This window comes from Quercus suber, unplaced genomic scaffold, assembly GCF_002906115.3.
Source record: "Quercus suber isolate HL8 unplaced genomic scaffold, Cork oak 2.0 scaffold_143, whole genome shotgun sequence".
NCBI lineage: Eukaryota > Viridiplantae > Streptophyta > Magnoliopsida > Fagales > Fagaceae > Quercus > Quercus suber.
In genome coordinates this window covers 756,056-828,144 of record NW_027069604.1, presented here as the reverse complement: position 1 = coordinate 828,144, position 72,089 = coordinate 756,056, and the positions used below count along the sequence as shown (strand labels likewise).

The window sequence follows — 72,089 nt, the reverse complement described above, 5'->3', positions numbered from 1 at the left end:
ACAAAATCATAAAGCCACTCATCAAATACATCCACCAAGACTAAAACCCATACATAACCTCAAGAAAAAGCATATAAACCCACAAAAAGATTAGAAATTTTTACTTCAAATAGTAGAGGTGAGTGATCCTCACCGTTTTCCTATTGAGTTTTCCGGTGATCTTGCCGGAAAAATGTTGGAGTATATGGTGGTGTGGATTGTACCGGTGGGAGAGTGAGTGAGAAGAGTGTGTGTTGTGTTGAGAGAAAATGAAAAAGAAAAGAAGAGCAAAGAATGAGTGCGGCTGGCCAAAGAGAGAAAAGAGATATTTTACAAATGAGTGGTGGGGAGCAAATGGGTAGGTGGGTCACACGTGTGGCCCCTTAAAATCTGATCTCCTTTTTTCTTTTTTCTTTTTTCTTTTTTTTTTTGGTTGGGGCGTTACATCTTGGGCATTCAAATATTTTATGAAATTACTTGGAAGTGAATTATGTATTTTGAATTAAAGGTAATTTGTGAGCTCTTTATGTTCTACCCATGTGCTGTGACATATGATTACCCGGTAATTACCTAGCTAGATACTATAATCTGTGTGACATTGGTATCTTAACACCCGTCTTTGTGATGGTTATTGAGTTCCGTCTTTGTGATGGTGATGAGTTCCGTCTTTGTGACGGCATATTAGTTCCATCTTTGTGACGGCGATGAATTTCGTCTTTGTGGCAGCATATTTAGTTTCGGCTGTGTGTCGGCAATGAGTTCCATCTTTGTGATGGCAGATTAGTTCCGTCTTTGTGATGACATTATCATGTGGCCTTGGGTTTGGAATTGTATTGTTATTGCTCACAAATTATAGTATGTAGTTTCATGAGAACATTTTGAGAAGCTTTATGCCATGTCATTTTATTCATTCTTGTCATATTCTTTTTGGAAATGATTTTGTAGAAATTATGTGGAAATTCACAAATTAAAACATGATTTGCAAATTGTTATCATCATGAAACTTGCATTTCCCTCCCTCCTATTAATTATGCTACTTATTGGGCTCTGTCTCATTCTATTATTTTACAAACTTTTTCAGAGTAGGCAGCTATCTTTTTTGAGACAGCTTTTTGGTGGCTAGCAGTAGATAGACTAACTACTGATGGAGGCTGACTTTTGTGATGGAGATAATTAATGATGTATAACTTAGAGTAGGCTTGACCCAATTTTTTTGTATCTAATAGTGGTTATGCCTTTATTTCCACTAATGGGACAAGTTGATGTTATGTTATTATTTATTCAGACCTCCATTCTTTTGTGACCAATAGTCATTGTATTTATTGCATAGAGCTCTGACTTACTTTGGGAGTATATTTAATGGAATTATTAGGATAATTCTTAATGTTGGTATTTGTTATGATTTTATTTGGATTGATTTGCCAAAATGAATAAATCTACAGGTACCTTTGAGATGTTTTTCTCATTCTTTGGACCCTTTCGGGTTTGGGGCATGACAGGAATGCTTGTTGCTGGGGTTAATCTAAAAAATGATGCAAGTCTTTTGTGAAGAGATTATGGCATTGTGCCGGGTGAGAGGGGATTTTTTTGGTTGCAGGCTTTGACTCTTTAAGAAGAAAAGATTGGATCAACTTTATAGCAAGCTGGGGAGAACTATTGTGCTTTGCTGTTATGGTGCTACAACAACAACAAAAAAAGAGAGATATTACTGTAGCTCTTAGAGAAGCTCTTGGGGCAGTTTGTTGAAGGAGTATATAATGTTACCTTGGGAATAAACTACACGCCATACTAATGTATTTTGAAATGATTCTTACTAAACTTATTTTGCTCCTAAGCTTGGTATTTTATTTATTTATTTATTATTTTTAAAAGGCAATAAAGGAAAGGCTAGATATCATAGTTCTTAACCGTGGTCTTGTTCATGGGTAAACCTCGAAGTCATGGGGAGGGATTTAAACAAGTGAATTGTCTTCTGTGGCTATTGCATGAATCTGTTGGGAGTTTTTTTGTGCAGTTGAGTCATTTCATTTGTAGGAGTTGGTCAAGTTCCTGCAATATAATGGGTTGGGAAGGCTGTACAAGATTGGCAGAAATATATTGAATATATGTTATGCACAAAAGTTATTGTTTTGTATTACCTTTTTCAGTAAGTATGAAATAGACATTTTGAAATGGTTCACAAAACTTACTTCATCCAAATGCAATGTGCTCTTTGAAACACATTTAAACTACATTGGGTAGTGAAACCATGAGGGTATAATTATATTAAACCGCTAATTTTATTTATTTATTTATTTTTTGGTGTAAACAAATTATCAGTATTTCTTTAAACATTGTGTTGAGTGGTTTGACTAGCATGGCATATCGCAAGTTAGGATGTGTAAGTAATTGTAATTAACAAAATGGTTTTAGGAATTTGGAGTATAATAATTTTAATAAAAACTTTAATAACGTGCTTTTTTAAATTTGAATAAAGAAGGATTTCATTAGAAACTAAGCTGAATGAGTATGCCAAACTTATGAGATACAAGGTAGAGGCATTAAAAAAATCATAATTTATAACAAAATCTTCGTTGTGCACAATTGTAAGTGTTTAATAAAGAAATTTCAACCCAAGTATAGCACAATATTTTTTTTGTGAATTTAATTATTGTTTTTTTTTTTAATTCAATAAAAAGCTAGATCATGCAGTAAGTGTTTAACAAAGAAATTTCAACCCAAGAATAGCACAATATTTTTTTGTGTGAATTTAATTACTGTTTTTCTAATTCAATAAAGAGCTAGATTATGGTTTTAGTTAGAACTTTTAAAAGTCTTTGGAAAGTGATTAGACTCCTTTACATTGTATTGCTCTAAAAGGATAACTTAATTATATGGATATATCCATATCTTACATAGTTAATCTAACTATATCGAAAAATTTGTTATGATTAAGAAATTAGCATTAGCCATGCATACAATTTTTTAGTGCAAAGTTTTGTGATTTTGTACTATCTAATGAAAAATATAAATTTTTTAGTTATACAAAGGAGCAGCACATGCCTTGCATGTGCCGCTCTAACTAGTATTACAATAATAAGTCCATAATAACTTTAAAAATGCTGCTTAAAATTCATTTGTGGATGCAAATTATGCAATATACTATGGTATGATTCGTGTTATTATAATACTATTACAAATTTACTTAGATTATTTTATTCTAAAATGGCTATTTTTTTAAATTAGAGATCAAAGTGTGATAACAACTGCCTTCTACTAAAAGAGACAAGTCGTAAATTTGAGTTTAGGAATAAGTCCCTCTAATAAATTGGGGGTAAAATTGCCTATCATAGCTCTTCTAGACTCCCAAAAAAAGTGAGTTTTGTATACTAGGTGCAACCTTTTTATGGTTAGATTTTCAATTACGGTTATATTTATTTATATTTTACTAAATTATTATTATTTTTAGAAGAGACTCAATTATTATGACATCATCATGGTTTATTTAGTATTTTTTGAAAAACGACTCACCATTATCCCATAATGAATTTTGTATCCCAACTTAATATTAATTAGCTAGTACAATTGTTTTTTGGGTACTATAAAAAAAAAAATCATTTTTTATAATAAAAATAGGGTTATATTTGTAATTCAAATCAATTATGTTTTATTTCTTTTAGTTTTTTATTTCAACTAGACAAAGAAAAACAAAATTCATTTTCTATCCTTTTCCATTTTTACATTCCTTCAACCAAAACAAAAGTAGGAAAATAATATTTTTTTTTCTCATACTTTTCTATCTTTTCTCTATTTTCCATCGTATCATTTTTCATCCTCCTTAGCAAATAAAGCCTAAGTACAACTAAAGAGGATTAAGCTCATTTCATGGTGGAATTGCATTTAGGAACTAATGGAAGGGTGGGCTGCATCATTCCTTGTGTCAAATCCTAGCAAAGAGGCCATGACGGTGAATTGCCTGGAAAAGGTTTGGAGAGAAACTTTTTAAACTCATCATATATCTTTTTATTAGATACAAATTTCGAAAATCTAAACATTGTATTACATGTACTTTATGTTATTAACACACGTGAAATTTCGTTCAAATAGAATATTATTTACTATTCGTTCAATAAATTTATTTTTTATACATAACTTTTTATCACAAAAACTTAAAATTTAAACATGTCATTGATGACATAGCTATTAATCTTTGATTTTCTTTAAATTTCACAAGTATGGAGGATATAATAAGAACATATAATTCAACGGTTAGATTTTTAAAATTCACATCTAATAAAAAAATATAGAAGAAGTTTAAAGTGTTTTTTTTTTTTTTTTCTTTTTCAAATTAGTTTGGAGAGAAACATTTTTTTTATTTTTTTTTTCTGAATTATCTGTACAATTCCAAAAAAGAAGGTAAAATAAAGATTTGAACTTGGAAACAATGTTTGGTGCTGAGAAAATTTAGGTAAAGAAAGTACAATTAAACTTACAAGATGTTTGGGATTTGAGTGTAGCAGTCCTACATTTTCTAAGCATTCAAATGACAAAAAGGTTTTTTATTAGTTCCATCATTTCTTGGGCAAGTGATTCAAAGAATTACATGAAAGTCACGGGCTAATCATACAAGAAAACCCTGGGTATGAAGAATGTTGGAAAAATATATTTTTACATTTCATACTAAACAAGCAACGAAAGCAAAATAATGATCTACTTTATTTATAAAAGATAATATATAATCTCGAATTTCATAATAAAGAATAAAGAACGTATCTTGATGTAATGAAATTCAAAATCAAGAAGTGTAGTGACCTAAAAGGGAGTCTTACAATCCATGAAATCCCACATCACCTAGGGAAGTACATGAGGATGTGCTTATAAGGAGTTACCTTCCTTTAATGTGTAGAGACCTTTTCGCCCTTGCTGTGTGCTTTGAGGGAGAACAAAATTGTGAGGGGTATGGGCCCTAAAGTGGACAATATCTACACAGTTGAGGCGAGGCCATTATAGATGGTATTAGAGCCATGCTCTAGCCGGAAGTGTGGGTCCCACACGCAAGGACGCGTGTGCTCGTAAGGAGGGTGGATTGTAGTGACCTAAAAGGAGGCCTTGCAATCCATGGAATCCCACACCACCTAGGGAAGTATATGGGGATGTGCTTATAAGGAGTGACCTTCATTTAATGTGTAAAGACCTTTTCCCCTACTGCTGTGTGCTTTGAAGGAGAACAAAACCGTGAGGGGCATGAGCCCCAAAGCAGACAATATCTACACAGTTGGAGTGGGGTCGTTACATACCATATGTAACGACCCAAGAAAAAGTGCTAGCCACATTTGCGCTATACTTTAAAAAGATTAGTCATAATTGAGACTCCTTATAGTTGTTAATAAAGCCCAGATCTACTCAATAAATACTCGATGTGAGACTCATCACACACCCATACACATCACACAATCAATCAAATTGGGGCATCACAATATCTCCCACTTAAATCCCTAACGTCCTCATTAGGGCCCACTTTGTGGGTAGTGTCTCTAAGCCCACATGGGGTTACCGGGCCAACTCTGATACCATCTGTAATGGCCCCGCCCTAACTGTGTAGATATTGTTCGCTTTGGAGCCCATGCCCCTCAAGGTTTTGTTCTCCCTCAAAGCACATAGCAGTGAGGGAAAAGGCCTCTACACATTAAAAGAAAGTCACTTCTTATAAGCACATCTCCATGTGCTTCCCTAGGCGATGTGAGATTCCATGGATTGCAAGACTCTCTTTTGGGTCACTACAAGAAGTAAATATTATCTTGAGAAGAACTTCAATCTTTATCCCAATCCCATGTGATGCCCAAGATGTGTGGTTTTTAATCAATTCTTACGTATGTTGATTTTCATTCTGGAAAAGTGTATTAAAGAGATGTTATAAAGAAAATTATTTTCTCCTTTTTTAATCATACGTACATTTTAACTGCACAAGCAGTTACTTTATTTAATAATTCTTATTAAATAAAAAATTGATTATCTAATTGAGTTAGCCTTTTGGGCCAACCCAATTGGGTTTCGTGTGTGGCTCAAGATAGCTTCCCTTCTCCTCCCCAACCATCCTAAGAACTGACGAATGGAAACGACTGAACAAGGAATTCTCTGTTCCCTCTGCCGCTTACCGAAAGCACCTTCACTTACAGAACTTGACTTACTTCATCTTCAAAGATGGAATTGAACACAAGGAAGAGAGATTCAAACCTCCCGGTCCCTAGGGAGGGCTTTCCGAGACCAATGCCTATATTCTAACTTTCCCTCTCTCTGGCAGCAGTTATTGAAATAGAAGTTGGTGAAATCTACGATTGATTTCAGCTATCTGGGGTAGTCAAAGAGGCATTCTGTCTTTACTCCGGCTTTACTATATGATGCCCTACTTTCCCGGTTTTCTGTGAATCCCTGGGAATATGGTTGGTATACTATGCCTTTTCGTTCTCATTCTGGTGTGTGGCTCAAGATAAGACCAAATGAGACAAATAAGGCTTTAGTTCCAATGAGCTTCAAGCTTCCATAACTCTCAACAAGTTTAAAGTTACCATTAATTATATAACAAGTACCACTATAGAAGTATAATTGCACTCTAGGCCTTATTAATAAATTATATACAAAGACTTTAATATAATATCTTTCGACCCCTCCATAAAACATTCATAGTGAATAAAGTTATAATAAACTGTCAATTTGTAAATCGCTCTTTTTATTTATTAAGTCTCTAGTTTAATCTTTTAGTTATTCATATATTTTATAAAATCTAATTTTATTAAATACAAACTTTTGCAACTTTTTACTAAAGTGGTAGAGCCCAACACCTTGAATAACCAATTCTCATTAAACTTATTTCAAGGGGATATGTGTTTCTTCAACACTATGTGCGGTTACTAAATATACTAAGGTTTTGACTGTAAAAATAGATCTAACTTCTGATATATCAAAACCTACATTTCATGTCACAATCCTCTCAAGATTGAGAGTTTATGAAAATAAAATTTGTGAGATTTATTATTCAGCTAACCGTTGTTAATTAAATAATTCATCTCATAAAAGTCTAGTTCAATGTGTATTACACACTTAAGACACACCAACACATCAACCAGAAATCATCACTTCCATGATCAAGACAAATCGTCGTAGTTGACATTTTATAGTCTTCGTAGATAAAATGTCCAATTTTATCACTGACTACGAACTATGTTTTTGAGTTTACAAGAAACTTGTGTTTTATATATTCTTTAATTAAATCATATAAATAACACACAATGCATCTCAAGAACTATATAATAATATCCAATTAGCTCATATATAATTACAAATAGTTGCATATAATTAAATAATTTAATTATTTATATCATGCCAATCAATTGAATTTTTGGACATAAACCCTAACAAGAAACAAGGCCTAAAGACCTTTTTTTTTTTTAAACTGTTAAGGCAACTCTACTTGTACTTCTTAAAATCCTATCCATTCATTTCATTAAATGGGTTAGATTTTATTACATCATTATTTATATGAATTATTTAACATAATAAAATCCGACCACTCATTTTTAAATAGATTAACATGATTAAAGAATTTTACTGTAATATATAATAAAAACTCTAGAGTACTGTACAAGAATTTAAAAGTCATTGTTAAGCACTTTTCATAAAACAATGCCAAAGTTCAACATTCCTACATATAATCAAAAGCCCTGAATTAATAATAAAAAGGAAAAAGAGAAGAAAAAAAACCTAGAATTTGTTGTTAACAAAGTAAATTTGAAGGCGAAAAAACAGATAAATCTCCATGTGAATATTTGAATGGCTTCTTCTGTAGTGCCATATATTTAAGTACTGTGTCTTATTCGATTCTGGTGAATGGAGAGCCTAAGGGAGATATTAGGCCTTCAAGGGGTTTAAGGCAAGGAGATCCTTTGTCTCCATACCTTTTTTTGTTGTGTTCAGAAGGTTTGAATAGGATGTTGCAGCAGGCAGCCTCAAATGACAGAATAAAGGGATTCTCTTTATGTAAAAGGGGACCAAAAATCTCACACTTATTTTTTGCAGATGACAGCCTATTATTTTGTAGAGCTTCCTTGGCAGATTTACAGGCAATCCAAGACATTTTGTCACTGTACGAACAAGCTTCGGGTCAAAAGCTTAATCGGGAGAAGACAACCATCTTTTTTAGCAAGGCAGTGAATGAAGACACAAAGGCCCAACTTTTGGATTTTTTACAGGTACCGGAGGTGAAAGAGTATGAGAAGTACCTTGGCTTGCCGGCGGTGGTGGGAAGGAATAGGAAAGCAAGTCTAAATTTCATCAAAGAACGGGTGTGGAGCAAACTTCAAGGGTGGAAGGAAAAGCTGTTGTCCCAAGCGGGTAGAGAGGTTTTACTCAAAGCTGTGGTGCAAGCGATTCCTACATTCGCAATGGGTTGCTTCAAATTACCGATGGGTCTTTGTCAAGAAATTGAGGCATTAATCCGGAAATTCTTTTGGGGACAAAAGGGTGAGCAGCGGAAAATTCATTGGAAAAAATGGGAGGTTCTTTGCCAGCCTAAATCAGAAGGAGGGTTAGGCTTCAAAGACTTGGAAAAATTCAATGAATTTTCCGTTTCCTACATTCGCAATGGGTTGCTTCAAATTACCGATGGGTCTTTGTCAAGAAATTGAGGCATTAATCCGGAAATTCTTTTGGGGACAAAAGGGTGAGCAGCGGAAAATTCATTGGAAAAAATGGGAGGTTCTTTGCCAGCCTAAATCAGAAGGAGGGTTAGGCTTCAAAGACTTGGAAAAATTCAATGATGCAATGTTGGCAAAACAAGTGTGGAGACTATTGAAAGACAAGTCCTCTCTTTTTTATCGGGTCTTTAAAGCGAAGTATTTTCCGAGGGGGTCCATTTTTGAAGCTTCAACAATCACGGGTTCTTATGCTTGGCAGAGTATCATTAAGTCAAGAAAGGTGATTTTAATGGGAATGAGATGGAGAATAGGAGATGGGAAGAGTATAAATATATACGAAGAAAATTGGCTGCCAGGGAAGGGGTCTGCGAGGATCGTTTCTCCTCAGGTAGCGGCATTAAAAGGAGCACAGGTTGCTGCCCTCATAAATCCAAACACTCGGTCTTGGAATATTGATCTGCTTAACCAGCATTTTTTGAGTTTTGAGGTTACCAGAATAAATGCAATTCCACTGAGCTGGACTGAACAGGAAGATCGTCTCATTTGGCCCGAAAGTCACGATGGGGAGTATTTGGTCAAGTCGGGGTATCAAATGTTGTGCAAGGAAGCAAACTCCAGCGCTGCATCTTGCTCGGACTCGTCACACAGATCAGCATTCTGGAAACGCCTTTGGAAGCTTCATGTTCCTAACAAGATTAAGTTTTTTCTTTGGAGGGTCTGCTCTAACGTGTTGCCTACAAAGGATAATTTGAAGAAAAGGAAAATTCTTGATGATGCGAGGTGCAGTGCCTGCCTTCAGGATCAGGAAACAGCGTTCCATGCGCTATGGAGCTGCGAGTCACTCAAAGAAATTTGGAACCCCTGTTTTAGTTGGGTCCGAACAGAGGTTCCTTATCTTCAGGACATGCTAGAATTAATTAACCTGGTCGGACAAAGGGCAAACGGACTGGAGCTGTTTGGGGTGGTGGCATGGTGTATCTGGACTTATAGAAACAAGCTGAGGCTGAATGAGAAAGGGGTGCCTAGTGATAAGCTTTTTGAAACTGCTAGAAGTTACCTCTTGGATTTTCAATCAAAATTCCAAGTGACCAGGGGGCAGCAACGTAAGGAAAATACAAAATGGTTACCTCCAGGGGACGGTTTGTTTAAAGCTAATTACGATGGTGCCGTGTTCGCCGAGTCAGAGGAAGCAGGGATAGGGGTTATAGTTAGAGACAGTAAGGGGGATGTGCTGGCTGCTTTAGCTGAAAAAATACCTTACCTGGGTTCAGTGGAGGTGCTGGAAGCTTTAGCTGCAAGAAGAGCAGCAAAATTTGTTGTGGAATTGGGGTTGACGGCTGCTGAATTTGAAGGAGATTCTGAGGTAGTCTGGACGGCATTGAAGGTAGCGAACGAGGCTCATTCAGCCATGGGGGTGATTATCAAAGACACATTGTCTATAGTAGGTTCGCTCAGAACCTTTTCTTTCTCTCATACTAGGCGGCAGGGTAATTGTGTAGCCCATGCTTTAGCTAAGAGAGCTATTGTTTCTTTTCCATTATTAGTCTGGATGGAGCATGTTCCAACAGACATTAGTCATGTTGTTATTTCTGATTTTACAGCAGCATAATAATACTACTTTGGTTTGATTCTCAAAAAAAAAAAAAATTATTTAAATAATCTATGACAAAGGTTGTATTGTCTCTTTAGTTCCTATCACTATCCTTTCTCCGATTTTAAACGTGCAGCGGCGCAACTCTACAAATGTGGCAGTAGCTTCTGCAGACCTTTGCTCTATAGATCTCCATTCCTCATTTGGTGACTAGTTTTTCGCGAAAATAATGATACAATTGTTTTTGTAGTCACAGCCTAATATGTGCAATAGGAACACTTCTTTTTATTTATTTTTTTAGCCTTGGTCTTTCTTGGAAATTAATTGAATCCTCGAATTTAGGTTTTGATATATATATTGTAGGGGCACGATTTACAACCCAAGCTCAATATGTATGGGAATGGGATTGTGGGTTAATGAGCACGGTACAATAAATTTGTAGAGAGTGGGTCAAAGAATTAGGTTTTAGAGAATCTAACAACGGCTAGGATGAGTTTGAAAGACAATCATGCAAGAGTAAAACGCATAAGATTTAATACTTTGTTTTGACTCTCAAAAAAAAAAAAAAGTACTGTTTCAGTCACAATTTGATACAAACTCCAATACTGTCTAGTGACATTAATGAATTAAGGTGTCAAACATCAGAGAAAAAAATGTCAAACATCAGAGAAAAAAATATTACAAACAATTACATTGTTAATTATACACACATATATATGACGAAGAAAAGTAAAGACTAATTCTCATCTACCCTCTTTGATAGCCTTACCAAGCATGGGTTTAGAAGCACTAACTGGTGAATTATCTACGTAACCCACCATGCTTGAACTTTCTGAATAGTCGTAATAGATGCTAACAGTTCCTCTAGCTGCAACATCATTTCTTAAGCTTGTTGGATCATCAGATTTCCAGTCAGTCAAATATCCAGGCTTTGAAGTTACGGTGCTCACTTCAATGTCTCCTAAAAGCATTGCCACCACACGCGACATTGATGGCCGTAATGTAGGGGATGATTGAGTGCACAAAAAAGATACTCCTATCACTTGTTTTACTTCTTCCTCATTGAATTCTGATAATCTAGTGTCGACAAGATCAACTTCACGGTTGTTTTCATGTAACTGCCAAGCCTGAGAAAGACATTATGTGTTACCACCAGGCTTCAGAATATAGTGTATAATATAGGCAACAACAGTGAGAATTCCATTTTTTTCAATGAGTTGACTTTCTAAATGTTCAGATGTGTCGAGTTCAGCATATAGTATAAAGGCATTGGGCATTGGCTGTGAGTATTCTGATTGTCTCAATAAGACAGCTATATTTTGTAATAGATCTAGACAAATCCAGCTGTTATCATGATTTTCACTTGAATTTGTCATTTTTTCTCTCATATATGCATGCTTTATAAAGTACACTCTTGCATCTCAGTTATTTGTATGTCTATGTCATGTTTGAAATGCTTGATTAGTTAGGTTTCATCTATTGTTTCACTTTTTCTTTAATTAGATAATGCTTTGTTTATGTTGAATAACAATTATTCTAATTCTTTGGCACAGTTATCTTTAGTATTCTTGTGGAAATGTAATTTTTTTTTTCTCTTTTTTTCTTTGTCTTTTACAAAAAATTGATGGTTAACAATATGAATAAATGTTATTTAAAAATGTTTTCTGGTAATATTTTTATATTGCCAATAGACTCTAGAAGACCGGTTTTAGGACCCAATGGGTGGGAGCCTTACGCTTTCCAAATCCATAACATCTGAACTCAAATAGGGGGATTATAGGTCTTAACCCATCTGATTCTTTTGTCATTTTCTAATTTTAAATTATGCTTTGGACTAAAGTAGTGCACCTTTATTTTCAGAATTTAACTATGATCAAAAGCCATGTATTTTCTTCTTATTAGCGATTCAATGTATCATTTTTCAATTTAGTGAATTTTTGACGTTTTCTTTATGTTTTTCATATGAATAAATTAAGTGATATCTCCATATAATAAGTCTCACTATTTGGGAAGGAAAAGATAATCCTTAGAGCATTAGTCAAGCACTAGCCAGCTGAAACTAAAATTCGGCTAACAAAATCCCAAAAACCTATTATTGGGATAGCTACAAGATAGCAGAAACATCTTTGAACTACATTGCATGGTCAAAATATATTTTTAAATTCTCTCTTGAACTTAATCGACTATGCATCCAATTAAGGAAAGATAACAAACTTCTATATGCAACACATAAATATGGTTCATACTCATTCAAGAAGATACGTCTTTTCTTCTTCTAAGCTTGAGTCTGAATTTCGCCTCCCACTAACCATTTCTAGAGCCACAATGCCAAAGGCAAACACATCAGTTTTCTCTGTAAGGTGTCCACGCATGGCTTACTCCGGTGCAAGATATCCACTACACCAGTAACACAATCATATGCACAATATATTGAATATTAACATAACTAAAAATAAAATAAAATAAAATATTATATAATTCTTAGAGACAAGCCAGCTAGCATAGCCTCAAGGGTCTTACATTGTCCCTGCAATGCCAGTGCTTATGTGACTCTTGTTATCATCATATAGCTTGGCCAAGCCAAAGTCTGATATTTTGGGGATGAGATCAGAATCAAGCAGGATGTTACCGGCTTTCACATCTCTATGTACAATTCGAAGTCGTGACTCCTCGTGAAGAAAGCTAAACCTCTTGCTACACCAAGCATATACCAACTGAGATTCAAACTTCTTTCTCCTGTCTCATGCAAGCATAAAAATTTAAACTACCATACTATACATAGAAATATATATATATATATATATGCACATAAAGTGAGATAGAGCAGCAACAAAGATGTGTTCATATACCAAATAATGCTTGATCAAGGCTTTTTTTCTCTAGATACTCATAAACAAGGAGTCGTTTATTTGCATCAACACAACATCCATACAATTTCACGAGGTTACGGTGTTGCACAGCAGATGTAATAGCAATTTCAGTGACAAACTGGTTCTTTCCTTGGTGTGATGCAGCAGACAATTGCTTAACAGCAACGACTCTTCCATCAATAAGTGTTCCCTATTTTGCAACGAGTTTAAACACAAATATCAAAGAAAATAATTATGAGTTACTCATCAAGAGAGAGAGAGAGAGAGAGAGAGAGAGGTAATAAAGAAAAATATAGAAATTTTTTTTTTGGAATAGATGACGTTGCATTGTGATTCTTTACTGCAGGGCAATTGATGTTGGGTTAAAATATTGAACCCGATTAGTTAATTCAATTATCCAAGTTGATTAATTATCCAAATTAAATGCAATGCAATATGCAGTGTGTTTTTTCATAAGATATGGAAATTATATAAAAATATGACCCTAACAATTGCAATATATGTCTAAAAGCTCTTGGCAATTGCAACATATGTATAATTTCTCTAAAGTTACATCTAATGGCCGACCTTGAGGCACTGACATAGATGTACACACATTATGTTGTTGATAGAGTAGGAACTTACCTTATAGACAGGCCCAAATCCTCCTTCTCCAAGCTTGTTAGCTGGATTAAATTCTTCTGTAGCTGTTTTTAGTTCAGCGTAGCTGAATGTGAATGGTCTGACATCTATTCCTAAGAGCTCTACAATTTCAACATAAACGCAGGCTGTAACTCTGAATCCATTGTTTAGTAATCAATTTTCTTAAGTTGTTTGCAGAAACTGCGGGATAGTTTTTACTTGTTAAATTGAGAAGCGTCCCCATGTTAAGCATAAATTATCAATGTGGTTTTTTCTAGGATAGTCATACTATTTGTGCACATGTGCATATGGGCATGTGTTTTGGTATAAAAGCCTTTGTGAACATGAAATTGAATTGAAGTTTTTTTTTTTTTTTTTGAGAGAAAAATTGAATTGAAGTTGAATGTGCAGTGTTGTAGTACTTAAACACAACGTAAATCATGCCACTTGATTTCTGGCCAACTCGCTAAAAAAATTAGTAAAATAGGAAAAATTCAATAATTTTAATACGTAGACTAAATTGAAAGAAGTCCAACAACTATCATAAAGGTGCCCACTTGATTTCCGGCTTACCTTCATCGTCATTGGTTTGAAGTCGTTTTCTTTTCCGGATGATATAGAAAACTATGAAAATAGATAAAATGCCTCCAACACAGGGGAATGTGCAGAATAACTGTGGAAATGATTTGTATATAGTTAGTTAGGCAACGCTTGAAACTATAAGGGAAAGTAGACATTTCAAGTTTTAAAAAATTGAGATCCATTTACATAAATCTTGAGTTTTAGAAACTCGAGTTCCATGCAAAAAAATTTTTAGTTTTATCGCCCCTATAGTGGCGTTTTTAAGTCCTATAGTGACATTTTAAAACCTTATAGCGGCGTTTTCCTGCAAAATTTTTTCCATAAGCGTTCAATACCAGGTTCATGGAGCCCTATAGTGGCGTTTTTATGCCCTATACTGACGTTTTTAAGCTTTATAGCGGCGTTTTTCTGCTAATTTTTTTTTTAACTCCATTTTTAAGCCCTATAGTGACATTTTTAAGCCCTATAGCGGCGTTTTCGGAACTCGATTTTTTAAATCTTGATTTTTACTTGGATTTTTTTTTTTTTTTACAAATCAAGCCCTAAAAACTTGATTTTTATCTTGGAACTTGAGTTTTAGACACTCGAGATGCTAGTTTTCAACTTTCTTTTGCAACGTGACAACTAACTAAATATTTTAATATTTATTGTTATTTAGAAAAATATTCCTCCAACACCAATACTGATACCCACGATCAGACCAATCAAATTGCTGTTGCTACTCCTAGGACTGGGTATAAATTCTATACAGAAGCAAGGCAGTCAAAAACATGATAACATTGAAGGAAAGCAGTACCTCATCTTTTTCTCGCATCTACAATTTTTACATTGTAGTACCTGTTGTAGTATTTGGGACTAAGATTGGGTTATTGTTGATGGCACTGATGGCTGAAATAGAAGGTCCATAAGTACCTTGAGCAGGTATGTAACTAGTCCCTTTGCCAGCCCAAAAGAAATGGATTTCAAGATAGTTTTCTGATACTGGAACCACAAATTGCCTCTGAATGCCTTTGAATGATCCACTGGCTTCCTTTCGTATGTCAAAATCATGTAAATAATGATTCGCCTGATATAATCATACTCAAAACTTTAATAGAAAACCTAAAAGAGGATTAAAAATTTTAAGAGGTACTTTTATAGGAAATCAGGGGAGGGACCAATTCAATTTTTTTATAGACAATATCATTTGAAGAGGAAAGCTGATAAGATAGAACACTATAAATACAATTTTTAGGTGCAGTGCATTAAGTAATTATTTTTCCCAAAGAGAATTAAGTTCAAATCCAGTTATGTGTTTAAATTTAATAGGAAAATTTAAAGTAGTGAACCTAAGAAATGGTACCACAATTTTGTCCTCTAAAGCATTACAAGTGTAAATTTAAGAGGTCCATGAAATCAACTAAATAAGTACCAAGAAATCCCCAATCATAGTACAATATTTCATTCCAAACTACACTATCATATGTCGAGTTTAAAGTTTAAATTTATATCTTCATTCCAAATTTATTTACTACAAAACGCGGGCCCATTAGGCCGTGTTTTTTTGGGCCGCGTTTATTAAAACGCGGCCCCAGACGGGCTAAAGCCCTGTTTTAAAAACGAGGCCATAGAATTAGTCTAAAGCTGCGTTTTTAAATGCGGCCCAAGCCCCTTAGCTATGGCCCTATTTAAAATCGCGGCCTAAGGACCTGTTTTTTTTTTTTAGCTTAAGTACTAAAAGTTCAAAACCACTGGTCACACACAGCTCCTAGCCATCACACATAGCCCCTCCATGATCTGAAGCCCGATACATCGCAACCCATCACAGTCCTCCGATCTTCCTTTGGTTCCGTCGTCTTCTCCACCACAATCTCCACCGACTTCCACCAGATCCCTCCCTCCGACCCTCTCTTCCAAACCAGCGACGTCGTTTTGATATCACCGAACGCCGCCATCAGCCTCCATCGATCTGAAGCCCGATATATCTTGGTGAGTCTAATTTCTCAAGCTCTCTCTCTTTGCTCTCCATCTCTTTGTCTCTTTATCTCTTTGTTCTATCTTTGTTTGTCTCATCTCTTACTCTGGTTTAGATTGGTGGTAGCTTTGGGTCAGAGTGGGGACAGTGGAGGAGCACAAGAATGGCTGTCTGGGTTTGGGTTTTGATTTGTGGAGGAGGAGCACAGCTGCCTTGGGTCTGGGTTTGAAGGAGAAGGGCTGTTGAAAGGCCATTAGTCTGTCAATTTTGATCTCTTAGTTAGGGTTTGTAATCTCCAATAAAATCTTCATTTCATACTCTATTTTGTTCCCCTTTAAAGGGGGAGTAGGAGAAGGAAAGTGTATTTGTCAATCCACCTCATATCTTTAAACTTGAATCTACAGATTTCACAAAATCTTGCCAACATTGAGTGTTTTTTTGTTCATTAATGACACTTTTTTTTTTTTGCATGTTGCTCGTACCAAAAAAAATCTTTATGATTGAATTTTATTTTTGTTTGTTACTGATTTTATTTGTAATGATCAGCATGATATCTAACATGATTTAATTTACAATAGTAGTTATTTTTGTGCTTATTATTGTGTTGAAAATCTTATAATTCTGTGACTGTATTCTAATTATTTTACTTTTAGTATGTCAATATTGCACTGATATTTGAATCCATTAATAGAAAATATAAAACCATTAGCTCGTTTACATGTGCATGCTTACTTCCTACAACAAAACTGTGCCAATTGAAAAAAGCTTAAGATTTTAATCAAGTGTGGTAGAAGTAGACAGGTGTGTAATTCTTATCAGTCTGTTATCTCATTTCTCTATTGACAAATTTTAGTGCCAATCTTTTGCAGATACTTGGTTTCTTCTTTGGGGGGATTGTACTCAATCAGCTTGGCTTGTTTAGAGATCTTAAAGAAGTCAAAATTCTGTCCGAATGGGGAATTGTTTTTTTGTGGTAAGCTTAATCACTTGTCTGCTTAAGGTGCCATTTTGTTGCTCTTATATTGTTGGAACCAATTGTCGTCATCACTACAACATTTGAATTTCAATTCTGTTGCTTTTCATGATCATCATCATCATCACAAAGCATGTATTTGCACAAAGACACAAACAAACCCCTAAATATGTACCCTCTTGTTTTCTGATAGTAAGATTTAAACCTGAGACCTACCATAACCACAACTAACTCTGTGCCATCTCAGCCACCTAGTCATTAAACTCTGCATTTTTGTTCTTTCTCAAGTTAACCTTGAGGGTTAGCCGTGCTCCAATCCCTAAATCCTCCCTTCCATGAACACATGAGAGTTCCTTCTTTTAAAGAGGAGAGGTATCACTTGCCTATAGTGCCATTGGAGACTCAACCAGCTGATATGCTCCTGCCTGTGCTTCTGAAAATTTTAGCTTTTAACATTGCATATTTATCATGTGCTTCCAATTTGACCAAAATTTCAAAGTTTAATAGTTTACTTTTTTGTTACATCTCATGAATTGTGAAGTCGGCCTTTCCTTATTATACCACCATCATTTGGGCTTCTTATGTCTTATTAGTTAAAGGAAAAAGCTATGCCCTAAGGGCATTGGTTTAGAGAATATTTTTATAAACTTTTTATGGGAAAAGAAGAAAAAAAAAAAAAACCTGACTTTTTATTTTGGGATAACTTTTTATATTTCCCATGAAAATTGTATTAAATTTTCCTATAATGGTTCATTAATAAATGCCTAAGGGCACTCGTAACCCTTAGTTAAATGTATTTAATTACAATATCATAAAAGGTACACACAATTATCTCAGTGAACAACTAATATATAAACAAATGTATCATTTTATTTTAATGTGCATTCCAATTGATAATTAAATATTGGCTAAATATACACAAGGAGAAGGGGAAAGTGTAACTCTAAAACATTCTTAAAATTACTCATTTTATGTTGTGTGGCTACGTTGACAATGTGAAGCTAGCCGTGTTAAATTAATAGTAAGGTTAAATAATAAATGCTACAAAGAAATAATGCAGGTACGTACTATGTGTATTGTTTTTTTTTTTGGGGGTAATAAATCAAAAGAGACAAATTAAAACACAATAAACAGCCAAGAGCCAACTAATGAAAATTTTGTTAAAAATTAATTACATAACAAAATCGCTTCAAATTGTATTTAAGACTACCCAAATTACAATTAGAGATATATATGTCGGTGATAAATTCATTAATATATTATTATATAATTTTACAAAATTTGAACTATCTTATTTCAATTTCTTAGCGACAATATAGAACAAAAAAAAAAAAAAAATTCAAGGCACTTGCTTTGAGTATGTTTTCTAGGAACTTAGCTTTGAAGATTGATTCACACAAAACAATAAGAAATTTTATAGAACCAATGCAATACGTACGGCAATACGTACCCATATATAGTTTGCAACCTCTATCACCGATTCTTTAAAAAAATGACTTTAATCACAAGAGGGAAAAAAAGAATACCGTGCATAGCAAGTTGAAATGAAACCTGAGATCAGCAAGACAACTTGTAAATTCAATGTTTAGTTGTGAACATGGACTTCTATGCACCAGTTGAGAAAATTCTTCTCCTTTACGTACCTGGGCTTGGAAATCGTACATTTTGAAACTACTTGGATTCCATTGACAATAATTTCATTGCATGGTAGATTAAAAAGTGTGCGCTTAATTATTACTACTTCCATTTACATGTAATTCAATTTCATCAGTTTATAATCATTAATTTTCAAATGGTCACAAGTTTCTTAAAAGCTAGGAAAGACTTTTTAAACACCCACATCTCTTCTCTCTCCCTCTCTATATCTTCTTCTTCTTCTTCTTCTATTTTTATTTTTATTATTATTAATTGTTGTGGTTAGAACTTAGAAGTGCCTTGAAAATATGTAAATTAACGTTGTCCAAAATTCAATTTGATCTTTTTGCTCATTTTAGTCTTATACATTTTATTCGTGTTCAATGAAGTCCCTTTGTCACCATTCGTCCAAATTGCATCGCTTTATGCCCCAAATAGTCGTAGTTTTGGTATTGTAATCTTTTAAATTAAACAAAATCTAGAATACTTATTAAAAAATTTTGAAAAAAAAAGAAAGAAGAATTTTCAAATTGAGGAGTTTGGTTTTTCCCCTTCTTAAGTTTGAGCTTTGTCAGTCTCAAAACAGGAATTCATTTCTACAGGAAAAGATCTTTTAAAATGTAGGTAAGAGTCTTACTAAAAAAAATGTTGTATTTCAGATAGAAATCTTTGTTAATGGAGGATTTTTTTTTTTTTTAATGTAAAAAAATTATTTTACTTACCATAAATATTGGCTTTTCAATTTCAAATTAAGAACAAACAAATTCTATAAGAAAAGATCTTTAAAAATGTGGACACTATGAAAAAAATTCTAATTCCACTAAAAAAAAATTGTTTTCTCGTCTCTTTCATTCCTTAATTTGAATATAAAAATAAAAATAAAAATATAATTCTATTGATTTTCTGGAAATTAATTTTTCTCTTATTTTTTGGATTTTTCTTTTTAATTTTTTTAATTTTAAAAATACTAAAATGATGACTTTTAAGGGCACTTAACGCAAGTCGGCAACCCATTTAACAGAGTAGATGGGAGGAATGAATTGACAAGAAAGAAACTTAGAGGACTGAAATTAAAAAATCAAAATCAAAAATCAAAATTACAAGATTGAATTAAATTTTGTGTGAAGTTAAAGGATGTAATTTATAATTTTACCTTAAATATTTGATATTCTTTAAACTTTAAAGTGTACCGTTAATAAATATGTAGATACGATAAATTTTAAATATTTGTATATTGCTTATAAAACGTCTAATTAGGTAATACTATTTGAACCACCGCACACATTTATTGTGATGGTCACTTCACAAGTATAAGTACCTATAGGGTGTAGGGGGTAAAAGCAAGGTATAAGTCTTCAAGAATAAGCTTCACACACATGTACACTTAACTTAGGCTATAGTAGAATTTCTATCTTGTATAAAAATAAAAATAAAAACTATGTGGGTACTGTGCTATGGGCCTATGGCAAATGAGACTTTAGAAGAGAATGAGATCCCAAGTTCACAGAACATAGGACTGCCACTAGCTTTCGACTCACAAAACTGAAACAATTTTGCATTATGATAAATTGAGCTTGATAAGATGACCTTGAAATAACAGTTGGAAATCTGAGAGTTTGATTACTACTATTAGTGCCTAGACTCAAATCTATGGGTCGGTGTTGTGGTTAGGCTTTTTGAACCTTTTTTTTTAGGCTCCGGTGGCTACCTATTTTGCTATTTTGCAATAATGGTCTATGACTGTGCCTTTCAGTTTCTGTTTTTCTGTGCTGAGTGTCCACCTTTTTTGTCTCCGTTTTTTATTTTTAGATTCCTTATCTGTCGTCTCTAGTTCTGGTCATTTGTTTTTTTTTCCCTGATAATCCTTATCTTTAGAAATTTACTCAAAATATTGTGGATTTTTGGGTTTGGAATGCTACTCCCTTTTGTGTGTTGTGGACTGTTTCGTGAGAGACGAATGGTAGAAATTTTGATGGTGTTGAAAGGCCTATTTGTGTAATTAAGTTATTTTTTTCCAGTCTTCATATGAGTGGTTGACTGTTTTAGGCAGCATCCTTTGTAAAATCATGTGTTTCTCAAGTAAAATCATGTGTTTTTTAGTACTTCCTTGGCTTCATTATAAATGAAATAAATTTGAATGTTAATGCATGATGATGCTACTTTCAGTTTCTGCAGTTATTTATGTCTTTTTATTTATAACTTCTTGTTGTTCTGGTATGGTTCTTATGTGCACATATTCATGTCAGGGTTGCTGAAAGACCTTCAGACAGCAGAACTTCAGCTCAGAGAGCCAATAGTCAAGTTGGTTCTCGACAAGGTAAGCTAGATCTGGTGCCTCTTTTATTGGGTCATCTATGTATGGTGGATTTGCATATGTGCACCCCCATAACCATAAAAAACAGCGTGGTTTTAGATATTAGCAAAAAATATGAATTCCATATTAATTTAATGGTCTCATTAAATTGGAATTGGACTTTATGTTAGATCAAAATGACATTTACTTGTATGAATCTAGTCATAGTAAACTTTAAACCATCATAATCTATGTCTGATGTTGGCACTACTGCAGTCATACTAGTTGGAAACTTGGGATGTGATGTAAAAAAGATTGTGTCATACACTACATTATCATGGATGGAAATTTCTTAAAATTTGTGTATTGATTTAATACTGTATCTAAATATGATGATAACAGATAGCTGTATTTTGTTACGAAGAATTAATGAGTACAAAAACCCATGTACTCTTCGATACACACAGATAGGAAAAGAAGTAATTAATTATATTAATGCAAAATTGTCTCACTAAGAGAGTCTTTTTTCTTATTTTGAAAGCCACTGTGCTAAGCTTGTGTACTGTCTCATACATGATGTTTGCAACCCTAATTTGATATTTCATTTTTAATCATTTTTTTGTTATTCTTGTATCTTTAGACGCCAATGTTTGCCCACTTATAGATTAATTTCGTTCTTTGTGTGCATGGCACTTGAATTTCGACATTGAGATTGGAAGGCACAAATTATGACTACTTTATTTTCGAATAAGTAAATTGCTTGAGATGATTTTGGATAAAATGCTTTTCTTCCCCTCTCATATTGTTTCAGGTTGCAGATTATGAGTCAGTAGGGTCTGTTTTGCACATACGTGGGAAAAACATTCTAGAGAATGAGCATGTAAAGGTAAATGCAATGCTAAATTGAAATAACTAATTATAAATTGATAATTCTCACTCTTGCTTTGTACTTATCAGTATTTCATTGCAGATTGGGGCATTCCAGACTTTAGAACTTGAGCTGCATCAACCTTTTGTGTCACAAAAGGTGTGCTTTCTTGTTAATTCTTTTAAGTCTCTAAAATGTACAGTTGCTCCTTCTGTTGTCCAGATAATGTCTATACCATATGAAATGGTATTGGTATCCATATCAAATTTGTATGAATGTAGTCATTCGGGTGGAATGACTGTTAATCAAGTCAACTCGTAGGAGTAAAAAATTCTTAGCTTATTTTTCAACTTCAAGTGGGACAAAAATCTTTTGCAAACTTGTCAAACTGAGTACCAAATTTTACTAAAGAGCTCGTTCAAAGCTTTTTAAGTCTCCCTTAACATAGACGAGCAATACGAATTCTTAACCCTTACTTCTTAAGGAAATCCCAAACATACCCTTAGTTGGAATTATAACAACTAAAGCCTTTAATTCAAAGATAATTGTTTAGCTATTTATCTTGATAGCTTGTTTGGGTTATTTTCTTTTTAAAATGGAAATTTGGATTCTTAATTATCTTGGTATATTTATATTCAGTTAAAGTGCAAATTATACTCCATTAGTTTTTGGATATTTGGATTTTACATATTAAAGTTTTAGAATTTGAATTTTACTTCCTTAAAGCTGTATTCCATTTGCATTAACAACCCCTTCAACCATTGTTTTACGTTAAATGTCACATAAGGTTGGCACACATGTTTAATTCATTTAATAAAATGACGTTACATCATTTTCATCATAGCACATCATTTTTCTTTTAATTATTTAAAGTTTTTTAGGCTACAAAAATGATGGGACCTCATTTTTATTGGGCGGATTAAACATGCCTGGTAAGCTCATGTAGAACTTAACGAAAAATATGAATGGATAGACTGTTAATGCAAACAAATTATAATTTCAAGGAATAAAATACAAATTCTGAAACTTTATAATATAAAATCTAAAGACTCATAAATTTTAGGAGTAGAGATTGTAGTTTACTCTTTATATTCTAATACTAAATAGAAATTCAACAAATTTTTTTTTTTGGTGGTTAGAAATAAATCCAGTCCTTCTTTGAGCATAAGTATGGATTGCATTTGCAATTATATATTTTTAGATTAACACATGTTCTTACCATTGTTATATAAGGGACGTTAACTTATAGATTTTAGAAATGTAATCATGTAAGTTATAGTTCTTTGTGATATATAAAGCATTCCATTAACTTCGTATGTTGTGTATGAACACCATATATATCCTAGCCTAAATTTTAAAGTGATGTGAATTTACATATATTAGTTATCAAAATTTGAAAGATTACTACATAGGTGCTAAAAAAAAAATATACATTGTTGCAAGCAAGCCTTTTTATCCTATTTATAAACTCTAGACATTTTCCAGCCCTTATATACATGTGGACTAGGAATTTTAGTATGGGGGGCGAGATTTTAATAACAAAAATACAGCTATATGTATGTATTTGCTTAAAAAGGTTTTAGTAAAAAGTATCATGCTTTTGATAAAGAAGTAAACTAGCACCATATGAAGATTATTGATTCAATGTCTTTTTTAAACTTAACTTTATATTCATGTTTTTTTTTTATTTTTTATTTTTTATTTTTTTTTATAATTAACTTCTTAGTATTATAGCTTTTAAAACTCAATAATAAATTTTCAGATAAAATATGAAAACTTTAAGAGTTTTTTTCTTTTCCCTCTCAAAAATAAAGAAAATAAGAGATATCTCTACAATATGATTAATAATTATTATTTTATTCTCATTTATGACACAACTTTGCTCCATTACAAGTTTAAACCTCCTCTATATTAAAATTTAAAAGAAAAATGAAATTATTTCAAGATTAAGGAGTTCATAATTTTGGGGGACCAAAGCCAAAAAGAATAAAATTTTAATTAATTTTCGTAAAAGCATTTTTCAAAGTGCTCCCCTTCCCACAAGCTATAAACAATAAGTTTTTTAGGAAGACACTATTTGTCTAAAGTTGTTAATTAACCAAATTGTCTATTAATAACTTGAGCTCAACATGGGAAAAGTCTTGTTTATGTTTGTTTGTTAAACAAACAAGTCAAACTCAAGCCAAGTTTAGGTGCAGGACAAGTGTAGGACAAGTGTTATATGTTCTAAGAAAATTTAACCATACTTGGGTAGTATGTTCTTAACAAATGACAAATGAATGTAATTATAATAATTATTACCTTCGTATTAACAAATCTTGGTGTAGGTCAAATTCCGTACATATTGTATCGCAATGGATAAAAGTTGGATGGACAAGAAGAGGGGTTCAAGGGAATATTTTCAAGGTGTAACCCAATTCGTGGAATTTGCCTCTCTATCCGCGCGTAATGGGAAGATGTTATGTCCTTGTATGAAATGTGTGAATTTGATTTTACAACCAATAAATGTGGTACGTGACCATTGTTGGGCTTCGGGGATGATGAACAATTACAAAGTTTGGAAATTTCATGGGGAATCGGCGGTTGCTACGACGGCTACCAACTGTGGGAGCTCTCAAGTGTAAGATTCCGAAAATCTATATGGCGATTTTCGTGGGATGTTGCACGATTTGTGCCCCCCGCATGAAATGCCACCCGAACCAACGGAAGAAGGTCCAACTACGCAACATTCGGCTGAAGGTTCGAATGATGAGGCGAAGAAGTTTTACAAGCTGATAGATGATGTAGACAAACCTTTATATGAAGGTTGTAAGAAATTTAGCATTTTTTTAGCCATTGTCGTGCTGTTCTAGTTGAAGACTTTGTGTGGTTGGACGAACAAGTGATTTACTATGTTGCTTCAAGTTCTGATGGATATGCTTCCTTCATATGCTAAGTTGCCAAAGGACCATTATGAGGCTAAGAAGATAGTCCGGGATTTGGGTTTGGGTTATGAGAAGATCCATGCTTGTCCCAATGACTGTATGCTGTTTTGGAAGGAAAATGTTAACCTCGACTCATGTCCTTATTGTAAAGAATCAAGGTGGAAAACAAATGAGACATCTGTTGCTAGTAAAAATGCTTCATCCAGTAAGGGGAAGAAGAAAGCTGCAAAGATCTTACGGTGGTTCCCTTTAAAGCCAAGATTGCAGCGATTATTTCTTTCAACTGATTTGGCTACTTCTATGAAATGGCATGTTAATAGTCGTACTGATGATGGGGTTATGCGGCATCCTGCTGACTCAGATGCATGGAAAACGTTTGATAGTAAGTATTTAGAGTTCTCGTCTGACCCTCGTAATGTCAGACTTGGATTAGCTGCGGATGGTTTTAACCCTTTCGGAATTATGAGTTCTAGTCACAGTACGTGGCCTGTCATGTTGGTCCCCTACAATCTCCCCCCCCTTGGCTGTGCATGAAACAGTCATCTTTGATTCTATCATTAGTTATTCCTGGTCCTACCTTGTTAGGGATTGCTATAAATGTGTACTTGCAACCGTTAGTAGACGAACTAAGGGAGTTATGGGATGTTGGCGTACAAGCGTACGATGCATCTTCAAAAGAAATATTCCAATTGCGTGCAACATTGATGTGGACCGTAAATGATTTTCCTGCATACGCAGATTTGTTAGGTTGGAGTACCAAAGGTGGGTTGGCTTGTCCTTCTTATGCTGTGGAGACCGATTCTCGATATTTGAAAAATGGTCGCAAATTCTATTACATGGGATATAGACGGTGGTTGGATGTTGACCACGATTTCCGGAAAGAAGGTATGTTATTTGATGGATCTAATGATACATGATCGGCTCCTGAATCACCGGTCGTGTCATATATTATTCTGGAAACTGAACATTTACTTGCACGTTGTTTGGGAAGGAATTGTCAACTTGCTTACAATAAAAGAAAGAAAGGGGAGGCATACGAGAGTGGTTGGAGGAAGAGGAGCATCTTTTTCACCTTGCCTTATTAGGAGGATCACAAGTTGCGACACAATCTTGATGTGATGCATATAGAGAAGAATGTGATGGATAATATACTCAGCACAGTGCTGAACTTGAAAGACCAAACAAAGGATAATTACAAGGCGCGCCTTGACTTGGCAGACATGGGGATAAGGAGTGAACTCCACCTACAACAAAAAAGTGTTGATAAGTATACCATACCGCCTGCTTGTTTTCATATGACTTCATCGGAGAAAGATAGTTTCTTGCAAGTTTTGAAGGACGTAACAGTGCTTGATGGGTACGCTTCCAATATCTCACATCGTGTGAACATGAAAGAACACAAGATTTCTGGTTTGAAGAGTCATGATAATCACATCTTGATGCAGCAACTTTTTCCCATAGCCTTACGTGGGTCTTTGCCCTCTCATGTTACTAGGCCTTTGATAAAGTTAGCTTGCTTCTTTAGAGAAATTTGTTCCAAAACTCTTAAGGTTTCAGATATTGCGACTGTTGAGGTAGACATTGCAGTTACATTGTGTGAATTGGAAAAGATATTTCCGCCATCCTTCTTTACAGTGATGGTACCTTTGGTCATGCACTTAGCTGCTGAAGCCAAGATTGGTGGTCCAGTGCACTACCGTTGGATGTATCCCATTGAGAGGAAAGATGTGTGTAATATTATTGCTCAACTATGAGCTTCATGTGCACGTTCCAATTACTATTGCCAATCATTAATCTTATCATTCCTCTATAGGTACCTTTCACGCCTTAAGTCTTACGTACGAAATAGAGCTGCTCCAGAAGGGTCTATTGCTGAAGGATACATAATCGAAGAGTGCTTAACATTTTGTTCACGGTATATGGAAGGAGTTGAAACTATATTCAATCGACCCACCAGGACGATTAAGGACTCAATAGGGGTGGTTTCGATCGTGGCACTAAACAATAGAGAGTGGACCCAAGCCCATCGCTACATTTTATTCAATTCTGAAAACATCAACCACTTTCGTGAGTAAGTACTATGTATACAAATATGATTGCACATCAATTCAATGTATGTTAGTTCTATTAACCCTAATACAATTGCATGCACAGGATGCACAAAAGATTGATAGAGGATGAACTCCGAAAAGGCCATAATCATAATGTTTCCAAGGCCATTATATATGAGCACCACATGGAGAAGTTTTGTAGTTGGTTTAGGGGTCACGTACGTATGACATTTTCAGCTTCTTAAACTTGTAACATTGTCCTAACTATGATTACTTGTACTGATGTGAATAATTATGTTTGGATACGTTAGGTGAGGTCGTTGACTATTGCTGATAGGGAAAGGGAGGGAGTTAGTGATGCCCTTGTTGCATTGTCCAAATAGCCATATATTTATGTAAAGCGGTTCAAGCATTATGTCATTAATGGCTTAAAGTTTAGGAGTGTAAATGATGAGTCAAACAAGAAAACGCAAAATAGTGGAGTTAGTATCACCACTAATGGTGGCATTACGTTCTATGGTGTTTTAAGTGATATAATCAAGTTGAACTATTCTGACAATATCAAACATGTGTTATTCAAGTGTAAATGGGTTGATGACCAAAATAGGAGAGGATATAGGATTGATGAATTTGGGTTTCCTATGGTGAACTTTACACACTTTATACATGGTAGGGATAAAATTTCGGATGAACCATATGTGTTGGCATCTCAAGCTACGCAAGTTTTTTATGTGGAAGATAAAAGGCAGAAGGATTGGTATGTTGTTGTTAAAACTAAATCTAGCGATGTGTTCGATGCTGGCATTAGTGCCCAATGTGATGAGGATGACACATATAGTTTTTCTGAGAATGTTCCGTACAATATAAGCACTAATGAGGTTGAGTGAGAACCTCGGTTGGACTCGGGATGATGTAGAGGGAATGACAATTGATGTCTCTATTATTGCTGAAAGAGATCTTCATGAAGTACACAACTTAGACAATTTTGAGTTTATTGACGATGAGTTCGACAATGAAGATGACAACGAGGACGAGTACACCGACGAGGAGTAGTGTACTCGTTTACTGATGTATCCATTTATGAATTAGTTGGAATGCCTCTGTGTAGTATTTGATGAATTTGTTAATTCCTTTTAATATTGTTATTACTAAATAATTTGTACTTATTATGCATTCAATTCCTTATAAACTTTGCTACCTATTGGATTTCAAATTCATTTCTTGTCAACTTGGATATAAGTTCGTCTGGTGTTAGGGTTTCAGTTTGTTGTTGTTGTGGTGTTTGGCTAACAGAAGCTCTTAAACTTTGATATATGCTTGTATATAGTGTTAGATGTGAAAATGAGTTATTGTACTTTGTCTTTTTCACTTACATTGTATGCAAGTTTTTATGTTGTCTATAATTAACATTTTTTCTGTGTGGTAAAGTTTGTGGACGTAGGAATGGGGAAGAAACGTCGATTGCTGCTTGTACACGTTGGCGAAGGACCCTCACATTCACGACAGAGGCATGAGGAGAACTTGGAAGCTACCTATACTACTCCGCAAGCAAGAGCGGATGCTCGTGATGTTGGTACAACATCCCCAGGTAGTTTACACGTTCATTGTTAATGTAACGTTTGATATTTACTACTGGATGCATAATTTTTCTGTTGTTGGCTGCAAGAATGCAAAGGGAATTTCCATTGATGGTTGTTGATGTTGGTGGGGGATCGTCACGTTCACCACAGAGCATGCAAGAAGAGCTAAGGGCTGCCCTTGCGGCTGACCAAGCAATAGGGGATGCAAGTGATGATGATGAGACCCAACCCCCTTCTCTAGGTAGTTGACATGTCTTGAAATGTAACGTTTGAGAATAAATACGACATGGAGCTTTCAATCAATCTTTTAAGTGTGGTCATTTCGTCCATTTCTCTTCATAGAATTAGGTGTCAAGTGTTCGAAAATGATATAAATTTAGAATTTTTGCATTTTCAAAATAATACTCTTGAAGGACGCCTAATGATACCATGTGATTGTGACAAACTGAATAAAAGCATTACATAGAATACACGTAAAATTTATCGTATTAACTTCAAAAGATTGTAGAAATTAGAAGACTGAATTGAACTTATGACAAACTTAGATGATGTAATTTGTAATTTAAACTAACAATTGTATGTAATGAAAGTAGGCTTTAAATTATAGATTTGTGTGAGCTACTTGAAACTTTAATAGAGTTTCATCTGTGGAAAACGTAGATAAGGATAGCATGTAATGCATTTAATTTGGGCTAAGGATAGCATATAATGCATTTTAATTTGTACGGTATGACAAATTTAGAACCATAATTTCATAACATTGTTTTGAGTTGTTGTAGCCATATAAGAACTGAAAAAGATGTCTATGTGTGAAGTCTTAGGCTACTTTAGAAATAATATGAAAAAGTAATAAATATTAAAATAACGTATGTGTGTCTACGGACATTTTGAATTTTTAGTTAGGAAATTTTACTCAATTATTACCATTGTTCATTTATGTCAAAAACTTTATCGTCATTGAATAATTTATAGATGCATCTATAAATTACTCGTGAGTAATTTCAATTTTTATTATCTTAGCTGCTTAGAAAATGAAAAAAAAGGAAAAAAAAAAAGAGATACTCTTCTCCCTTTCTCTTATTAGCTTGATTTTAAAATCAGTATACTTAGCTGCTTTGAAACATGCTTTTTATTATGTTCTTGACATAACAATGCAAGACTGCCCATTGCTTCTTTTAATTTCATGAAAATATGAATGACTTAATTCACTTATTGTCCTGAGTAATAAGTAAATTAAGAAAACAAATGGGAGAAAAAGTAAAGCTAAAAAGCAAGTATAATAATGCCATGATTGACGAACATCACTATCATGTTAAGAGTGTGCACTTGAGCTATATACAGTAACTTCTGTCTAATTGTGAACTTTGAAATTTCATTTCTAATGGCAGTTTACTATATGCAGAAGATTTGGTTCAACAAACCCAAGAAACCAGTAATGTGCGTGCAGAAGAGTTGGGTCAAGAAACCCCCGAATCCAATAATGGGACTAAAAAGCGTGGGGCAATGCTAATGCGAAAAATATGGACGCTTCCACCGGATAAGAAAATTGAGTTGCCGTTAAATGTAACCGGCCAATCGCTTGGGGAGAGTGGACAGACATTCATAAGGTGGTTGGGCACTTTTTGCATCTGCCCCGCCTACTGCCCACTAATGCCTTTGAATTGGACGCATGTCCCTCCTCACCACAAAGAAGATGCCTGGGTTGAGATTCAGGTATTAGCATACTTTGTTTGTCTTTATCATTGAAATATTTGTGAGTTAGCTAATCCATATATATATGCCCGAATATGCTCAATGCACTATGAAACATGCCGATATATATACATTTCATAGCCTCATACTTCATTTATACTTAAGGTGAATGATTCAACAAGATAAGTGGGCCTTTGAATTGTCATAGCGTTAAAGGTATCATATACTTTTCCTAGCAACAGTTCCATTAAGATTCTCGTACAATGTTTTCGTAAAAAAAAAAAATTATCTTACAATGTGAATTTTTTTTTCCTATTCATTTTGTTTTTCTTTTCCTTACATATAATTTAAGAATGAAGAGAAGAGATAGGAGCAAATATTGGGAAGGAAAACCATCATTTGTTTTAGAGTGAAATGTCATTGGAGACATAAAAGTGAAAGTGAAGGAGAAAGAACATAGATGATTTTTTTGTCAGTGAAAAAAAGATGCTTGTCATCATTTATTGCCATGCATGTTCACGGTTTGGACCAATGTGGGAAATCCATGTGAAAAACAAGCATGGTTGGTCTTACTCTGATGGTGACACATGCAATAGAAGATGGATTCTTTGACTTAGCATAAATCATTTATGAAGTATAAGACTCAACTTTATATAAGAACAAAGAATTCATACCAATGAGATTTATGTCACAGAGCACCTTCTAGTGGATATCATTAGGAAACAGGAAGTAGGAGAAGTCTTTAGGTTTTTGTTTAATTAAATGAAAGTTAACCATCCAATTCATTTTGCTTACAAATTCAGACTTGTTCAATCTATAGCTATATTACGCTACTTTTAATTGTTATGTACAACCAAATGTGTGCTAAATGGCATGTTCAGTAGGGTGGACTATTGCACTATGCTAACTCATTTTTTGCATTTCAAAAAAAGTGGATCATTAACCCAGAAATTCTCCACCCAGCTAATCAAATGGCGTGGGCAATGCACCTACTAGGGGAACTGAGGAGGAACCGACGTACCAAGTTGAAAAAGAAATGCTACCCAAAAGATGCGTCCAAAGAAGAAGTCCTTGCAAAAATACCAGGATAGGCTGAAAAGCAGCAGTATGCAGATCTAGTTGACTATTGGTTTCATCCAGATACAGAGGTTCAACTATTTTCTTGCTCTATTATCTTTTATTTATAATATAAATATGATGGGGTATTTGAATTTACCGAGTACAGTTTATGTAACTAATTTCTTCGTTTTAATTTGTTGGTGGGAATGTGTTTGTAGACATTAGTTAATAAGAACAAGAAAAGTCGTTCATGGCAGAAGGACATAGCAAGGTCAGGGCCTATAAGTTTTGCCCAAATTGCTGACAATATGGTAAGAAATGCATAAATTGATAGGAACATTTCATTTGTCTTCATTCTCTTATTCATAGTTTTGACGTTGTGACAGCAAAGACAAGTGAGAAAGAGGAAATGTTTGTAAGTTGTGTGAAGGAAATTGGGTTGGGGTAGTAGCTAGCCAATATATAGAACTTTGGGACCAAAAACCAGTTGATACTAAGCATTCACATAAAGAAAACAACTCACATGTCTTTTTGAACGTAATCATCTACGGCTTTAAATTTTTTTATACATTATATTGCATGTTATGTCCCAAATTTCATTTGCTATGTTTTGGTTGTCAATTGCCGCTTCATATCACGAATATAAATTTTCGTTATTGTAATGAGACTGTTGAGTATGATGTAGGCAAAAGAAAGTGGGCAAGCAGTGGAGTGTGTAGTTGTTTTCACGAAAAGTATACTCCAAGAAAGATGGGACTCCTATTAGTACCAATGTGGAAGATAAGATTGTAAGCCTTATCGTACCCTATTTCTTTCGTATTTTGTGCGTGAATTGTTTGTAGTGAGTAATATGTTATTTTGCTTCTTGTATGAAAACAGAACAAAATGATTGCAATCTTAAACAATGGGGTCTCACTACAAGGAGACTGTCACCAAGGAATTTTATGGTCAAAAACTGATACGTTTGCACAAGTGATGGGGAAAGAACATTGTGGACATGTACGATAGGTCGGTTTTGGACCAACCCATCAGGAAGAAGTGGGTCCAGCCTTCCATGTTATATATCGACTCCACCATCGTCCAGTGAAACGGCCCAGCGGATGACTAACTTGGAAAATTCGTTGAGGGACGAACTTGCCCAGGCAGAGCAGAGGCATTAGGAGCAAATAGCCGACATGCATGCAAAGCATAAGGAGGAAATCGCCGAATTACATGCGCGGCATAAGGAGGAAGTCACTGAAGCAATAGCCGACGCTCAGAGAAACATCTTAGCCTAATTGCAGCCATTTCTAAATACTCTTTCACTACCTCAAGTACTTTCAATGTTGTAATTAATTTACTGAAAATTGCGTGTTAATTGCTCCTCATTATTATGTACTACTAATACGATGTGTTTAATATATTTAGGGTAGCGATCCATCACAATGTCTTCGTTAGATGACTCTTCCACATATGTATTGACAGGTATGTCTACGAGGAAATGTTTTGCCTCCCTATGTACCAACTAATTGAATGTGACAAAATCAATTCCCATGAGATTATAGTGTATTTTTTGGTACCCAATTGCTAAACTGGCTCTACAGAGCCCATCTACTCAATTTTCAAATTTTATATGATGTTAACATTGTTGAGGTAGTTTTATGGCAATCATGCTAACTTAACTCATTTCATCTCTTTCTGTAGAAACATCCTCAGTAAAACAAAGATTTTTATGTATATATAATATATATAAAGAAGAAAAAGAAAAAGAGAAAAGTTGAGCTAAACGATCCTGAGGTGGGTTTGGTCTTATTACAATGGAAATGCTGTAGAGAAGCCAAGTATGTATTATTTCATGAGCTATATATTCTGATGGTTTTTGATAAAAAAATTGTGTCTTTGACGTTTTTTTTTTTTTGGGTTATGTCCTCTGATCAGTTATATACATAATTATTATAGAGAAATCTGAAAAAGATAAGAAGAACAGATTTTGATACAAAGTGTGGGGGATGATCATGGCGGTTGCTGAGAATGCTAGTCAAAATTTTGAGAATACTACTAATGTAGTATCATTGGTGTTGGTTCTGATGGTGGGTATGATGGCTAATGGGTTGGTGGGTATGAGTGATATGAGGGATTTGAAGGAATTGTTGTCTAAGTTGAATACTTTGGCTGAGGAATTTGTGCCTCCTTCTGTTGCTAACAATCATGGATACTTTGGTGCTGGTGGGGTTGGATATGCTTACAATGGTGGGGTATGTATTTTTGTTTTTATTGTCTTTTTAGAGGTTGTTTGGTTGCTGAGAAAATGAATTATAAGTAGTGATAATAACGTTTTGACTATTGTTTTACCAAAAGTATGTGTTTTTTTATTTTCATACGTTTTGGTTTCTGAACTATGGAAAAACTCAATTATGTGGTAGTGGAAGTTTGAGGGTGTTGTGCTGTGTTAGTGTAACACATAGAGCTGTAAGAAATTTAATATTTTTTCTTTTGTAGACATTTTCTCAGGAACCAAGTAGGATACAAGTTTGCTCATTTTGATCACATGCATCATTTTTTGAATTATTCTTAGTTTTAGAAACTGGCCATTTCTAGTTCTAATTATATATTTCTTTTATGCTTTGTGGCTTCCTGGTGTGCTCAAGAACTATCTATTGTAATTCTGATGCCGAGGCTCCCAAGAGACTATCATCATTCAACTCGTATTGCTTTTGTTGAGTTCACAGTGGTAATTGCTAAGGGTGAGACTATCATCATTCTGAACCAAAAGTTTATCAATTCTTAGAGTGGTAATTGCCAACTTTGTGCTTTTTGGTAATTGACTGTTGTGTTTTATGCAGTGCCCCACATGTAGACAAAGGCACCCTAGAAGCATTCAAGATAGCTATAGGAAGTTAGAAATAGTGATGTGTTGTATTGAACTTGATGCCTATTTTGTTGTTGTATTGAACTACAAAATTGTAATTGGAATTGGAATTGGAATTAAAATTGTATTGATAATTGGAATTGTGACAAGTTTGAGAAAATTTTTGAATTTTGCTAGAATAACAAGTTAGAATTGTGTGTGTGACAGGTTTTTTTAGTAGCATTTGACAAACTTATAGTTGCGTTTTTGTATTTGCATTCGTCATCTAGCCTAGACAAAAAGTTTTTTTTTTTTTTGGGATTAGTCGCGTTTAAAAACGTGGCTGAAATATAGTTAGTACACGTCGGGGTGGGCCTTCAAGCGTGGCCTAAGTACCAATCTTTAGGCCGCGTTTTAAGCCCAGCCTAAAGACTACATCTTAGGCCGCGGTTAAAACGCGGCCTAAAGATCAGATCTAAAACGCGACTGTACGTATCGTTCTACAGCCGCGCGTAAAACGTGGCCTAAGCTCCGATCCTTAGGCCGCGCTTAAACCGCGGCCCAAGCTCCAGACCTTAGGCCGTGTTTTAACTGCGGCTGTACGTCTCGTTCTACAGCCGCGGTGAAAACGCGGCCTAAGGACCGGAGCTTAGGTTGCGCTTAAAACGCGGCCACATACCCTCTGAGGGCTGTAGTCACGGGTTTTAGGCTATATTCAAAAATGCAGCCTAAAAAACTGTGGCTATAGGCCAAATGGGGCTATGGCCACGTTTTTTTGACCTATGGCAAGCGTTTTTAAGCCGCGGCCATAGGCTCTTTTTCTTGTAGTGATTACTCTCTTAATTGATATAAGTTATTTTTTTTATTATTTCTATTATTATTATTTTGGGTACTCTTCTACTTTTTATTTTTTGAACTCCCTCAACTAAATTCAACTCACGATTTCTTACTAGTGCATTAATTTTACTCCTCTAAACAATTTTTGATGAATAGTTTTTATAATTCTCTAGTATTAAAGTATACATCATTATTACTAGTAAATTTTAACCTTATTTATTTTATGAAATATAGAATATTAGAATTCTCATCCCATTTTAGGATTCCATCCTTCTATGTAGGATCCCAATTTTAACATGTTTTATCATGGGTTTAAAAACTGAACCGGTCAAACAACTAAAAAAGGTAATGGTTCCCAGTTTTATGGTTGGACCCTGGTTGGACCAATGGTCAAATCGATGATGTCATAATTAATTAATTAATTAATAATTTTAAATTATAAAAATATAAATAATAGAATATGTAATATGTTTAAAACTAAGAATATTTAGTTTTAAATAAATAATTTTTTTAAATAAAAAAATGTGAGTTTAATTATCACATCTTATATTTAAAAAATTAAAATAACAAACCCACAACTTATATATAGTATTAAAATAACATATTAGTTTAGGAAAAATGACTTTTTTCTTAGCTTAGGATTGGTAATAAAATCAAATAGAGTCGGGTGACCAATCACACTTTAGAAAAACCTAATGATTGGTGGCAACTTTACTTACCATTGGTAAATCCATTAAAATTGACTCATCTTTCCAGTCACACATGAGAGGTACTACCCTTCTTAACAACACCTGAGCTCTCGGGCATGTACGCTCCAGGTGCGCGCGAGCATCGTTGCGATGGGTGGTTGAACCGCCACGAGGCATTGACACCGGCGACAAGAACAAGCCCCTATTCTCCTCCGTAGAAGGGTTGCGTCCCACCATCAACAGGTACTAGCCACTAGTCGTCACTTCTATCCTCGCTTCGCCGCTGAATTTGTCAATCTAGGGTTTCATTTTTTTTCCTCTGGTGCATCTATTTACTGCCTATTATGAGTTTATAATTTTTTTTTTCTCAGGCTGCTATTGATAGTTATGGTCGTTGGTTGTTGGCTATTTTCGGTGGATGATATTATTGTTGGTTGTTCTTAGTTCCCTTGATGGTTGTTGGGATTGTTGAGTGTTGATGGTTGAGTTTTTTTAGTTTTATTGTTGATTCTTTGGTTTAGTTGCTCTCCACGAGTCCATTTGTTCACTGTTAGTTGGTTCTTTAAAATAAGTTTCTTTTGTTACGGATTTGAAAGGTGGAGTTCAACCTCATTTTATGTTATCTCCTGATATGCTTTCAATTATCCCCATTCACCTTGATGGGGGTAATTATGCACAATGGGCTCAAGCCATCAAAGTGTTTCTTCTTGGTAGAAACAAATTTGATTATGTGATTCATGAACCTCTTGTGTCTAGAGACTCTAAATATGCTGATTAGAGAGTAAAAGATGCGCAAATTAGGAGTTGTTTATGGAGTAGCATAGAGTCTAAGATTAGTTCTAGTTTGGTTTTCTTACCAACTGCTAAACTTGTTTGGGAACAGGCCATGGAACTTTACTCTAGTGTTTAAAATTTGAAGCAGATTTATGATCTTCATCAAAATTATTTTTCCTTGAGTCTTTAGTGATTTGTCTTTGGAAGACTATTGAAACAAGTTTAAGGATATATGTGAAGAGCTCAAATATTTATCAGTCCATCTCTTCTGATGTTAAAATTATGAAAAAAAACCAAGATTCTATGAATGTTGCTTGCTTCCTCTTTGGATTACCTAAAATTTTGAATCCGGTGAAATCACAAATTTTAGCTAGTCCAAACCTCCCTTATCAAGTGAAGTTCTGGTAGACTTAGACATGCCACATTATCTTACTCTAGTACTTCCTCATTCCCCTCCTCAAGTACTAATGCATTACCTTCTGTTGATAAATCTGTCTTTACCACTTATATGGGGAGTAATAGAGGTGGTTGTGGAGGTGGAGGTAGAGGTCGTGACCAAGGGGGTTGTGGCAGTGAACAAGGGGGTCAAGGTAGAGGACATGGCCTTCGTAAGTGCACTTATTTTCATGGTGAGAATCATACTGTAGACTTATATTAAGTGTTGTATGGTAAACCCTTTGCTCACCAAGCTAGTTTTCAAGTTGAAGAACTGCCTTCACAGTCACTTCCACCAACATCCAATGTAGTCTTTATTCTTGAGGAAGATTACAATCACCTCATGTCTTTGCATTCTAACTTTGATGGGTTTGGTTCTATAGCTACTTTGGCTCAACAAGGTACTTCCAATGCTTGTCTTGCCACTCAAGACCCTTGGGTCATTGACTCAGGTGCTACTGATCATATGACAGATATCTCAAGTTTACTCTCTAACCTTGGGCATTTTAATAGTCTTCCCAATATTACATTGGTAGATGGCTTAGCCATTACAATTTCTAGTTTGGGCACTACCAATCTCAGTCCTAATCTTTCTCTCTCTTGTGTCTTATATATTCCTAATTTTCCCTTTAATCTTTCATCAATTAGTAAGCTTACTAAACTTTTGAATTGCGCTGCCATTTTTTTATCCACTCATTCTTTTAGGATCTCAAGACAAGGAAGATTCTTGGTGGAGGGCATGAAGCCAGTGGACATTACTACCTAGATTAGCATGGTTCTTCTAGTTTAGTGGGTTCTCATTTGTCTATCTCACCTTGGTCATCCATCCGTCCATAATTTAAAGTTGTTAGTCCCGTTGTGTCATCAAATAAAGTCCTTAAAATGTGGATCATGTAAATTGGGCTAACACCATAGGGTGCCTTTTGTCTCTAAGCATGAGAATTGTGTTAGTAGTCCTTTTCATTTATTTCATTATGATATTTGGGGTCCAACAAACACTCCCTCATTGTTGGGATTTAGATATTTTGTCATCTTTGTTGATGATTATTCTAGAGTCACCAATCTTTATCTTATGAAAGAAAGGTCTGAATTGTAGTCAATTTTCAAATCATTTTTATGGAAATAAAGACTCAATTTAATGCTTCACTTCATATTTTTCGAATTTGATAATGCTCATGTATATTTTCATACATCTTTGTTACAATTTTTTGATGATCATGGTATAATTCACTAATCTTCATGCCCCAATACCCTACAACAAAATGGTGTTGTTAAATGCAAAATCCGTCATTTGTTTCACTCGTGCCTTAATGTTTCCTATGCATGTTCCCAAATCATATTGGAATGATGCTATTCTTACTGCCTGTCACCTAATTAATCACATAACATTGACTGTTCTAGGTGCTCATATCCCTTATATTGTGTGTTCTCTCTCTTGATGTACCTTTGTTTCATCTACCTCCTAAAATCTTTGGTTGTATGTGCTATGTTCATATCTTAGGTCCAATGAGTGATAAACTTGATCTAGATCCATTAAATCTATTTTTCTTGGGTCTTCTCGTACTCAGACAGGATATCGATGTTACTCACCTACTCTTCATTGTCGTATGATTAGTGCTGATGTCACATTTGATGAGTCTCAATCCTATTTCTCTCCTTCAGCTAGTAGGTGCAATTCTCCTCCTTGTCTTCCTTGCTTATCACCTGTGCCTCCTACTAAATCTCCTCAAAAATCACTCTAGGTGTATCGTCATTGGCAGAAACCTCCAATAGAGATGTCTTCCCTGCCTAGTTATCCACATCTTGATCCTACGTCTCTTCCAATTCTTTTGCGCAAAGGTAAGTGTTCTTGTACCTCTCATCCTATCTCTCAGTTTCTCTCTTATGGTCATTTGTCTTCATCTCTCCATGCTTTTACCACATCCTTGGTTGGAAGTCTGACAATACAACTTGGTCTTTAGTTATTTTTTTACTTGTCCTTCAAGGAAAACTATTGTTGGTTGTCATTGGGTATAAACTATGAATTACTTGCCTGGTGGTTTTATTGAGCATTTGAAGGCTTGCTTGGTTGCCAAAGGGCATACCCAAACATACGGTGTTGGCTATATAAAGACATTCTCTCCTGTTGCTAAAATTTCTTTTGTTCGGATTTTGATCTCCTTGGCTGCTAATTTGGGTTGGCCACTATTTCAACTAGATATTAAAAATACCTTCTTGAATAACAATTTGAAGGAAGAGGTGTTTATGGAGCAACCACCTGGGTTTGTTGCTCAGGGGAAGTCTGGAAAAGTGTATAGATTTCCTAAGGCCATCTATGGTCTTAAACAATCTCCCAAAACTTGGTTTGGTAAATTCAGTGGAGCAATGTTAAAGTTTGGATTGCAATGTTGCCACTCTAATCATTCTGTGTTTTCTCATACCTCTGTAAGAGGAAAGATTTTGTTGATAGTATATGTGAATGATAATATAATCATTGATGATGACAAGATGAATATTGATGATTATGATTTGAAGCGATACCTTCAAAACTCCTTTCAAACTAAGGATTTGGGTAAACTTCGTCATTTCTTGGGTATTGAGATATCACGATCTAAAGAAGGCATTAGTTTATCACAAAGAAAGTATATGTTGGATATTTTAGAAGAAAATGGCTTGTTAGGATTTAAACCAGTGGAGACTATTATGGATCCTAATGTCAAATTGTATAAAGATCACGAGGACCTGTTATTTAATCTTGAGAGATATTGTTGTCTAGTTGGTAAACTAAATTATCTCATAATTACTCACCTAGATATATCATTTGTAGTAACTGTTTTGAGCCAATATATGAAAGATCCTCGCCTTCCACATTGGGAGCTAGTTATTCAAATTGTTAGGTATCTAAAAAAAACATCTACATGCTAAGTGTAAAGAACAGGAAGAATTGGATGATTGTAGCTAGTTTCACGGATAGCTAGGCCTCCTAAGAACAGGAAAAGAATTGAAGGAAAGAATGGAAACATAGAGAGAGTGTTGAGACAAAATGTTTGATTGAAATCTTTGTACAAGTTGTTGCTATTCTTATACCACCCTCTCAACTCTACCCTCTATAACTAACTAACTACTCACAGTTGTCACCAGCTATCACCAGCTGTCACTAACCAACTTAACTAACTCCTATCACCTATCAATGTAACTAACTCCAACAGAATCCTATGGCAACAACTATCACACTATGGCAGCAACTATTAGAGTACACAAGGTAATTATAGAAAGTACATGTACAATGATTATAGTAATCCTAACACTATGATCTTTTGAATAAAGCTAACAGTCACCTACAAGTAGAAGCCTATACTGGTGCTGATTGGGCAGGATCACTGTCAAATAGAAAATTCACTACTATTATTGCACCTTTTTAGGAGGAAACTTGATTACTTGGAAAAGTAAGAAACAAATTGTTGTTGCTAGATCTAGTGCAGAGGTTGAGAATAGAGCAATGACACACTCATCATGTGAGCTTATGTGGATTAACCATTTACTTGAGGAATTAAAATTTGTTGTGAAGGTGCCTATGACTATGCACTGTGATAATCAAGCAGCAATTCACATTACTTCCAAATCTATTTTCTATGAGCGAACCAAGTATATAGAAGTAGATTGTCATATTACTTGGGAGAAAGTAGAAGATGGTGCAATTGCTACTCCATATGTTTCTACAAGAGTGCAAATTTCTAATATGTTTACAAAAACTTTATGTAAAACTCGTTTGGGTTTATTATGTAACAAGTTTGGATTGTATGATGTATACTCTCCAGATTGAGGGGGAGTGTTATGAGCATAAAGGTAGGGAAAAACTCCTATATATATCAATAATATGTTACATGTTAGGGTTAATTGAAATAACCGGATACATATGTTTTATCTACAACAGAGGTTTTGGAATTATCCATGATGTTTCATTCAAGATCTAAACTGATAATATGGTGATTCCATTTCCTTCACAGATTTCTCTGAGGACCTCTAGCTTTGCATCCTCTCGTTCCGCACACCCTCTGAGATCTCAACCTTTGCTTGCACCACCAATTGGTTAGTTTTGATGTGTCAAAACAAGCCAAGCTCTAGTTCACCATGTGCCATAGGTGGTGGGCCTCCAAGACCAGATTAGAAGATGAGGTTCACTAGCTCCTAAGGATTAATTTTGTGCTCAAATTAGTGTGTTTTCTTTTAGTAATGCATATTCTAGCTTATGTTAGAGTTAGAATTGCTAGGGCTTCTATACTTCTCTGTTCTGGAAATGAAAGTTAGGGTTTGTTTGGGAAGTAGTGGGACTTGCTTGGGTTTGTGGTTCTTCATCAATTGCAATTACTAGGAAAAGAAAATTCTTATGATTTTTTTTGTAGGAAATGGTGGAATATTAATAGATTAATGTTTGATTAGAACTCTGTTATGATTTGCAAATTAGTGGGAAATTTGATGTGAGTGGGGTTTGATATAATGGAAATGGAGTTTCTTACAAGGCCAAGAAACTTGGCCTTGCCACGTAAATTCATTAATTCTTGATCATTGCTTTTTTATTCCATCACATTCAAATTTCCTTTTGGAGTTCAAGGTTTTTATTTATTTTTTATTTTTTTTAATTTTTTTCTTACCGAATTTTCCATTATGTTATTATACTTTCGTTTGGTGTTCGCTTTTTTAGTTTGTATTTGCTTCTAATAACTTTCAGGTAGAGGTTGTCTTTGTCAAAAAATGGCAGAGACTATCATTGGTATTTTGGAAGAAAGTGAAAGAAAAAAAAAAATGCAAAAGAATTTTTCTTTTTTAACTCATTTATTTCCTTTTCTTTAAAATTGGAATGAAGATTTTTCTCCAACTCTAATTTTTTGATTTATTAAGATGTTGATGTGGCTCTTTCAAATGACAATTATGAAAGTTCAAATAGCGTTGAAACCACTACGAATGTTTAGACCCCCAAACAACAAAATACCAATTCAAACTTTATATCAAACAATGTATGTGTGGAAAATGATAATAAGCTTATATCAGAATTGATAAATAATTTAAACTAATTAAAATCACATCCACAACAGAAATTAAATGGTAAAGATTAAGGGAAGAGAGATGCAAATACAAGGACAACACAACGATGTGTTATCGAAGAGACTAAAGCCCTCGGCGTGAAACCTCTCCACTGCCCTCAAAACAGTCAATAATCCACTAGAAAATGTAGTTAGGATACATGAACAGTAATAGACCCTCCAAGCCTAATCTACTCAGGTATCTAAGCCCTTCAAGCTTCTTGCTCCAACGAGGTTATGTCGAACCTTTGTCTTTTCTAGCTTGCTGGATTCCGCTATAAACTATAGCATCAACCAATAACCATTAGTCCCTTCCAAACTGCTTCTCTTAGCACCAAAAGACTTTCTCACAGACGTGGGTGTGGTGATAAATTGATTTGGTCAAGAACCTTTCAAAGATGTATCAATGGAGAGGGTGAGAGTAGAGGAGTTTGAAGAGTCTCTATGTGAAGATTGTGGATGAATCAATCTTGTTTTTCTCTAGGGTTTCTGTCTCAAAATTCTCTCTGGAAGCTCTTTACATTTCATGATTATGAGGGGTATTTATACTAGGGTGAGATAGGAATGTGAAGAGTCAGGTTTTTCAAAACAGAGTTGGTTTGCGGCTTGGCCTCGCGACTTGGCTGAGCAGATAACAGAATGGCAAGGCTGGACCTTTTGTCCTGTAGTGCTCCAGCTGGCGCAACTGTTCATCTTCTCGCATGCTTCACTCATGTGCTACATTTGGCGGCTTGCCAATCGCGAGTCACTCGCGAGTCCCAGCCGCGAAGCCTTGCATCCTTGCACAATCTTGAGCATTTCTTCACACTCTCTCACTCACTACCCTTACACGAATCCCACCTAAATACAAGGTTTCTAAGTGCTGAAATACAAGCAAATTGGTACGGAATAAAGCCAACAAGATGGTTGATTAAATTCATCCTTACAAATTATATATTTTTTATTTTTTTATTAATCACGTTTGTGCCTTGTGCCATGTGCCAAGTGAGCATTTTGTCAATTACATAAGCAATTTTCATCACAGAGTTAACAGCAATGACCAAAATGAAATATTGTTGAAAAACTCAAGAACCGAACTAAAAACTTTTAAAAACACAAGGACCACAACAAAGACACACACAAAATATAAAGACCATAAGTGCATTTTACTGCAAAACTAATATTAAACGCTAAAATTGTCTCAATCATATATCTTACCGTAATGAAACTCAGCTTCATGAAACGTTATTTAGAAGAAATCAAAGAGATATCAGCTTACAAGGTGGTAAGCTTTGACCAACTCTCTATGAAATTGGGTATCCTGCCTGTGAGTTTAGTGTCTAATGCCCAGCTAAGACCAAAAGAAATATTTCCTTAGAAAATGCCTTCACAATTCTTGTCTTGATATTTATCTTTATGCAAAAATTATGAAAACTGTTCAATTGAGAAAAGTAGTAGCCAACTAGTTCTTAACTTCTTACATTGTTTGGAGATTCTGTAAATTAGCAAATGTTGAAGGGAGCTCTCCACTAACTCCAGAACTATCAAAGTAGCTATCAAAGTAAAAAATTTACATGAATTAACTAATATTTGATATCAAAAAAAAAAAAAAAAAAACCTTGATTCGATATCCTAACCTTAACTCATAGTAATATATTTTTATCTTAGCATACTAATAAGTGTATTCTTGTCATCATGCATAAACCCTGATATAAATATGTGCTAAGGTGAAGGGCATATTAGTGCATCTAAACCTTTTCTCAAATTTCTCTCCATTGTTCTACTCTCTTTTTCTCTTGTTTAATCCTAATATCTAATATTTCACAACTCAACTTGACATCAGAGATACCGATCCAATCCTAGTACGCGTTAGAATAATATAGAGGCTTTCTTGAGATGAACAAGATGTGTTAAACTAAGCATCCATACTATGATGTCATCTTTGATATCAACACCGACATAGTCGCCACATTCTAGCGGCCACATGATTTGAGTCACCAAACTCTCCTAGTAATTATAGTGATTTTTCCACAACTTTTTGAAGCCGTCTGATGTGAGAGTTTTTTTTTTGGATGAAAAAGACCTAGGAATCTCTTGGTAATAGTTGTTGGCTGACTTGTGGAGGTGGATAATTTTGTGCATTACGGGACTTTTTGCTTCATAAATGATTTATTCTAGAAATTTTTGCTTGCTGATTAGTTGCGTTTAATTCGTTTCTTCTCTTTGGGAAGTTTGGCCAGCCATGGAGGATGAAATTGTTTTGAAGATTTGTTGCAATTTTACTTTCGGGTGCTTCTGGTAGTTTTCCTCCTTAGGTTTTGGTTGATCCCATTTCATTAATTGACTATTAGACATAGAGTTTGTTAGTCTTTCACTTTGGATTAGTTGTTTTTGATATAACTGAAGAAAAATCTATTGTCATGATTGAAGGAAACGCATCATTGCCAAAGGAAGTCGATATGCCTAAATATATTACTTCAAAAAAGTTGAATGGTACAAATTATATGGCTTGGGCACATGCAGTGAAAATCTTTTTGCAAGAGAAAAAAATGATAAAATATTTGACAAATAACCCACCTGAAAAGAAATATTCACTTTATGGGGATTGGATGAGTAAGGATTCAATTATTTTGGTATGAGTATGGCATAGCAGGGAACCTCATATTGCTATGAAAATTGAATTTTTGACTTTTTAAAGAAGATTTGGGATTTTATTGCAGAATACTTTTCACATCAGAGTAATGTTTCTCTCCTAATTTTATCTTGACTAAAGTGCAAACTACACCCTTAAAGTTTGAGGGTTTTTAGATTTTACATCTTAAAGTTTCAAAATTTGGATTTCATCCTCTAAAGTTGTTTGCATTAGCAACCTCTGTCTATATTTTCCATTAAGTGCCACATAAACTTGTTGCACATGTTTAGTTCATCCAATAAAATAATTTCATATCATTTTCATTATGCCATGTCAATAAATTATTTAAAAAATTTTAAGCTACAAAAATGATGTTAATTCCCATACAAAAGTAGAGCCAATAGCACTGGTGGAAATAACAACGGTTGTTCCCATAGAGACCGGTAGTCAAAATTGGCGAGAGGGTATGAAGTTAATGCCCATGATTCTCGGAGATGTTTCAAAATGAGTGTGGAGAAAAAGAGGCAAGGCAGAATTCGAGAAAAGGTAAGATTAATGCTGGTTCTTTGACTCCCTTAGGAAAAGTATTATTCATCCTACTGTGTCATTATCTTTACCATCTAGTCTTTATTATCTTTTAATCTGATCTCTATTAGTCAATTCACTAAGGCCACGTGGTGTTCTATAACCTTTGATCCAACTTCTTGTGTCTTTTAGGATCTCAAGACCAAGAATACGGTTGATTTGATGCATGAGAAGGATAAATTGTACAATTTGGATCCTAATGGCTTATGCCCATGATTCTCGGAGATGTTTCAAAATGAGTGTGGAGAAAAAGAGGCAAGGCAGAATTCGAGAAAAGGTAAGATTAATGCTGGTTCTTTGACTCCCTTAGGAAAAGTATTATTCATCCTACTGTGTCATTATCTTTACCATCTAGTCTTTATTATCTTTTAATCTGATCTCTATTAGTCAATTCACTAAGGCCACGTGGTGTTCTATAACCTTTGATCCAACTTCTTGTGTCTTTTAGGATCTCAAGACCAAGAATACGGTTGATTTGATGCATGAGAAGGATAAATTGTACAATTTGGATCCTAATGGCTCTATCCATCATCTCCCCCACTTTTAGGGTCCGTTTGGTTGGGAGGGTAGAAAATGGGTAAGGGCGAGAAAAATAAAGGATAGAAAAGATTTAGTTTTCTCTTATATATGTTTGGTTGAAAGGATGGAAAAACGGAGAAATAAAAAACTTATTTATTTGGTTGAGAAGAAAAATGAGAGGATAAAAAATGAAGTTGGTATAAATTTACAGTTATGTCCCTATTAAATATGTAGTGAACGATTATGTCAAGCTAAGAGGTGTTTTCTCTCCATGAGGGTGATTCTATGACTAAACCTCCACCCCCCACCTTGCCTCCACCACAACCACTACCACCTTTCCCTCCTTCCATCCCACCCCATCCTCCATCATCGACATATCCAACCCTACCCTTTGCTCCCCCCCTTTTTCCCCAACCTGCAACACTTTTACCCTTCAAATCCTTGCTCTTTCCCACAATCTTTCTACTGGCCAAGTCAGTTTGGCCAGTACATTCCTTAACATACTCCACCCTAACCCTTTTTATCCTTAAGAGATTTGAACCCCAAACCTATACAGCACCCACCTAAACCCCCTCCAAAGCCAATTTCTTCGCTGGCCAAGTCTTCTATACTAGGGGGGTCAGAGGGGAAGAACTCATTTTCTATTCGTATTCACTCAAAGTCATTTCTCTTGGCTTTTGATGGGGGGCATATGGGTTGGATTGGATCATTACTTGTTTATTAGAGTTGTGCTGGTGGGACTTTAGCAAGAAGTACTTTTTTAAACAGCTTCACGAGTATCATAAAATTTTGGAGCTTTCTAGTAGGTTGAATAAGGGTGGCCTTTTGTGGAGATGTCAAAGTACCATAATGGAGCAAGACGTGGTTGCTTGCGTGTACTAGAAGGGATGAACAAGGGAGGCTAGGCTTTTCTTGAAACAAAGCTTCGTGTTTTTTTTCTTGGGAAAATCAACTTCCAAGCTGAGGAAGGAAGTGGTTGCTGGTGGTGGCAGGCATGAGAAATCCACTGGGAAATTCAAGGAATCATGTTGGGAAAAATATTAATGGGGATGTGAAATTAGGAAGGGAGTTATGTCAAGAGAATAAGTTGCCAAATATTTCTGGGGCTATAAATGAGAAGGAGAGATTTGGGGGATTTGACTTTTTTCAAAAATCAAATAATCCTTCTCTTCTCAAATATAGCAGGCCTTTGTGTGGCCCTTCTGCTAAATGGACTTAGGCCCATTTCTCTTTAAAAATTACTGTTGCTTTTGATGGGGCTGCTTAACGTAAGGTCCAATGGAGTAAATTTGTCCATCCAAAAGAAGTAGCAAAATTGGGCCCAGTTTTGTTAGAGCCTGTGGCTATAAATGACCAAGCAACTCGAGCCAAACCCATTCAAGCCCAAAATAATTCATTCAAAACTTGGTGATGTTAACTGAACAAAGCTCATGGGAGATGGGTGAAGGGTCAAGGTCTCATGGTTCAATCGAGAAGACTTCGATGATGCCTCTGAACACTAACGAGATGGGCGGAGTACCCCTGAGGTTCGATGGGTGCATGGATGAGATTGTGAAAGGCGATGTTTTCCTCAGTAGGGCCTTAAACCAGTGAAGGGTCGATTTCCCTTGCTTCACTCGTGAATCCTTTAATGGAAGTGTGAAGCACTGGTGATATGGGTGTGGACCTTAAATGGTCCGATGGGTATGTTGAAGTGATAGGGGCTGACAGTGGACTTTTGATGGGCTCTCAAACTAGTGGGGCTGTGTTTGGTTGTATGGGAAACGCTACGATTGTCGCCAATGATCCAGCGATGGATTGTCTATTCTCTGGGGATGTTCCAAACCAAGATGGGCTTTCCGATGGGCTGTCCGATAGTCAGTCTAACTTTACTGAGCCCATTGCTTCACCAAAGATGATTTTGCAGCCTTTATTGGGTTATGAGTTATTTGATATGAATCGCAATCACAAGTTGCTGGTTCCAAATCGTTTCTCTCCTCTCTGTGAGCTGGGTTCTGATTCCAAAGAGGATGACATGTTGATGTTGGATTAGGACAACTCCACTAGCTTCAGTAAGGGTGAGGATGATAGAAATGTTTTGGACTTTTTACCTTTGGCTAAGTAGGCTCCTTACGGGGGTCTTGATATGGTAATAGAGGAGACAGCAATGGATGACTTTCTCATGAAGGATAACCTGGAACCGTCAGTGTGGGTGAAAAGGATGGCTAAGGGTTTTGGTAAATTTGTAGGCTTTCCTATAGATTCTTGTGAGAGGTAGTGCATTGCTTTCTTTCAAAAGCTTGAGGAAGTGTGGGAAAAGCAAGCTACTGCAGGTATTCTTCGTTGCACTGTTTCTTCAACTAAAAAAGGTATGAGAGAGTTGAAGAATTTAGTTTCTACCATTAATTATGATGGACAATTTGGTCGACGAACTAGAGGGGATGTGAATTCTGTCGGGGTGGGCTCAGATCATTGTCCATAATTTGAAAATCCCATCTTGGAATGTGTGAGGATTAAACAATCCTCAAAAGAGGGATATGGTAAAGAATTTACTCAAGGAGTGGAAATGTGGTGTTGTGTGTTTTCAAGAAACAAAATTGGACTGTGCTAACTCTTTTGTTGTGAAAAGCTTTTGGGGCAGCCCTTTTGTTGATTGGGTAGCTTTGGATGCCATTCACACAGCAGGGGGAGTTCTTTTGATTTGGGACAAATGAGTGTATGAAAAAATTGACTATGTTGTTGGATGTTTTTCTGTTTCTTTTGTGTTGAAGGGTGTGGAAGATGGGTTTGTTTGGATTTGTACAGGGGTGTATGGTTTGACTATTGCTTGGCTTAGGGATGCTATGTGGACTGAACTTGATAGTGTAAGACAGTGGCGACTCTAGGAATTTTTTTTAAGATGTTCCTCAACAAGCATAAATTATACAATCTAATAAAAAGAAAAATTTGTATATTGAAAACAACAACAATCAAAACACACGCAAATACATAAAGTTTACAATTGCCTTCTACGAGTTTTCATATTTTGAAATTGTTGCATGAAAGTCTCATTATCAATACTACAATAAACTATAAGTTCATTTGAAATATTAATAAAATTATTGATTATTGTTGTTTAGTTGTTTCATTAATTTGTTTGTCTTTTATAAACTATAATTTCTTATATTTTTGTTTCATTAATTATAAAATTATTAATTGTTATTTAGCCTAACATAATTTAATTTGTTTGTCTTTTATAATGTATTTGTTAATTAAATTATTAATTATTTTTTATTAGTTGCTTCACCTAATTAATTATTGGTTAATTAAATTTTTGTTTATTAGTTGCACTAGCACACACTCCATGTGCATTTACTTCCCCCAATTCAAATATTCCACCTCGGCCCCATGCCCACATCTACCCCCACTTAACAGACAAGCCCGATGGCCCCCCAATCACAAGAACCAATCAAATAAATTCACAATCACAAATCACAATACACTAAATACACTAAAAAACAATTAATTGTATCTCACCAACTCCCAGTGGTGGAGCTGAAAACTTTTTCTAGGGAGGGCAAACTATATATAACAAAATTCTTAAGCACAAATAAATAATTTATTCTTAAAAAAGTACATTAATTGATAAATTAAATTTTTCCTAATAAAGTTGTTTCATACATTCTTTTATGGTATTGCAATTTTTTATAATCGATTTTGAGCTTAATCTTTCAAATAGTCTATTATTAACAAGTACATACACATAGGAAAGAAGCATCACTTTTATATCTACAGTTCCACACTATTAATTTAGTTTAAACAAAATAAAAATAAAAATCAACACAATTAAATCTATAACTCACATAGCACTATCAGCACAAATCCAAACATATATAATAGATTTAAACTTAAAATATTACATGGCACAAATCCACAAGCCACTCACACTAAAGCACAAATCCAAACCTTTCGTTTGGCACATATCACAATGCAACACAAATCATAGTGCACACAAATGAAAAACCATTAACAATATTATTGCAAACTTAAATTGGTAAAGTTGTAGAGTACAACAAATAGAGAGACATACGTTTGTGAATGGCCTTGTTCCATTGATCGTGGCTGTGGCTATGGCTACTGCTACTCGAGGCATGGAGATATTGTGGCTACTAGCAACGTAATTGGGGCTGGTGTGCACAGCAACCATGAGAGACATTTGGGTTTTTACTTTTCCTCTTCCTTTTCTTTTTCATTTTTTCTTTTATATTGGGTATAACTATTAGGGATTTGTAAATGAAGAGTTTTTTTTTTTTGGTTATTAGGTCCTTGTTATTTTGCATTCTTTTTTTGGTAATGTTGTTTTTATACTAATTATGGATTGGTTCAAAAGTTTTTGAGGGTGTTCCTAATTTTTTTTTTTAAGGGTAAACAAATAAAATTTTTTTATTGAGAGCGAGGTGGAGCTTGACTTGGTGTGTCTTTGATGACTTCAATATCATCAGATATCCAGCAAAGCATCTTGTGTGTACCTCTTTTAGTCCAGCCATTTTCAAATTCTCAAACTTTATTGAAAGGAATTTTTTGGTTGATCTACCTCTGGTCGGGGGTGAGTATACATGGTTTTGTGAATTTGAGAACCTTTCTATATCTAGAATTGATGTTTTGGTGTCCATTGACTGGGTGGATCACTTCTTGGATGTGAATCAAAGGCCTCTTCCTCGTGTGATTTTGGATCACTCTCCTCTTCTTGTGGAGGCAGGTGGAATGTCGAGGGGGAAGAGCTCTTTTGAATTTGAGAATATGTGGCTCCAAGTGGAGGGTTTTGTGGATCGAGTTCGGGAGCGGTGGAATGGATATCATTTTGTAGGGCCTCCTAGTTATGTTCTAGCCTGTAAATTTAGGGCTCTTAAAAGAGATTTGAAGCATTGGAATAAACATGTTTTTGGGGATGTGTCTTTTAGGAAAAAATGTTTGTTGTCTGAACTCTTGAATCTTGATTTGAGAGAAGGGGTGCAATCTTTGTCTCCGGTAGATAGAACAAGAAGAACTGAAGTCAGGGTTGAAATTAAGGATTTAGCTTTCTTGGAAGAGATTTCTTAGAGGCAGAAATCAAAACCTCTGTTTTTAAAAGAAGGGGATAATAATACTAGATTCTTTCATAGGCTTGCTAATTCTTATAGACGAGCTAATACTATGAGGGGTGTGGAGGTTGATGGTATTTTGTATGAGGTAGAGTTAGAGATTCAAGATCAAGTGGTGGGTTTTTATGAGTCTTTATATCAAGAAGTTGATTTATCTTACCCTTACTCATCCTGATATTACTTATATAGTAAGTATGTTTAGTTAATATATGCATGCTCCTCATCAATTGACTGTGAAGCTATTTTTCATATCGCGTTGTCTAAAGGGTTCTCCTAGATGAGAATTATTGCGAAAGCCTTTATTTTCTGAAGTTCTAGTGATGTTGAATGGGTTGGTGATTGTTCGGAATGACAATCCACCTCGACCTATTGTACTTTTGTTGGCAATAATCTTGTTACTTGGCATATAACAAGTAGAATTTGATTGCCCGTTCTAGTGCTGAAGCTGAAATTGAGCTATGACTCATACTGCTTCAAAGATGTTATGGGTTCAATCTCTTTTTCACTACTTAGGTATTGATTTTCCTATTCCTATGCAAATGAATTGTGACAATCAGGTTATCACAAGCAATCTCATGTTCCATGAATGTGCCAAACTAATTGAGGTTGACTGGTACTTCATTCAGGATTTGTTGGTTAAGAAACAAATTGTCACTCATTATGTTCATTCAAATGATCCGTTGAGTGATATCCTCACAAAAACATTACCTCATGCCTCCTTTCAGTTTACTCCATGTTAAAAAGGGTATTCTTATAATCATGCATTAACCCTAATATGTGCTAAGGTGAAGGGCTCATTGGTGCAACCTAATCCTTTTCTCAAATTTCTCTCTCTCCATTCTCCTCTCTTTTAATCCTAAATTTCATATTTCACAATTCAACTATATCAATTAAAGAATTTAGAAATAAAAGCTTAAAAAGGAAAATTAAAATGTAATTAGAACACTAGTTAGAATCATTTTTGACCCCCTTTCCTATGACATGACCCCCTCTCCTCATCGCCCCCCCCCCCCCTCCTCCCCACCTTCCTCCTCCACATATTTCCCACCACTATCATCCCTTCCCTCTTTCCCACAACACTTTCCACCACTGCTTTATCCTAATGCTCAAGCTGTTCCACCTTTCGCTAACCCAAATCTTCTGCCCACACCACAATATCTCTTTCCTTGTCGCCCTACTCCTATCCAACAACTTGTCTATTGGCCAAGTCAGTTTGGTCAGTACATACCCCAATATACACTAGTTCAACCTCCCTTATCTCCAAACATCCCAAACCCTAAACCTTCCTCAATGTAGCCTTCTCCTAAAGCACAAGCTAAGACTTCTCAGATTTCAAGGGGGACAATAGGGACATCTGCCACTTTTTGTATTGACACAAAGGCTTTCTTCTTGGCATTTGATGGGGGTTGTATGGATTCTTATTCCATCACTGAAAACTAGGTAAGCATGTTGGTTCTATTTGGGTTGGTAGATCGGGTTTGGATTGGATCATTGCATGCTTGGTAGAGTTACGTTTTTGGGATTTTAGCAAACAACAATTTTTCAAAAGGCTTCATGAGGATTATAAAATTTTGGAGTGTTTTAGTAGGTCCAATAAGGGGGTATTTTTGCAGAAATATCTAGTGTCATAATGGGGCAAGATGTGGTTTTTTGCTTGCCCCAGAAGGATTTTGTAAGGGTGGTTGGCTTTTCTTGAAAGGAAGTTGTGTGAATTTTTTTTGGGAAAATCTCCTTCTAGGCTGAGGAAGGAGGTGGCTGGTGGTGGTGGTGGGTTTGGGAACTCCACCGGTAATTCAAGGAGTCACTTTTGGAAAGATATCAATGGGCACATGAAATCAGAAAATGATTTATTTTCAGAGAAGCAGTTCCAAATATTTCTGGCAAGTTTAATCAAAAGGAGAGATTTGGGGGATTTGATTTTATTAAAAATTCAAATTGTCTAACATAGCTTAAATCTGGCAGGCCCATGCGTGTATCCTCTTTCAGTGAACTCAAGCCCACTTTTCTTTAAAAATCATTGATGCTATAGAAGGTGAAGGCCAAAGGTTGGTGAAGGGGGCCCACTTTGTTCAGCCTAAAGGTGTTAATGCTAACCACATGGGTCAACCTATTGGGCTTGGGCCTTTTAATCAAACCAAATAAACCTAGCCTACCAAAACACATCAAATATAGCACGGTGGCTCTAACCACTTGGAAAAACTTGGGTTTTCACAGTCTTGGGAGATGGGTGAAGGATTGGGCACTCATGATTCATCCAAGAAGACAATGCCGGTGTCTAAGTGCTCCGGCGAGGTGGGTGGGGCTCTTCCAAGGGCTGATGGGGGTTCCAATGTGGTTGTGGGGCCAGAAATACTTATGGGGTTCCCCAAGTAGTGACACCGATATAAGATTGGTAGTTCCTGATGATACAGCTATCGATGATCTATTTAGGGGCTGTTTGATCAGTGGGTTTGAGGAGGGTGTGTGAGTTTCAACCTCCAATGGGAATTCCAGCCTCACCGAACATGTTGATTCTTCAACTGTGGGTTCTCCGACATCGCAATTGCAAGTGCAATCGATGCTCTCCGATATGCATCAACATCAAAAATGTTGGAACAAATCGTTTCTCTCCTCTTTCTAGTGGTCTTTGGTTCTGATTCAAAGATGATATCATGTTATGTAGGATTAGGGACAATCTCCACGGTGCTTAGTAGGGTGAGGAATGATAGAATGCGTTGGATTTTACCTTTGGCTAATGGCTCCTGTGGGGGTTTGATTATGGTAGAAGAGGAGACCAGCATGAACTCTTCTAGAGGATGACTTGGAACCTGTCAATGTGGGTGAAAGGATGGTAAGGTTTTGGTAATTTGTAGGGTTTCCTATGATCTTTGAGAGGCAGTGTGTTGTTCTTTCAAAAACTTGAGAAGTGTGGGAAAAGCAAGCTTTGCGGTATCGTGTGGACTGCTCTCACTAAAAAAGGTATGAGGGAATTGAAGAATTAGTTTCTACATTAATTATGATGGGCAATTGTGACGATAAGAGGGGATGTGAATTCTGGGTGGGCTCGATTTTGTCCATAATTTGAAACTCATCTTGAATTGTGAGGATTTAAAATCCTCAAAGAGGGATATGTGAAGAATTACTTAGGAATGGAAATGTGGTGTGTGTGTTTCAAGAAACCAATTGGACTGTCTAATCTCTTTGTTGTGAAAAGTCTTTGGGGCAACCCTTTGTGATTGGGTAGCTTGGATGCCATTCACACAGCAGGGGGAGTTCTTTGATGGACAAATGAGTGTATGAAAAATTGACTGTGTGGTTGGTATTTCTGTTTCTTTCTTTTGAAGAGCTAAAAAAAAAAAAAAGACAAGAAGTTTAAGAACCCAAAAAAAAATTTTAATTAAAAAAAAAATCAACTAACGGTTTGAGAAAAGAAAGGATAATCACATGATAAAAGAAAAGAAAATAATAAAAAAAAATGAAGAAAGATAAACACAAGAAAAAAAAAAATTAAAGAAGGATTAAGCATCAACCATTCAGCACAAATGAAAAAAATGAAATGGAATGAACAACAAAAGAATCTTATAAAAAAAAAAAATGACGAAAGAAGCTTAAAAGCTATGATGCACGGACATAGCAAAATGGGCGCTGCATCTGCGTTCGAGGTGGCGACGTGTGAGCGACGTCGTTGCCCACCGCACCAACTCGGCTCCGATTCACGCCGACTCGGCTTCGATTAACTCAGCTTCGATTTGCACCGACTCGGCTTCGATTTGGACATATTCCCACTTAATCAGGCTGATTCGGCCAAAACTGATCGAAACAGGCCGAAATTGGCCTTGTATCATGCTAGAACAGCTGAAATCGGCTTTGAATGAGGCCTAAATATCCTAAATCTGTCATTCCTCAATTTTATTTTGAATATTTGTTGCTTCTTTTGTGTTTTCTTTTTTGTTTTGTGTTTCTTGCCTTCTTCTTTCTTTGTTTTGTGAACCAAGGACATATAATGTGTTTTTTAAGAACATTTTTAATAATTTTTTTTATCACCGAACCGTGCTGCACCTGCACCTTACTTTTTCAAATATTACCAACTCCTGTACCTACACTCGAATCCAGAAATGCATCGATGCTTCATAGCTTAGAAGGAAAAGACTGAAAAGTTCAAAAACTTTGAGCATTAGCCTGGGCATTCGTCCAAAACATTGCCAAACATTTTCTCGTGTTTTCACCCCGAATTGGGGTGATTCAATTTTGGTGCGCCCGGAGAGGAAACTGCCGGGCTCCACCATTTTTTCCCCCTTTCTCCCCTTCTAACCAAATGCACATATTATCCATTTTATCTCTTCTATTTTCTATCCACCCTATTTTCAACCCAACCAAACATTCCCTTAGTGCTATCGTGTATCTATGAGAAGGACAAACTCAAGTCAGCCATTCCTACTTTAAGTCTTAAGTCTAGTCTTGAATGTGAAACATATCAACTAGGTAAACATCACCTTAGTACCTTTTCGAGTTATAGTCTTGATTCTCAACCTAGCTCCTTCGATGTAGTCCGCACAGACATATGGAATTCCTCCCGTACTTTTACTTTGAATGAATTTCCTTATTCGGTTATACTTTTTGACGACAAAATGATTGGCATGGTTGATTTTTTTAAAATAAAAATAAAAATAAATTCTAAGTTTCCTTATATTGTTTCTAAATTTCTATGATGAAATCTTGGTTAAATTTAACAAGATCATTAAGATTCTACTCTTCGTTGATGCATTAAAATATACTTACTCTATCATGAATTCATTTTGCGTTGATCGTGGTATTATTCATCAAATTAGTAGTGTTCAATATCTGAACAAAATTATGTTGCTGAGCAAAAGCATCATCATTCGTTGGACATTGCTTGCACATTGTTATTTAATATGCCTTACCAAAGCACTTCTAGGGGTGACACCTTTTCTATCACATGTCAACTAATTGATCGTATGCCTTCCACTATCCTAAATAATAAGTTTCCATTTTCTCTTTTATATCGTAATTTTACTCCTGTTACTCATGCAATTGGTTGTATTGCCTTTGCTCATGCCCTTGATGAGGAATTAAATGTTCTTCACTACAATTAGTCCTAGGATCCTACTACTCTTACCCCTAAGAAAGAAATGTTAAGTTTTCATTAGGTTTACATTGTTAAGTACCTCCTTGATGGTTCTATTAAAGGCCTTAAGCCGCACATTTCGTTGCAAAAAGGTATACACAAACACATAGTTTTTGATCATCTGGAGACCTCCCATGTGTCACGTCTCAATTATGTCCAAACTATACTTTCTATAGCAGTTAATTGTTCTTGAACTTTTTATCAACTTGATATAAAGAATGCATCCCTTCATGGAGAACAATAGGAGGAAGTGTATATGTTGTTACCAATAGAAAGCACCTTGTATGTCACTTGTGAAAGGCCTTGTATGGCCTGAAGCAATCTCCCTTTGCATAGTTTGATCAAGTCAATGTTGAACTTCAGATGGATTATGACATTGATCATTCAATCTTTGTTCGTCACACCAGCACTGGCATTATCTCTAGCAATGACTCCATAGGTATTACTAATTTCAAAAGTTATTTAGGTAAACAATTTCATATGATGGACCTCTGTGATCTTAGATAGTTTCTCAATATTGAAGTTGTTCATCCTTCTTAGGGCATTTTTTTTTGTCTCAAAGAAAATGTGTTCAATCTTCTGTCTAAGATTGGTCTCTTTGGTGCTCGACATGTTGATACTCCTATATTCTCTACTTCTAAAATTGATGGTAAACAAGGTGATCCATTTCCCGATATCGGTCAATACTGACGGTTGGGAAGTTGATTTATCTTACCCTTACTCATCCTGATATTACTTATATAGTAAGTATGTTTAGTTAATATATGCATGCTCCTCATCAATTGACTGTGAAGCTATTTTTCATATCGCGTTGTCTAAAGGGTTCTCCTAGATGAGAATTATTGCGAAAGCCTTTATTTTCTGAAGTTCTAGTGATGTTGAATGGGTTGGTGATTGTTCGGAATGACAATCCACCTCGACCTATTGTACTTTTGTTGGCAATAATCTTGTTACTTGGCATAGTAACAAGTAGAATTTGATTGCCCGTTCTAGTGCTGAAGCTGAAATTGAGCTATGACTCATACTGCTTCAAAGATGTTATGGGTTCAATCTCTTTTTCACTACTTAGGTATTGATTTTCCTATTCCTATGCAAATGAATTGTGACAATCAGGTTATCACAAGCAATCTCATGTTCCATGAATGTGCCAAACTAATTGAGGTTGACTGGTACTTCATTCAGGATTTGTTGGTTAAGAAACAAATTGTCACTCATTATGTTCATTCAAATGATCCGTTGAGTGATATCCTCACAAAAACATTACCTCATGCCTCCTTTCAGTTTACTCCATGTTAAAAAGGGTATTCTTATAATCATGCATTAACCCTAATATGTGCTAAGGTGAAGGGCTCATTGGTGCAACCTAATCCTTTTCTCAAATTTCTCTCTCTCCATTCTCCTCTCTTTTAATCCTAAATTTCATATTTCACAATTCAACTATATCAATTAAAGAATTTAGAAATCAAAAGCTTAAAAAGGAAAATTAAAATGTAATTAGAACACTAGTTAGAATCATTTTTGACCCCCTTTCCTATGACATGACCCCCTCTCCTCATCGCCCCCCCCCCCCCTCCTCCCCACCTTCCTCCTCCACATATTTCCCACCACTATCATCCCTTCCCTCTTTCCCACAACACTTTCCACCACTGCTTTATCCTAATGCTCAAGCTGTTCCACCTTTCGCTAACCCAAATCTTCTGCCCACACCACAATATCTCTTTCCTTGTCGCCCTACTCCTATCCAACAACTTGTCTATTGGCCAAGTCAGTTTGGTCAGTACATACCCCAATATACACTAGTTCAACCTCCCTTATCTCCAAACATCCCAAACCCTAAACCTTCCTCAATGTAGCCTTCTCCTAAAGCACAAGCTAAGACTTCTCAGATTTCAAGGGGGACAATAGGGACATCTGCCACTTTTTGTATTGACACAAAGGCTTTCTTCTTGGCATTTGATGGGGGTTGTATGGATTCTTATTCCATCACTGAAAACTAGGTAAGCATGTTGGTTCTATTTGGGTTGGTAGATCGGGTTTGGATTGGATCATTGCATGCTTGGTAGAGTTACGTTTTTGGGATTTTAGCAAACAACAATTTTTCAAAAGGCTTCATGAGGATTATAAAATTTTGGAGTGTTTTAGTAGGTCCAATAAGGGGGTATTTTTGCAGAAATATCTGAGTGTCATAATGGGGCAAGATGTGGTTTTTTGCTTGCCCCAGAAGGATTTTGTAAGGGTGGTTGGGCTTTTCTTGAAAGGAAGTTGTGTGAATTTTTTTGGGAAAATCTCCTTCTAGGCTGAGGAAGGAGGTGGCTGGTGGTGGTGGTGGGTTTGGGAACTCCACCGGTAATTCAAGGAGTCACTTTTGGAAAGATATCAATGGGCACATGAAATCAGAAAATGATTTATTTTCAGAGAAGCAGTTTCCAAATATTTCTGGCAAGTTTAATCAAAAGGAGAGATTTGGGGGATTTGATTTTATTAAAAATTCAAATTGTCTAACATAGCTTAAATCTGGCAGGCCCATGCGTGTATCCTCATTTCAGTGAACTCAAGCCCACTTTTCTTTAAAAATCATTGATGCTATAGAAGGTGAAGGCCAAAGGTTGGTGAAGGGGGCCCACTTTGTTCAGCCTAAAGGTGTTAATGCTAACCACATGGGTCAACCTATTGGGCTTGGGCCTTTTAATCAAACCAAATAAACCTAGCCTACCAAAACACATCAAATATAGCACGGTGGCTCTAACCACTTAAAAACTTGGGTTTTCATAGTCTTGGGAGATGGGTGAAGGATTGGGCACTCATGATTCATCCAAGAAGACAATGCCGGTGTCTAAGTGCTCCGGCGAGGTGGGTGGGGCTCTTCCAAGGGCTGATGGGGGTTCCAATGTGGTTGTGGGAGCCAGAAATACTTATGGGGTTCCCCAAGTAGTGACACCGATATAAGATTGGTAGTTCCTGATGATACAGCTATCGATGATCTATTTAGGGGCTGTTTGATCAGTGGGTTTGAGGAGGGTGTGTGAGTTTCAACCTCCAATGGGAATTCCAGCCTCACCGAACATGTTGATTCTTCAACTGTGGGTTCTCCGACATCACAATTGCAAGTGCAATCGATGCTCTCCGATATGCATCAACATCAATAAATGTTGGAACAGAATCGTTTCTCTCCTCTTTCTAAGTTGGTCTTTGATTATGTCAAAGATGATATTCTGTTATTAAATTGGGTCAATCCCACGGGGTCTGTTAGGGCTGAGGAAGATCGGAATGCGTTGGATTTTGCACCTTTGGCTTAATGGGATCCTGATGGGGGTTTGGATTTAATGATAGAAGAGGGAGACCCAGATAACATCTTTGTAGAGGATGACTTGGAACCTTCAATTTGGGTGAGCAAGATGGTTACAGGTTTTGGTAACTTTGTGGGTTTTTCTATGGACTCTTATGAGAGGCAGTGTGTTGAGTTCTTTCAAAAACTTGAGAAAGTGTGGGAGAAACAAGCTGTTGCTGGTAGTCAGTGTGGAACTGCATCCTCATCTAAAAAAGGTATGAGGGAATTATGGAACTTAGTTTCTACTATTAATTATGATGGGCAATCTAGTAGACGATCCAAAGGGATTGTGAAGTTCAATGGGTTGGGCTCTGTTGGTTGTCCATGAATTTGAAACTCTTATCTTGAAATATGATAGGATTTAATAATCCTCATAAGAGGGATACTGTGAAGAATCTACTTATGGAATGGAAGTGCGATGTAGTGTGCTTTCAAGAAACCAGATTGGACTGTACCAATTCTTTGATTGTGAAAAGTCTTTGGGGCAACCCATTTGTAGATTGGGTAGCGTTGGATGCAGTTCACACAGCAGGAGGGGTTCTTGTGACCTAGGACACAAGGGTATTTGAGAAAATTGATTGTGTGGTTGGTACCTTTTCTGTTTCTATTCTTTTGAAGAGCTGATTGGTTTGTTTGGACTTGTACGGGGTGTATGGTCCATCTAATCCTGGGCTTAGGGATGCTTTATGGGTAGAACTTGATAGTGTGAGAGAAAGGTGGAGTTTGGCTTGGTGTGTCTTTAGTGATTTCAATATTATTCGATATTTGGTTAAGTGACTTGGGTGTACTGCGTTTAGCCCAGCCATGTTCAAATTCTCATATTTCATTGAGAGGAATTTTTTGGTTAATCTACCTTTGGTGGAGGGTGAGTATACGTGGTTTTGAGAATCTGTAAATCCTTCTATGTCTCTAATAGATAGAGTTTTGGTTTTAGTTGATTGGGGGGATCATTTCTTGGAAGTGATGCCTCTCCCTTGTGTGGTTTCAGATCATTGTCTTATTATTGTGGAGGCAGGTGGCCAGGCAAGAAGAAAGAGTTCCTTTAAATTTGAAAATATGTGGCTTAAAGCGGAGGGTTTTGTGGACCAAGTTCGGTGCTGGTGGAACAGTTATCATTTTGCAGGACCCTTTAATTATGTTTTAGCTTGTAAATTCAAGCCGCTTAAAGGAGATTTGAAGCTTTGGAATTAACATATTTTTGGTGGTATCTTTTAGAAAAAAATATTTGTTGGCTAAGCTATCAAAGCTAAGGTTTGAGAGAAGGGTTACAAGTATTGTCTCTAGTAGACAAAACTAGTAGATCTGAGATCAAGGTAGATATTGAGATTCTAGCTGCCATGGAGGAGATTTTTTGGAGATAGAAATCAAAGGCCCTATTCTTAAAAGAGGGGGACAATAATACTGGCTTCTTTCATAGGCTTGCCAACTCTAATAGACGAGCTAATACTATGAGAGGTGTGGAGGTTAAGGGCACTATGTATGAGGATGAGTTAGATATTTAGGATTAGGTGGTCAGTTTTTATAAGAATTTATATCAAGAACCTGAATCTTGGAGGCCCACTGTTGATGGATTAGAATTTGTGAGGTTGGATGATTTTGATTGGTTTTCTCTTGAAAGGGAGGAGATCATTACAGCTCTTCGGGAGGCTGAGGGTGATAAAGCACCTGGTCCTGATGGCTTTATCATGGCATTCTTTCAAAACTGTTGGTGTGTGACTGAGAGGGACGTTTTGGCTTTCTTTGCGGACTTTCATGGACAATTTATTTTTGAGAAATCTTTTAATGCTACATTTCTATGTTTGATTCCTAAGAAGATCAATGCTGTTAACATTAAAGATTATTGTCTGATTAGCCCTGTGGGTAGTTTGTATAAACTTTTGTCTAAGGTATTGGCTCACAGACTTTGATGTGTGTTAGATAAACTTATTTCCAACTCCTAGATCTCTTTTGTTGGGGGAAGACAGATTCTTGACTCTGTTCTCATAGCAAATGAATTCTTAGATGGTAGATTGAAGAGTCGCATTTTGAGTGTGATTGTCAAGTTGGATATTGAGAAGGCTTATGATCATGTAAATTGGAATTCTTTGTTTTACCTTATGGAGATGATGGGTTTTGAAGAAAATTGGGGGAGGTGGATGAAGCCGTACATCTCTACAGTACGTTTCTCAGTGCTTATTAATGGGTCCCTAGCTTGTTTTTTTTGTAGCTCTCATGGTCTTCGTAAAAGGGATCCTTTGTCTCCATTATTGTTCTTGTTCGTGATGGAGGTGTTGAGTAGGCTATTGAAGAGGACAGCGGAGGGAGATTTTCTTAGGGGTTTCCAAGCTAGTCCCAATGGTGGTTTACATATTCTCATCTTCTGTTTGCTAATGATACTATTCTTCTTTGTGATGCATCCAGGGAACAATTATTATATATTCGGATGGTGCTGACTTTCTTTGAAGCTATTATAGGCTTGAAAATGAATGTTGATAAGAGTGAAATTGTGCCAGTGGGTGAGGTTGGGAACTTGGATGCTTTGGCTCGTGTTTTATGTTGTAAGGTTGGTTGTTTGCCCATGTCTTACTTAGGAATGCCTCTTGGGGCTCATTACAAGGATGCTTTGATTTGGAACCCTATTTTAGAAAGGATAGAGAAAAAGCCTTCAAGTTGGAAGCGTTTATACTTATCAAAAAGGGGTAGGCTTACTTTATTGAAGAGCACTTAGCCAAGCCTTCCAACTTATTATCTTTCTTTGTTTACCATTCTATAACATGTAGCAGATAGATTAGAGAGGATTCAGAGGAACTTCCTTTGGGGGAGACCTGATGAAGTTTTTAAATATCCTCTAGTTGCTTGGGACAAGGTTGTTTGGCTGGTGGAGGCAGGTGGTTTGGAAGATTGGGCTTTTCAACCAAGCTTTGCTTGGGAAGTGGCTATGGTGCTTTGGGAAGGAAGTTACCCATTTATGGCATCAGGTTATTGCCACCAAATATGGGGAGGACAGTGGAGGTTGGTGCACTAGTGTTGTCAGAGGGACACATGGATGTGGGTTGTGGAAGAGTATTAGAAAAGATGCAGATAGTTTCTTTAGCCATGTGGTGTATGCAGCGGGAGAGGATAGTCGCATTCGATTTTGGCACGACCCTCGGAGCGGTCCTACTCTTTGAGAGAGTTATATCTGGAATTGTTTGTCTGTGCTATGGTTCAAGAAGCTTTGATTTCTAATATGATTTTATATGCACCAGATAGGGGAGGTAGGAGTTGGAACTTACTTTTCTGTCATGAATTTAATGATTGGGAAACAGTGAGATTTTAATTTTTACTCTTTTTTTGAGCATGTTTTTGCTAGAATACCAAAGGGGGAGGGTGGCGATGTTATGATTTGGTAGTTGAATCGCAGTGATATTTTTTATGTTTGCTCCTTCTATAATTCTTTATTAAAATTCCCTTCTGCTTCTTTCCCTTGGCAAAGTATTTGGTGTATTAAGGTACCTAAAAAGGTATCTTTCTTTCTATGGACTGCTGATAGGGAAGGGATTCTTACCATAGATAACCTTGTTAAGAAGAAATTGCCTCTTGTTAATTGGTGTTGCCTTTGTCGGTGTGATGAGGAAACTATGGATCACCTTTTTACTCCATTGTAAGTTTGCTCATGCTTTGTGGAGTGAGGTTTTCCTTATGTTTGGGGTTTAGTGGGTGATGACGTATACAGTTACCTCTCTACTTTTCACTTGGAGAAATTGGTTGGGGAAGTATTCTTCAAATGTTTGGAATATAATATCGGCGTGTCTTGTGTGGTTAGTATGGAAGGAATGCAATGCCCAAACTTTCGAGGACATTGAGAGACCTATTTAATTGTTGAAGACATCGCTAGCTAGGACTTTGTTTGAGTGGTCTCGTATTTGGGGCTTCATGCATTGTATTTCCTTGTTTGATTTCCTTATTTCTTTTAGATCTACTGTTTGATTTGTTTGTATTCTTTCTTTGCCGTGTGTTTACAATCATAAACTCATTCCATTTTTGTTATCAATAAAACTTTTATTACCTATAAAAAAATTATATATATAAAATATAAATTAGGAAAGCAAATTATCAATAAAATTTCAGTCTATTCTCTTTTTATCAAATGGATTACACATCCTTAGCATGGATTCTAGGTATGTAGCGGTCTAGCGGCAGTTCACGAAATTTATTTTTATGCTGTGTAGGATGGTATGCGAGACTTAACTAGTTTAGTTCGATGGCAAAACGACAAAGCTAACAGGGGTTCCAGTGACACTATGATAGTTCGAGTGGTGTTACAATCCTATGAATAGCAAGAACTAGCTACAAAATACAATGAAAATGGATGGTTGCATTGTTCTAGAACTTACAACAGTTGCAATTTCACTAGATTTTCAAGCTCATATGGCAGAGGACCAGAGAATTCATTTGTTGAAAGAGCCCTACAAAATTAACAAGTAGAACAACCAATAATTTCATGCTATTTGGTAGCAAGTATATGAAATGCATAATTCCAGGGGGAAAAAAAGAAAAAAAAAGAGAGAGAGAGAGAGAGAGGTATAAAAAATACACACCTCTATCCGGGTGAGTATTAAATTCCTATTTTTGTGACACACTTATTCATATATATTACTATAAAGAAATGGTAGCATTCAAAGACCACAGTATCTAGGAAAAAACAAGGCACCAAAATGCCATAAAGATCTTATAATTTTTTATGAGGGTAACTTACAGTGAGATTAACTCGGTATCCAAGTTCCTTTGGAAGTGTCCCTGACAATGCATTGATGCCAAGACTCCTAATTTGTTAAACATCAGAAAACGGGACATATTAGCTAATATAAGATGTACACTAAGTCCTATGAGTTCCAAATCAAAATTCCTTTAGGCGTACAGGTATTGCATGCGAGTTAGATTGCCAATGGACGCAGATAGGTTACCTCTCAAGTGATTCTGTCCCAAATTCCTGTCAAATGTTGGACTTAGCAAATTTAACAAACAAAATTGAAAATGAGCCATCCTGGAAAACTAGTTCATCACAAATAGCATAAATTTCAATTGGCTGACATAATGCACTATAGTTTCAAGGTAAGTTCAATCCTAGCTTTCATGAAAAAGAAGGTAATCAATATTGATGCAAAACGCAAGTAAACAAGCATATAAAGAAGAAACCATACAGATTGAAGAGGAAAGTCAAAGTCCATAGTTCTTCTGGGATTACACCAACAACATTCAAGGCATAAACCTTCCTGCAAATATAATAATAATAATTAAAAATTCAAAAAAAAAAAAAAAATCAACCATGAGAGAAAGATTCAAATGATGAAGATGCTCAGTGATAATCAGAAGGTTGATGGGTCTAATTCAAAGTCAAATATTGCCAGCCAAAAGTCCAAACATATTGCCATAAAAGAATCCAATTCAAATTCAGATACTTGCCAAACATAAGTCAGCCAATATCACTCCCTTGATTCTCTCCTCCGCGGCACATTCCTTGACTTTAGCTGATTCTCTATAATTGTAATTTGCTGTAATTATATTCTCTACAATTTAGGGAAGTTTGTCTATAGTCTTTTAGTATTAATACAAAGCAGGACACGCCTCACTGTGTGTGGTTTTCAACCCAGCATAAACTCTGTATTCTCTATTCCTTTATGGTATCAGAGCTATATGTCCAACCACCTTAAAAAAAAAAAAAAACAAAACAAAAACAAAAAAACAAAACAAAACAAAACATAATTTTTTTTTTCAGCTTTTCTCTTTTCTTTGCTTTAACCAATCTCAATGGAACACACCAATTCTTCAATTGGTGTCGTGGTACCCAGTCATTCAATGTTCATGTCAATTAAACTAGATAGAACCAATTATCCTCTTTGGCTTGCTCAGATTGTTCCTATTTTGAAGAGCAAGAGTTTGATGGGATTTGTAGATGGTACAAATCAATGTCCTCCAGAATTTAAACGGGACAAAGATGGTAAGGAGACCACCGAAGTGGATCCATCTTATATTACTTGGCATCAATAAGACCAAATGATCCTCAGTTGGATCAATAATTCTCTCTCCCCCACCAGTGCTATCCATAGTGGCTCGTTTCACATCAGCATATTCAACCTGGTCCTCACTAGAGAAGAGGTATTCTTCTCACTCAAAAAATCGTATTCAACAGTTGACAAATGATTTATGTAACACAAGAGGAGATGGTCTTTCAGTTACTGATTTTGTGGACAAAATAAATCATATTGCTGACAATCTTGTCTTGGCTGGCAAACCCATTGATGATGATGAACTTGTTACTGTTATTATGAATAACATTGGTTTAGCATATGAAATCACTATTAGTTCTGCACAAGCACGTGACACTCCTATATCATATGATGATCTTGTGGCATTACTTCTTAGTACTGAAAACAGGCTTCAGAAACAACGGACACCTTTGCTTGACAATACTCCTACTGCGATGCATGCTCCTAAATCTAATAATCAAACCACTCGAGGTCGAGTTTCTCTACATAACTGAGGGTCTAATATGAGAGCCAGAGGGCCCTCTGGTTCATGTCGACCTCAGAATTCTTGGTCCCATTCCAACTCTGGTTCCACGAATTTTGGGTCCTCTAGTAATAATTCTTCTCGACCGACTTGTAAAATCTGCAATCGTCCAGGACACGGTGCCCGTGACTGTTTTCACCGAATGAATCATGCTTATGAAGGCCGAATTCCAACTCAAAAACTTATGGCTATGGCAGCTGCTGCATCCTTGAACAATCCTCATACCACATGGCTTTCTGATACTGGTGCATCGAATCATATCACTTCGGATCTTGCAAATTTGGCTATTCACAATGAATATCATGGCCAGGACCAAGTTGCTGTGGGTAATGGTGCAGGTTTGAATATTGCCCATATTGGTTCTAGTAAAATTCCTAATGGTTCATCCTCCCTTGCTATGAATAATATTTTACATTGCCCATCTGTCGCTGCTAATCTTCTTTCAATTTATCAATTTACTCGTGATAATAACTGCTATTTTATTTTCTTCTCTGACTGTTTTTATGTGAAGGATCTAAGCATAGGGAGGACACTTTTCTGCGGGAAGAGTGAAAATGGTCTCTATCCTTTCAATATTCACAACCAGATTTCTACCAAGTCAAGTCGCCGTTTGCATTTGTTGGTGTCCGTGTTGGCGTCTTATTTCAAATAAATGTCTTCCTATGAGTGGTAAAAGTTCAAATCATTTTTGTAATTCTTTTCCTTTGGGCAAAAGTACTAAACTACATTTTCATTTGTCAGATTTAATATCCAAATTTCCTTTGGAATTGGTGCATTCAGATGTTTGGACTTCTCCAACTGTTCATGAAAGGATCCAAATATTATGTGTTATTTGTGGATGATTTCTCTCGTTATTCATGGATATTTCCTATGCAATTTAAACATGAAGTCTTGGATATTTTTGTCAAATTTAAGTTGCATGTTGAAAATCTTTTCTCATCCACAATTAAAGCTTTTCAAGCAGATGGAGGTGGCAAATATACTAATAATGCCTTTCAAAAAATTTTAGCTAATCATGGTATTAGTTTTTGCTCCTCATGTCCGAATCACCCTAAACAAAAAGGATTGGCTGAACGAAAACATCAGCATATTGTAGAAACTGGTCTCACTCTTCTTGCTCATGTTCATATGCCAAATATGGAAATACCTATTGGGTTGATGCATTTAACACTGCAGTGTATTTGATTAATAGACTTCCAACTTGTGTCTTCAATTATCTTAGTCTATATGAAAAGCTATTTCAAAAATCTCCCGCTTATGATAGTCTTCGAGTGTTTGGTTGTGCATGCTTTCCTTATTTGCGACCCTATAATACAAATAAGCTACAATTTCGTTCTAAACGATGTGTGTTTTTGGGTTACCTCTTAATCATCAAGGATATCGATGTCTTGATCCAAGCACTGGTCATGTCTATTTATCTTGTCATGTTATTTTTGATGAGTCTTCATTCCCATTTCAAGAGACCATTAACACTGTTTTTGCAGAGAAGGGCCCCCTAGAATCTTTGGTACCTACACTATAAATGATTCAGCTACCTCAACTACATACACCACCTTCTTGTTCTAGACCTCCACCCACTTCTCCTACTATACCTCAAACTTCTCAAGTGCCTACCCCACTAGACTCCATTTCCCTCACACAAAGCTCTCTTCCTCATATTTCTAACAACCATCCTATAGGCTCTTCCCCTACAGCTTCTCATCCCAACCCCACTATACCACTCACTTCTACATCTTCCATTCCAAATCCAATACCACCTACTCCCACATCACAAACTCTCCAGAAAAATTCCTCCCACTCCATGGTCACTAGAAGAAAAGATGGAATTTGCAAACCCAATCCAAAATATGCAATGAATGTGGTATATAATTCTCATTTGATTGAACCCACCTGTTATAGCCAAGCAGTTAAACATGCAGAATGGCGTCATGCTATGGGGGCTAAATTTAATGCCTTACAACGGAATGGCACTTGGTCATTGGTCCCTCCTCGCTTAAATATGAACATCTTGCCTAATAAGTGGGTGTTTAAAATCAAGAAAAGATCTGATGGTACTATTGAGTGCTATAAAGCTCGTCTTGTAGCAAATGGTTTTCATAAAAAAGAAGGGCTTGATTATACAGAGACTTTTAGTCTAGTTGTGAAACGCTCCACTATTCGCATTGTTCTTGCTTTAGCCATTCATAAAAAATGGCCTATTCGACAATTGGATGTTCAGAATGCATTTCTCCATGGCCGATTATCTGAGGAAGTGTATATGAGTCAACCTTCTGGGTTCATTGATCCTAATTATCCACACCATTTTTGCAAGCTTTATAAGTCCCTCTATGGTTTAAAACAAGCTCCTCGACAATGGTCTCAACGATTCTCTAATTATTTAGAGGAGCTTGGTTTTTGTGAGGCTAAAGCTAATTACTCACTCTTCACATTTCGTAAGGGTACTTTGATCATTATTCTACTTATTTATGTTGATGATATTTTGATCACAGGGAATAGCTCATCTCATATTTTCCAGCTTATACAAAACCTTGGGAAACTGTTTTCTATGAAGGATTTAGGTCCTTTGCATTTTTTCATTGGTATTGAGGCCATATATAGTTCTGGTGGTTTATAGTTGACTCAAACAAAATATACCATGGATCTATTACATCGCACAAAGTTTTAAGATGCCAAGCCTATTTCTTCTCCTGCTCACACTGGATAGAAATTAAGTCTTTATGATGGTGATCCTCTTCCTGACCCTACTGAATATCGAAGTGTTATTGGGGTGCTACAATATTTGACACTCACTTGTCCCGATAACGCTTTTACAGTAAACCAAGTGTGTCAATTCATGCATCAACCTACCACAACTCACTGGATTGCTGTCAAAAGAATATTGCGTTATTTGAAGAGCACTCCTACTCATGGTCTGTTTTATCAACTTGGTTCTCTACGTTTAGAAGCTTATTCCGATGCTAATTATGCCGGAAATCCGGATGATCGTCGCTCTACTAGTGGCTACTGTATTTATCTTGGATATAATCCTATATCTTGGAGTGCCAAGAAACAACGTACTGTATCTTGTTCAAGCATAGAAGCAGAATACCGTCAATTGGCATATACTGCAGTTGAGATTTCATGGTTGCGATCATTGTTCAAAGATTTGGGTGTCTCTCTAACAACGCCGCTTATCTGGTGTGACAACATTAGTTCCATCTCTTTAGCCTCAAACCTGATGTTTCATGCATACACTAAACATTTGGAAGTAGATTACTATTATGTGCGTGATAAGGTTGTTCGCAAGGAATTGGATGTTAGCTACATTTGTACTACAAATCAGGTAGCAGACGTGTTCACCAAAGGGCTTTCTTCTGCCTGTTTCAAATTATTGGCAAACAAGCTTATGGTATGTTCTTGTCCCATTAGCTTGCAGGGGTGTGATAATCAGAAGGTTGATGGGTCTAATTCAAAGTCAAATATTGCCAACCAAGAGTCCAAAAATATTGCCATAAAAGAATCCAATTCAAATTAAGATACTTGCCAAACATAAGTCAGCCAATATCACTCCCTTGATTTTCTCCTCTGTGGCACATTCCTTGACTTTAGCTGATTCTCTATAATTGTAATTTGCTGTAATTATATTCTCTACAATTTAGGGAAGTTTGTCTGTAGTCTTTTAGTATTAATACAAAGTAGGACACGCCTTACTGTGTGTGGTTTTCAACCCAACATAAAATCTGTATTCTCTATTCCTTTACTTAGGATATTTTTTCTTTTTAGTGTAGGTTCAATACTATTACATATACCATATTCTGATCACTTACCAAATTTTGCCAATATTTTCAAGTATTTTGGCAATCCCATTAACTGATACTTACCAAAATAATACGTATGATGTTGCTGAAGAAACACTCTTAATCTCTTAAATAAACCTCTCTCAATCTCACAATCATTATATGAACCAAAACAGAAAGGAAAACAGAGGCAAAGAAATGAACTGGAGAAACTCAGATATTATTGCTATCAAAGATTACAATACAATGCAATCTATACAAGTGAATAGATATCTATATATATAGATACACTAGAGAAGGAAAGAGAGAGAAGCCCAACAAAGTCTGGTACAACAGACTTGTAACTGCCTCACACGAGCCATAACAGAACCTTACATGTGCATGATCCTTCAATAACTAATACAAGGTAAACGACACCTACTCTTTAGGCATGTTTTATATCTAATCACTTTACTGCACAACACCGTTTTGGATTGAGAACTAGCCATTGGAATAGTTGCCTTTTCTCCTTCAGTATTTGATTCTGAGCTTGCACTGTCATCCCCCCTCAAACGAATGGGGAACTTCTATATAAGTTTGGAAGTAAGCCAATTAAACCTGGGAGAAGAAAGGCCCTTGGTAAATAGATCAGCAAGTTGGTTATGAGTGGAAATGAATTTAATGAGTAAGTCACGCCTGAGGACCTTTTCACGAACAAAATGATAGTCAACTTTGATGTGCTTTGTGCGAGCATGAAACACAGGGTTGGAGGCAATGGCCAAAGCACTAACATTGTCACACCAAAGAAGAGGAGGTTGAGAAAGAAAAATGCCAAAATCTCTAAGTAGCATTCGAAGCCAATACAACTTAGCTGTAACTATACCTCTACTGGTTTGTTTGTGGATCAGTCCAAATATGCCTTTGATCTTCTCCAGAAATTTGGCATGACCAATTGCAAGCCTTGTAAGACACGATGCTTTCTTAATTATCATCTCCTTCCTAATGACAACCCTCTTTTGACTGATCCTAAATCCTATAGGAGCCTTGTTGGGGATTTACAGTATCTCACCTTCACCAAGCTAGATTTGTCCTTTGTTGTTCAACAAGCCTGTCAACATATGAGCACTCCTACCCAAAATCACCTTCAAGCTGCTAAACAGATTCTGAGCTATCTTCAAGGTTCTCTTCACTTTGGGATTGCTTTTACTCTAGGTCCCATCTCCTTATCTACTTACAGTGATGCAGATTAGGTTGGGGATCCTATGGACAAACGTTCTATCATAGTAGAGGCTAAAGCATGATACTTAGCCTTTGTGGAAGAGCGAGACATAATGCATTGCTTCTTAGTAGACCAAGTGATGGGGGAATTACCAAGAAACACCACCATACTAGTGATAGAACGTCGGTCCACAGGATCCTCAGCCTAATCTGCATCACTGTAAGCAGATAAGGAGATGGGCCTAGAGTAAAAGCAATCCCAAATTGAAGAGAACCTTGAAGATACCGTTTAGCAGCTTGAAGTTGATTTTGGGTAGTAGTGCTCATATGTTGATAGGCTTGTTGAACAGCAAAGGACAAATCTGGCCTAGTGAAGGTGAGATACTGTAAAGCCCTAACAATGCTTCTATAGGATTTAGGATCAGTCAAAAGAGGGCTGTCATTAGGAAGGAGATGATGATTAGGAGAGCATGGTGTCTTACAAGGCTTGCATTCAGTTATGACAAATTTTTGGAGAAGATCAGAGGCAATGCACTGTGTCTCGCTCTTCCATAGAGGCTGAGTATCGTGCTTTAGTCTCTACTACAGTTGAGTTGTATTGGATTCGAATGCTCCTTAGAGATTTTGGAATTTTTTTTTTCTCAACCTCCTCTTCTTTGGTGTGACAATGTTAGTACTTTGGCCATTGCCTCCAACCCTGTGTTTCATGCTTGCATAAAGCACATCGAAGTTGACTATCATTTTGTTTGTGAAAAGGTCCTCAGGCATGACTTGCTCATTAAATTCATTTCCACTCATGATCAGCTTGCTGATCTATTTATGAAGGGCCTTTCTTTTCCCAGGTTTAATTGGCTTACTTCCAAACTCATGTGGAAGTTCCCTATTCGTTTAAGGGAGGATGACAGTGCAAGCTTAGAATCAAATACTGAAGGAGAAGAGGCAACTGTTCCAACAGCTAGTTCTCAATCCAAAACGGTGTCGTGTAGTAAAGTGATTAGATATAAAACACGCCTAAAGTGATGAAAGACTGATGCCTTAAGATGAACAAATTACCATTAGCAACTGAAGCACAGAAACCCACATGAAGCAGTTGAGAGGTAAACCTCTCAAACCAAGCCCTAGGAGCTTGCTTGAGACCATAAAGGCCTTTATGAAGAAGGCATACATGTTTAGGAAAAGCAGGATCAACATATCCTTAAGGTTGAGCCATGAAGACCTCTTCCTTAAGAAGACCATGTAGAAAAGCATTTGAAACATCTAATTGCTTCAATTCCCAACCATGTTGCATAGCCAAAGCAAGAAGAAGTCTAATTGTGGTAGGTTTGACAGCTGGGCTAAAAGTTTCATAATAATCC

At 36.0% G+C, this 72,089-nt stretch overlaps 1 protein-coding gene, 2 long non-coding RNA genes and 1 pseudogene across 3 annotated transcripts; 3 read left to right on the top strand and 1 right to left on the bottom strand.

Annotated features, from left to right (window-relative positions):
* Window positions 1–12,485: 12,485 nt before the first annotated feature.
* LOC112024090 (probable LRR receptor-like serine/threonine-protein kinase At1g56140) lies at window positions 12,486–14,656 on the bottom strand (annotated as a pseudogene).
* Window positions 14,657–15,082: 426 nt separating this feature from the next.
* Window positions 15,083–24,787, top strand: LOC112024082 (uncharacterized). The gene is made up of 7 exons (XM_065776835.1): window positions 15,083–15,190; window positions 16,077–16,280; window positions 17,136–17,239; window positions 21,121–21,191; window positions 21,986–22,053; window positions 22,138–22,194; window positions 24,363–24,787. Exons 1-7 carry the CDS (start codon window positions 15,083–15,085, stop codon window positions 24,657–24,659), a joined length of 909 nt encoding a protein of 302 aa, XP_065632907.1. The 3' UTR covers window positions 24,660–24,787.
* A 180-nt stretch (window positions 24,788–24,967) lies between these two features.
* On the top strand, window positions 24,968–30,030 carry LOC136061217 (uncharacterized). Its single transcript, XR_010630248.1, has 3 exons — window positions 24,968–27,030; window positions 28,439–28,831; window positions 29,993–30,030. It is a non-coding gene; the product is annotated as an uncharacterized LOC136061217 (long non-coding RNA).
* A 3,033-nt stretch (window positions 30,031–33,063) lies between these two features.
* On the top strand, window positions 33,064–34,301 carry LOC136068948 (uncharacterized). The gene is made up of 4 exons (XR_010630247.1): window positions 33,064–33,161; window positions 33,259–33,575; window positions 33,969–34,064; window positions 34,164–34,301. It is a non-coding gene; the product is annotated as an uncharacterized LOC136068948 (long non-coding RNA).
* The last annotated feature ends 37,788 nt before the right edge of the window (window positions 34,302–72,089 follow it).

Excerpts from the sequence above, each read along its gene's own strand:
- LOC112024082 (XM_065776835.1), top strand. The coding sequence starts at position 15,083 with ATGATAACATTGAAGGAAAGCAGTACCTCATCTTTTTCTCGCATCTAC. Across the intron at positions 16,281-17,135 it reads CTGAAGCCCGATATATCTTG|ATACTTGGTTTCTTCTTTGG; the intron begins GTGAGTCTAATT and ends AATCTTTTGCAG. Across the intron at positions 17,240-21,120 it reads TGGGGAATTGTTTTTTTGTG|GGTTGCTGAAAGACCTTCAG; the intron begins GTAAGCTTAATC and ends TATTCATGTCAG.